The 72089-nt window shown below is 40.9% G+C and overlaps 1 long non-coding RNA gene across 1 annotated transcript; it reads right to left on the bottom strand.

The window, feature by feature from the left end:
• Nucleotides 1-32156: 32156 nt before the first annotated feature.
• On the bottom strand, nt 32157-44436 carry LOC141282905 (uncharacterized). Its single transcript, XR_012337776.1, has 3 exons — nt 44144-44436; nt 40708-40793; nt 32157-32267 (listed from the first exon to the last, which is right to left on the bottom strand). It is a non-coding gene; the product is annotated as an uncharacterized lncRNA (long non-coding RNA).
• Nucleotides 44437-72089: the final 27653 nt, after the last annotated feature.

Here is a 72089-nt window from a genome sequence, read left to right as displayed (position 1 = left end):
CGTGTGTGTTGTGAGAAGCACTTAGATCATACAGTAAAGTATACAGCCAATCAGACGTCAATCATTGTATTGTATTTTCTTCGATCTGTGCTACAGTATTTCTGAAGGTTGCGCGCGTTTGACTGTTCCTGACGACGAACAGGTTGCGCATATATAAATGGTAAAATGGTAAATGGACTGCATTTATATGGGGCTTTTAACAGACCTATGGCCATCCAAAGCGCTTTACAATTAGCCTCACATTCACCCATTCACTCACAAATTCATACACCGACGGCGGTGTCTATACAATAACTATAATATAATTGGGGGGTACATGTGTGAGGTTTTGCTTTTAGTTAAAAGATTGGTGTAAGGGTTTTGTCTTGTGTTTGGTTTTGTTTCGTGTTTAGGACTTTTATTTTGATATCCTTTTCTCTTCTGGCTTTTTTTAAATCTTGTCATGTCTCACTTCACTTTGTACTTCCTGTCTGTTCTCTATAAAACCGGTTTAATCTGTACATTCCCTGCGAAGTATTGTATGTGTAACAGCTGCAGTTCTGAACGTTCATAGTTGTGTATCTTGTCTCCTGTTTCATGGTTCTGTTTTCTTGTTCATGGTTTTGACCCTTGCCTGTTTTTTGGATTACGTCATTGGATTGCCCTTTGGATTTGTTTGCTTGCCCGTTTGGGATTTTACAATAAAACCTCTTTGCATTTGGATTCATTTCTCTCCCGCTTTATTTAAGCAGCCCATGTTACAATTTCATATTCACATCATCCACCAACTGTTTATATCCTGCGTGTTTCTACATAGGTTACAAGTTAAACCACATCAGACGATTCAGTTTTGCAGCGATCTGAACAATTCATTCAAATTGATTCGCGAACCAATTCAAAACGTTTGGCCCTTTTGCTTTGTAAAGAATTTGCTCAAAAGACTCATTTATTTGCAAATGCCACAGAAATTTGAGACGGCAATTTAATATTAAAATACACATTTTCTAATTAATTTAAATACAGTAACGCCAAAAAGTTTAACAAAGTAAAAGTATGATTTTTTTCCACCTCTGAAAGGAAACATGAGTCAAGAAGGGCATATGGGCAGTTGCCCGCCCAACCTGAGCAACCCCCCTGTGCACATCCCTGATGTGAACAATTACAAGCATTTTTATTAAAGAAAATGTGCAATATTAGCTAATGCCATTCGAGGTAAAGAATTTCACGGGCAAATAAGCATAAAGTTATTGTTCGGTGGTGTGGACGCTAATATAGTTATTGTTATAGTTAACATTTTAGTTATCGTTAGAATGTGAATGACCCTTAAAACATGAAGGCCATTTTGTCTTCAGTCATGGCTGTAAATGTAAGAGCATGTAGACTAGAGTAGCTTCTTGTTATAATTTGAGGTTATAATTTGAGGGTCCTGGTTAGTGCCCGAGCACTGAGGTAGGAGGACCCTATTGTTCTTCAATGAGTTATTATTATTATTATTATTATTCACCTTCAGTGGCTAAATTCAGAGGCGTCATGCCCATTCAAACTGAGGGGCACGTGCCCCCTTGGTTTTTTGAGCCAAATGGATTTTGCATGCAACCTGAAAATCAAACAAGCGTCCATCAATCGGTAACTTGTCTTTTAATCTGTTTAATATGCACAATATTATTAATTCTGTGCTGCATCCTTGTCACTTTTCAGAGATTTTTGCCATTATGATAATGTTTTGAACATGTTACATTACTTTCTGGTGGCAGGCAATGCAGTCAGAGCAGCCGCAGACGTCATCAGCGTGAGCGCGCTCACAAGCTTTCATGTTGCTGCTGCATTTGGCTATCAGTGGCGTGTTTACCCACCACGCAAACCACGCAATTGCATAGGGCCTCGCAGGCTTGGGGGCCCCCTACTGGCCACCAGTGTTGGGGCTAGTTACTCAAAAAAGTAATATATTACGTATTACATATTACTCTCAAAAATAGTAATGCCTTACTTTACTTTATTACTCCCTGGAGAAAGTAACTAGTTATATTACTAGTTATATTACTAGTTACATTTTTTTTCTGGACAAGAATGTTTATTTGGGCAAGCCACGGCCAAGAAAATGCTGGCTTCCTTACCCGCTACCGGACGCAGGGCACAGCGTTCGGAGAAACATTAAAGAGTGTGCACTTCACCGTCAAGTTATTTTCCTTCTGTTGAACATAATAAAATATGACTGAATCTCCACCCGTCGAAACTAGCTTTCTGTTGCTGGGAACCTTCCTCTGAAAAAGAGCTTGCCATTGTTGACGCTTCCATTTTCCCGATCTGTCTTTGAGTGTGCCGCTGCCGCTCTGTGCTGCTGGCTGCCGGGTGTCGACCAATCGGTGATGGTAAATGATACCTCGTGCCAAACTTAGACCAATCACTGTTCCATTCACGCCCTCCTCCCCTTCCCTTTTGTTCTCTGTGTTTTGTGCCTTGTGTGATGAAGGTGCTACTGGCGAATGTAACTCAAGTAACTAGCTCGGGAAAACTGTAATAATATTACAATTTTCAGACGGGTAATGCCTTACACTACTAGTTACTGAAAAAAGTAATATTATTACAGTAACTAGTTACTTTGTAACTAGTTACACCCAACACTGCTGGCCACAAGGTGTGCGAAAGTATGTTACGTTTATTCAGACCCAAATCTAAGGCACAGATAAAGCACGCGCGAGCGAGAGATGTGCAAGTATGCACGCAGAATATTATATGCGCGCATCCTTACGAGGGCACATATAATATGGGAAGCCAAACTCATCAAAAGAAGGACGAAACTGCGCCACTCGAGTGATCTGCACTGCGCGAACCAATTATATGCGCGGCTATGGCGTTTAGTCAGACCCTACGAGCGCGCAGAACACTACACTAGCAGATGAGCGAACTCTACGGGACAGCGCACCTCTGCACAGCGCACACAAAAAGCAGCCACACAAGTGCTGGAATGAGCGCTCGCGCGACTCTCTCTGTGCTCTCGTAACTGCACAACATTCACTCGATGGTCAAGTTTACTTTAAAGACTTTGGGCTTCACACTTGTGATTGGTGGTTTGGTTTGATCGGTGACACGCATGTTTTGTTCCACACTCATACAGGTATGAAAATGATAAAGACACCACGCAGGGGTATAAATAATGTCTAAAATACATAAATCATATTCTGTATCTCATCATTGTCATTAAAATCTCATCTTTAGTATATGTCTAGTCTATATGCTTGTTGTATCTCACAGTAAGTTTGTTTTTACAATATGAACATGAGAGTTATGTGATTCCCATCCATAAATTCAAGCAATAACCAACTTACAGTGTTCTTTGCTGGTGTTTGTTAGTTCAGTTTTTTAGATCAGTCTGAATCATAATCTAATGCTTCCTCTTTTTCCTCATTTAGTTTTTTTAGTAAGATGTCAGACACTGAAGTTGCAGTATTAATTACATTGTTTTAAATACATCCTATAATACATTTGCAAGCAAAAGAAATTTCTGAGAGGGTACATTTTTTTTAAACCAAGAATTTTTGTCATGCCAAACTGTAACAATTTAGTGTTATTTTAAGCAGTGTAAAACAAAATAAACCCGGTTTATATATATCTCACTTAATTCTATACTGAATATTATTGTTGTGCAATTCAATTGAAAAACCTTGGGCAATGCTGGGGCATGGGGGGCCTTGGTTCTTGGACTTTGCATAGGGCCCCCAAAATGGTAAACACGCCACTATTGGCTATCTGAGGAATTAAAACGAGCAAGAAACGCTCACAACATTTTCAAACTCCAGTACGGTAATGTGCAGTTAACCTCCTCTGTGTAGAAAATGTATAGTTTAAAATGTGACCGTCTCGACGTTATATTAGTAGAAATTTCTAGATTCATCTTCTTGGCACAACGCCAAAGTTCGCCAGAGTTCACGTGGGCGCAGGATCACACATGCTCACATATGAGGTAAAATTTAATGCAAAAATTTGTTCCTCCAATCATTTTATCTAAACATATTTTTTTAAATCATTATTGAACATCAATCACGTTGCTATAGCTTATGTCATTTTCGTTGTTTATATACTTTATGAATTTAAAATTACATTAATTTCATAATGCAGTTGTTGTGCATTAAAGTCATTAAACAAAACTTAAATAAATAAAACATGTCATTTCTGTTTTAAATATGATACCAATATCATGATTGAATAGTATTTGATATAAAAGTGAGTCAACACTTTTATTTAGGAGTTTTTTGCATGAAGGCAGGGGTGCTCATATTGTCAGAAATGTAAGTGCCATGGAAAAGACTGAAAGCAATAGAATTCATTTGATGTATGTGTATGCACAAATTTCTGTGAACTGTGCACACTCTGCCCCCTTAAAAAAAATTGGTGCATGACGCCCCTGGCTAAATTAATGATGATGGTAAGTGTTACAACCAACAAGGGGGCGAAACGACAGGTAACAGGAGGAAAGACAAAACAGAACAACACGTTTAAGACAATTAAGTCATTGGCAGGAATTTTGATGTGATTAAACTTTAAAATGTCAAATTACCTTTATTAAGTTTTAAATGTGTTACAAGGGTTAAAACGTTACACTTGTTGCCAAACAATTAATGATAATCTTTGTATTAATATTTGTAAAAGTTGATTTCTTAAACTAAATAGTTCATCTTAAAGTTACAGCTGTACATATTTCTACTAATAAACAATAAATTAAATTATTTTTATCTAAAATTCAAGGAATTCAAGTTAAAAAAGATTTTAGTTAAATGCAAAGCATTATTTTACAGACTTTACAGGCCTTGCTGCTACTACAAGCATCACACCTCAGCTAATACCTGCTTATATATATATATATTTAACGTGAACGCTCCTCATGTCTACAGAATTTAAATCTACACAACTCTGACATAGTTTACTGCAAAGTAGATTTCTGCAAAAAGCAGTTCAATGACAGACTTGAATGAAAACAGTAATAAAAAATGACTTCTAATGCTGTGTGCACATCGCCAGAGACTTTGCCGCTGTGTGTCACTCATCTCTTTTAATAAGGTCGTTAGAAGGCTTTCCTAATTCAGGTTGTCCTATAGAATAAACAAACGAGTAACCATCCTCTTAGTAAGTGATAAAAGATGGATGATGTGAACTCCACTGCTTCACTTTCATTGGAAAGTTGAACTGTTCTCAACTTTGCAGAGTAATTGGACACACACACTTCCTGTTGCCAATGTCTCTGTTGTTGCCAAAAGTCACCTAGGTTCAATTTAATGGAACGAGATCGTGTCACTCTGCCAGTGCAACCGGCTGTGTGTGCACAGCATCAGCCACATTATGTCCATTTAATTATTGAAATGCCTTAAATTAATTAATTAGTAATGAATAATAATATTAATTGAAATTATTTTACAAATTAAGTAAAACATGCATTTTGAATACATTTCTTTTAAATAAATAACAGTCCTAAATGTTGTCTCAGATGTGGTAACGTTTATATGTAAAAGAAAGTGTGTGGACAGTATTTCTGGTCCACTATACTTTCATGTTTTGATGAGAAAACATTTCCATCTGGCTGAACTCTCCATCTCAATGTTGTGTCCTTCTCTATCCCATGATCCTTCAGTTTGAGTACTGATCACACACAGAATGAGTTAATGAATGGTTGGCAACTTGTAAGGCGCTTTGAATGGCCATGGGTCAGTTGAAAGCGCTATATAAATGCAGTCCATTTACCATTTACCAAAGAAAAACTGAACTAGATAAGTTGAAAAACATTTATTTTTCAAAATAAAAAAGTGGGATATAATAGGAAACACTAAAGCACTAAATTAACAGTCAAGTATCTATCGATTTATTTAACTAGATTTGTTAATCATTTAAACCAGTAGTCGGTTGGAATATGGGACGGTATATTGTCCATTGTTGGGGAAAGTTACTTTTAAAAGTAATGCATTACAAAATTAAGTTACTTCTCAAAAAAAGTAACTAATTGCTTTACTTATTTACTTTTCATGAAAGTAATGCTTACTTTACTTTAAGTTACTTTTGCATAACTTTTTCTTACTTGGCTCGTTACTTGATTTCTTTCAGGCCTTGCAGGCGTTTTTATGATTGCAAAATAAAGTAACTTATAAAGTAATGCTTTACTTTACTCGTTACTTCAGAAAAGTAATATTATTGCGTAATGCGTGTTACTTGTAATGCATTAACCCCAACGCTGATATTGTCGCTGTTGGTATATGGGCCAATATTTGGGAGGGTTAGATTGTCAGCATGTGCCTATACAATTTTCATGTCAGTTTGTCTAGTCAGCCGCATTAGTTCTTTGTTCCTTAAGAAAATAAACTTACATTTTAAAAATCCAACCACACCTCTTTTTAACCCCTACAGTATAATCCCATGCAAACAAGAGTCGGTCCATTGCTGGATTTACTTAATAGTTCATACAAAAAAATCGGGCTAAGAAAGATGGGTCTACACAAACTAATCGTGATCCACTTTCTGTATTAATTAAAAACATCTGATGGGGGCGAGGCACAGTAAAGGGCTCGTTATAGTTGTGCATAGGTCCTATGGCGTAGCCCCAATGGGCGTAGGTTCCACTTTGGTTTTCATTTATACTTTTGCGTCGTCGTCCGCATCCATGTGCAAACACGCATGCAGACCACTGGTAGGCAGTATCCACATGTGTAACCACAGTAGCAGCTTGGCAAGGTTACCCACAAACGAAGAAGAAACAGCAACTTGTTGTGTATGATTTGAGAAGATCAGCAATGATGGAAGTAAATAAACAACGACTTTTGTTGTAGTTTGAGTAAAAATCACTCCTCAGCTTGGTCGATCTTGGTTTTCACCGTCGCAAACAAAAATACAGTTTTTTACCTGACGGGAGGGATTCTGTGGCCGGTTGCATAAACATAGCCGTGACATTAAGACTGCATCTTAAGAATGATTCTAACTAACTAGCAATTAGTTAGGGCTAATCAGTCTTATTATTTGGATTTAAATTAGACCAATCTACCTTTCTATGTAACATACTTAAAACGGTTATGATCAGTCTTGAAGAAAAAAATTCATTACTAACTTTTAAGACTAGTCTTAAAGCTTTATGCAACCGGCAGCTGGTTGGCCAATCACAGGCAATGTAGGCCAATTTACACGCTAGTAAACATTTTGTGAGGTGCACGTCAGGCTCCGGATAACCTACGGCGTAGAGCTTACTCACGACTATAAATTGGGCATAACTCCTTTGCATTTTAAGGTACACACACAAACATTTTTGACATGCAATAATAAATGATTTGTAGGATATTTCACAACTATAACTCTGCTTACACTCAAGACTTATATTACATCTTGTAAAAGTGGTATAATAGATCCTCTTACGAACTGTAAGATTCTCTCCATCACCGCAGGGTCATTTAGATTTTGACTCGATTTCAACTCCACTCTCATGATCTGATTCTTTGAATCTGTTAGAATATTACATGAAGAGAGCAACAAAAAACAACTTACATCTGTAAATAATTACATCTTTAAATAATTTCTGCCAGTTGTTATTTTCTTTTTCAAAAATAGTTTATACTTAGATGTGTTTCTACAGTTGTGACTTATTTAGGGGATATTCCAAAAAGTGTTGACCAGTTTTGATCATTTAACTCATGAAACTTACGACGTAAGCAGAAAAATGGAAGGGTCTCTGTGCAGAGTCGATCATCAAATCCATCACGAGCTACAGCGCCACAAAGCGGGTATAGGCCAGTAATGTTAGGTTGTCCAGCACTCCAGGTTATGGAGAACGTGTAGATACTTGTTCCATCTGACCACCACCACCAGGCCCTATAGAGGCCAACCCATGCTTTTTCATATCCTACCATCATATTCACCAGCAGATCATTTTCAGTTTGATTCCGAATGATGGCCAGGCTTGTGTGATACTGTTTGCAGTAGGCCAAAGCCCCAAACCATGGCTTAAAGTCAGGGATAAAAACAAACGGGTCTGCTGTGTTCACTGTAATAAGATGAGAATGAGGTCATTTGTTACATTTGTTTTTAACACGAGATGTCGTCTTGTTTAAATGTCACGGGGTGACGATCTTTCAGGGCGGAACCAAAAGTTGAGGAAGTTTTGGTTCCGCCCGGATGTTTCCGTCCAGACCGGAAAACGGAAACACCGGACATCCGGCAGATTCACGGAGGCTGTAATCAGCCGATTGGGCACAGCTGTGCCTAGTTGAAGAGATCGCCGGGTAATTGGATGATTATAGTACAGAGAGGAGTATATAAAGCACAGTTAGGACACAGTTAAGGAAGTTTAGTGTGTGCTGGGAAACGGAGCTGTGCTCATTTTTGGACGTGGTGGCTGTCTGTGTTTCTCTCTCTCTCTCTCGTTTCAGCCTTTGTTGTGGACCTGCTGGAGTAAACAGGAAAGTCCTGTGGGTAAGAAGGAACTTTGTTCTAACCAATACTGAAGGAGTAAAGCAGGAAGAGTTATTGACCGTTTGGTACAACGTAAATAAAGGCTATCCACCGTGAGTATGCCCTTTTTTTTGGGTGGAGGAACTGGCAAAAATTAACTTGTGTAGCCATTGGAAACCTCCAGGAGAAGGAGGGCGGCCCTACCCCTACAAGAGTGTGGTGGGCGAGCCGTTAGAAGTACACATTCAAACAGCCGCCGCAACGAGACTTATTGTGGTCGTATTTCCCATCGCCTTATCGTAGCCCAAGCGCAGTGGAGGACACCGGGCGCTTCCCTTGTTGTGGTGCACTTATAGTGTGGTGAGTGAGACTGTGTAATAAATCTTTTCACGTTGGAGTGGTGCTGTGTATTTGCTGTGGGTTGCTGTGTGTCTTGTAGACGAAGCCCCGCATCCTCCATTTTCTTCCACTGGGCAGAGGACGGAGAGGCCAACGACCTCAGAAACTACTGTTACTATTTGTAGTGTGCTGTTCGGAGTACGAAGGGACGCAGACTAAGAGCTGTCCGTGACCGTGAGTAAACCATTGGAAACATTCGTGGTGTGAACTTACCTGTGTCTGTTTTGTCGCAGAGTCAGAGGCGAAAGGGTCCGCCGCCCCGTGGTCTCTACGAAAAGGGCGCCCCCGTCTAGGAATCGATCGGCCTATGGGCATTGGAGATAGGGCAGCGCTCGACCCGGTGAGGTGGTGTGTGACCTTCGCCCCTCTGCTGACCTACGGAGGAGAACCATACCTACCCAGAAAGCTGTAAACAGCAGAGCCGCGGCCACCTGTGGAGAGAGAGCAGAACGAGAATGAATCATTGAAGAGCAAACTGTGAACGTGATACCTACCCAGAAAGCTGTAAACAGCAGAGCCGGTGAGAAATACCCGAAGTCTCAGTAACAGTGTCTTTGTGTTCTAGCGGCCACCTGTGGAGAGAGAGCAGAACGAGAATGAATCATTGAAGAGCAAACTGTGAACGTGATACCTACCCAGAAAGCTGTAAACAGCAGAGCCGGTGAGAAATACTCGAAGTCTCAGTAACGGTGTCTTTGTGTCCTAGCGGCCGCCTGTAGAGAGAGAGCAGAACGAGAGTGAATCATTGAAGAGCAAACTGTGAACGTGATACCTACCCAGAAAGCTGTAAACAGCAGAGCCGGTGAGAAATACCCGAAGTCTCAGTAACAGTGTCTTTGTGTTCTAGCGGCCACCTGTGGAGAGAGAGCAGAACGAGAATGAATCATTGAAGAGCAAACTGTGAACGTGATACCTACCCAGAAAGCTGTAAGCAGCAGAGCCGGTGAGAATTACTCGAAGTCTCAGCAACAGTGCCTTTGTGTTCTAGTGGCCACCTGTGGAGAGAGAACAGAACGAGAGTGAATCATTGAAGAGCAAACTGTGAACGTGATACCTACCCAGAAAGCTGTAAGCAGCAGAGCCGGTGAGAATTACTCGAAGTCTCAGCAACAGTGCCTTTGTGTTCTAGCGGCCACCTGTGGAGAGAGAACAGAACGAGAGTGAATCATTGAAGAGCAAACTGTGAACGTGATACCTACCCAGAAAGCTGTAAGCAGCAGAGCCGGTGAGAATTACTCGAAGTCTCAGCAACAGTGCCTTTGTGTTCTAGCGGCCACCTGTGGAGAGAGAACAGAACGAGAGTGAATCATTGAAGAGCAAACTGTGAACGTGATACCTACCCAGAGCGCTGTAAGCAGCAGAGTCGGTGAGCAATACCCGAAGCCCAAGTAACAGTGTCATTTGTGTCCTAGTGGCCGCCTGTGGAGAACAAGGAGAAACAATTGGAGAACAGACTGTGTAACGTGATACCTACCCAGAGAGCTGCAAGCAGCAGAGCCGGTGAGAAACACCCCAAGTGTAAGCTAACAGTGCTTTTGTGTCACAGCGACTATCTGTGGGGCACAAGGAGAACGTGGGCGGACGTACGACAAGGAACGTAAAGGCACGTGGGGCGAGGACCCCCTGCCGACCCGAGGAAAGGTACACCTACAGTGGAGATCCTCCTTACCGGTCACACCAAAATTATTCTGCCTCCAGGACGGAAGAAGGAGGGCGCCACGGTTAGCAGGGTCCAGGCCGGAGCCTGACGTTTCCCTTTCTCCCCCGGCTTGTGGTGGTTGGCACCCCTGTTGTCCTTGGCCTGTCTGCCCGTGGCTGCAGTCTCCCTGGAGGGAGAAGAAGAGACCTAGTAGTTTTAATTTCCCCCTTTCCCCAAATTCCCAGTTCTTTTAAATATTTAAACTAAATAAAGCTTGTTTTAAATTTTACTTATCTGTTCCCGTGTTTGTCTGGTCATTGGGTTGGCTTTGGGGACCTCCTCGAGGTGGGAGTTGAAAAAGGGGCGTGGCCTAGTACAAAATAGCCAGCCCCTGGTGGTGACAGATTTTGGCGTAGTCGGCAGGGCCCCACCTCGAGTTGAGTAACCAAGGTCACCCAATGACGGACAACGCGGGGCCTGCAGCCCCACCCCGTGCCACATCTATTATCATGGGAAGCCCATGGATCCAGAAATATGGAGGAGCAGAGTCGGAGGTACGACTGACCGAATGGAAGGCCCAATTAGAGTACTTGGCCGACTTACAGGGCCTTAGCGCCGCTCAGCGGCTCCAGTTTGTGTTGAACTCCCTAGAGGGAGAAGCACGGCGAGAGGTACAAGCCGCCCCCGAAGCAATCCGAGCCACCGCCCAGACTGTGTTCCAGTTCCTTACTGAGCAATATGGCGACCATACCCCCGTAGCTGTCCTCCGTTCACAATTTTTTAATTGTAAGCAAGGCCCCCGACAACCTATTAGAGCTTTTGCCCTCAGGCTGCGAGAGCAGTTCACTCGCCTGCAGGCCCGACGGGACCATGGGCTAGGAGACGGAGAGACATTGTTACGTGACCAGTTCCTCCTGGGGATGAAAGAGGGCCCCGTGAGACAAAGTCTGAGGGTCCAGTTTCGGAGGGACTCTGGGCTCACCTTTGAAGACCTAAAGAAGGAGGCGCTGGCCTTGGAGGGTGATGAGGTCGAAGTAAGTGAAACCCCTGTATGTGCAGCCGTAAGTGGGAACACCGCAGCACCACCTGAACACGCAGATTGGAAGCAAGCCCTGAGAGTAGAATTGTTGAAAGATGTCCGAGAGCAGATGTCGGAACTATCTAAGACTCTTCTGGGAGAACTTCGCCAAGGTAGGGCGCGAGAGGAACCGAGGCCGGCACCCCGAGAGCGAGTCTACTCTGAGAGGGGCCGAGAGCCACCGGGGCGCCCAAACCGTTTTAACCGGCCCCGCTTCGAGTGGGATGACCAAGGGCGACCAATCTGCAATCGTTGTGGAGAACCAGGGCATTATAGCCGTCAGTGTGGGCCTCGCAGGGCATCGGAAGGGGGTTTTTAGGACGACCGGCCACAGTGGGTCGTGTGGCCGGGACCCCTCGAGGAGACCCAGAAAGACGTGATAACTCAAGAGACCAGATGATTGGGCATAGCCCAATGGCGGAGGTGAAGGTATGTGGCAAGACAATACAGTGCCTGGTAGATACGGGCTCTCAAGTGACATTGTTTGCCGAAAGTCTCTCGCAGGAAGTATTCGGGAAGCAGAGAACCCAAGGAGGAGAGGCCCCCTGGCTGACGTTGCGGGGCGCCAACGGCTTAGAGATTCCTTACATTGGCTATCGGCTGACGGACTTAGAAGTTCACGGGGTGTTAGTTCCCCAAAAAGGGGTGATCATCGTGGAAGACAGGTGTTTGGGTGCCCATCGAGCCCTATTAGGGATGAACGTGCTCTCCGAATGTTGGGAGGAGTTATTTCGGGCTAAGCCCAGCCCTAGGATCTCCCCTGTTGAGAGGCCCTTATGGGAGCGAGTAGTCGCCGACTGTCGTCGGGTCCAGATGACCCAGGGCCGCAGAGGCCGAGAAGAGGTAGGGAGAGTGATGTGTCGCTATGCTTTATCTATCCCCCCTAGGAGTGAGGCCATGGTGTGGGTGAGAGTGGCCCCCCGAGGAGTTGGCCCCGAAGAGTGGGTATTGGTTGAACCCCACGCTGATTGCCCCCAAGTGGAAGTAGCACGAGGCCTAGCGGCGGTCCACCGGGGGAGGGTCCCTGTAAAGGTTCGAAATGACCACCCCTACCCAGTACATTTACACCGACACCAGCGGCTGGCCCGACTCACGGGGGTTGCACCCCATCAGGTGAGGGAAGAGAGAGATGTTAGTTTCCGTCAGGTGTGCCCCACTGTCATCGAGGTGGCCCTGACGCAGATGGAAGTCCCTTCGAACAACGGGGAGAGGGACGTGCCAAGACACCTGGCAGGTGAGTCCCTGCAAGGGGAAAAGCTGGAACAGGCGCAGACACAAAGACTCCAAGCCCTCCTTCAGAAATGGCAACATGTGTTTGCAAGACACGAGGAGGATTACGGATGCACTAAGGTGGTAGAACATCATATTCCGACTGGAGATGCAGGACCCAGTAGGGAGAGGTACCGGCCGATCCCACCCACTTTGTATACAGAGGTACGCTCACTATTGCAGGGCATGCTGGGGCGGGGCATCGTCCGGGAAAGCAGTAGCCCATGGGCAGCCCCCATCGTACTTGTGCAGAAGAAGTCGGGAGCTTGGAGGTTTTGTGTGGACTATCGTAAGCTCAACCTGGTGACTAAGAAAGACGCTTTTCCCCTACCCCGGATCGAAGACTCCCTTGCGGGTCTCACACGGTCTGCATGGTACTCCACTCTGGATCTGGCCAGTGGGTATTGGCAGGTGCCAGTGGCCGAGGCCGATAGGGAGAAGACCGCTTTCACGACCCCGTTTGGATTATTCGAGTGGGAACGGATGCCTTTCGGGCTCTGCAACGCCCCAGCCACGTTCCAACGCCTGATGCAGCGCTGTCTGGGAGGTCAGTTAATGGAGTCAGTCTTGGTATATCTGGATGATGTAATTGTGTACTCCCCAGATTTCGATTCCCACCTCCGGCACCTCGAAGAGGTTTTCCAGGCAATGGAGAAATATGGGCTGAAGTTGCAACCCGATAAATGCCATCTGTTGAGGCGAGAGGTCCAGTTCCTGGGCCACGTGGTCAGCGCTGCTGGGGTGGCTGTAGACCCTGGGAAAGTCTCTGCAGTAAGAGAATGGAGTGCGCCCAAGACTGTGAGGCAAGTACGTTCATTTCTAGGGTTTGTGGGATACTACAGACGGTTCATAAAAGATTTTTCCAAGATCGCTAAGCCACTTAACCAGCTGCTGGTCGGTACAGGGCGGAACCGGGGACGGGGATCACCCCCGATTGACTGGGATGAGTCCTGTGAGGGGGCATTTCAGAGGTTGAAACAGGAATTATTACAGGCTCCTATCTTAGCCTATGCAGACTTTACTCAACCATTTACCTTGTATACGGACGCTAGCAACCTGGGGTTGGGAGCGGTCTTGGCCCAACGACAAGCGGGAACAGAACGGGTGATTGCCTACGCAAGCCGAAGCCTCCACCCAGCTGAGAAGAACGACGCAAACTACAGCTCATTTAAACTGGAACTGCTGGCCCTGAAGTGGGCCCTGAGCGAGAAGTTTAAGGACTACCTCTGGGGTGCTAAGGTAACGGTGATTACGGACAATAATCCTTTGGTACATTTACAGACAGCGAAGTTGGGAGCTGTGGAGCAGCGCTGGGTGGCACAACTTGCCAATTTCGAGTATCAACTGCAGTATCGGCCTGGGCGAGAACACACGAACGCGGACGCCTTGTCCCGATTGCCAGAGGCGGACAACCCCGGTTGCCGGGGAGGCAAGGAAGAAGAAAGCCAGAGGGAGGGCTATCTGATAGGGGCCGTGGAGGCCCCAGGAGGCCAGCAGGAGGCGGTACCGGAGAATTGGGGCTGGGACCCCTGTCGGTGGAAAGCGAGGCAGGCCCAGGATCAGGATGTGTGTCAGGTAAAGATGTGGGTGGAGCAGGGCCGACGGCCAACATCGTCTGAGAGGCTGACCCAAACAGAGACGGGAAAAAGACTGCTGGGACAGTGGGACAAGCTGGAACTACAAGAAGGGGTGCTTTGCCGGAAGGTTAGTGACCCAAAGCTGGACGAAGAGGTGCGCCAGATCGTGGTGCCCGCCGATCAAGCAGCAGCCTTGGTGTCCGCCTACCATGATCAGCTGGGGCACCAGGGACAGGAACGGACAGTATCGCTGCTGCGCAGGTTTTTCTACTGGCCGGGGCTGGAAGCATCAGTACGCAGCTTGGTCCAAGCTTGCCCCAGGTGTATGTTGTTTAAATCTCGACGAGAGGCTCGAGCGCCGATGGTGCCCATACATGCCAAAGCCCCCCTCCACATCATGGCGATGGATTTCCTGACACTGGGCCGGCCACAGGACCGCTATCCGAACATCTTAGTAATCACCGACCTGTTTACAAAATACGCATGGGCAGTTCCCACCCTTGATCAGACGGCAAACACCACCGCAACGGCTCTATGGCGGCACGTCTTCCAAACGTTCGGATGTCCAGAGTTCCTGCACTCAGACCAAGGGGCAAATTTCGAATCAAAGGTGATCCGAGAATTATGCCAGCTGTATGGGTGCACGAAGACCCATACGACGTCGTACCACCCTCAAGGAAATGGCTGTTGTGAGAGGTTTAATCAGACCCTGTTGGGGCTCCTAGGGACCCTGGACCAACGGAAGCAGAGCGATTGGGTGAGTGCTCTACCGAACCTTTTGCAAGCTTATAATAACAGCGTTCATAGTACGACGGGGTATGCCCCCACTTATCTGATGTTCGGCAGACATGTGCGGATGCCCACGGACCTGGTCTTGGGAGTGGCCGCTGGCCAAGAGGAAGGGAGCGTGACGGAATGGGTGGGGCGCCACCACCAACGGCTGCACTTTGCTTACGAACAGGTATCCCAGAAGATACGGGCTACAGGGGAAAAGAACAAGCGGCTGTACGATCGGACGGCCCGGGACGCCCCCTTGTTACCAGGAGAGAGAGTCTTGGTACGAGACAATCGGCGGCAAGGCAAAGGAAAGCTGAGTGACCGTTGGGAGACCACCCCGTACGTAGTCTGCAGGCAACAGAGGCCGGGACAGCCGGTGTATACCATCCGGCCGGAAGGAAAGGCCGGCCCTGAACGTGTGGTGCACCGAAACATGATTCGCCCTTGCCCAAATTATCCCGAGGTCGCGAAGGAGGTAGTGGCGGAACCGGCACCGACGGCCCCCTGGATGGAAGGATGGGCTGTGGTGCCAGGCCTACCCGTGGTAGCACCACCCCCGGCCGCCCCAGGAGAGCCAGAGCTAGCACCTGAGCCAGTTGAACCCCCGGCCGCCCAGGGACAGCCAGAGCCAGTACCAGAGCCAGCCGAACCCCCGGCCGCCCAGAGACAACCTGAGGTTGTGCCCGGACCCGCCGAACCTGACTCCCCTGTGAGGCGCTCCCAACGGGAGAATCGAGGCCGACCCCCTTCCCGTTACGGTGAGTGGACTACTCAAAGGCATTCCAGGGACTGGAATGCATTGGCGGGGGAGGATGTCACGGGGTGACGATCTTTCAGGGCGGAACCAAAAGTTGAGGAAGTTTTGGTTCCGCCCGGATGTTTCCGTCCAGACCGGAAAACGGAAACACCGGACATCCGGCAGATTCACGGAGGTTGTAATCAGCCGATTGGGCACAGCTGTGCCTAGTTGAAGAGATCGCCGGGTAATTGGATGATTATAGTACAGAGAGGAGTATATAAAGCACAGTTAGGACACAGTTAAGGAAGTTTAGTGTGTGCTGGGAAACGGAGCTGTGCTCATTTTTGGACGTGGTGGCTGTCTGTGTTTCTCTCTCTCTCTCTCGTTTCAGCCTTTGTTGTGGACCTGCTGGAGTAAACAGGAAAGTCCTGTGGGTAAGAAGGAACTTTGTTCTAACCAATACTGAAGGAGTAAAGCAGGAAGAGTTATTGACCGTTTGGTACAACGTAAATAAAGGCTATCCACCGTGAGTATGCCCTTTTTTTTGGGTGGAGGAACTGGCAAAAATTAACTTGTGTAGCCATTGGAAACCTCCAGGAGAAGGAGGGCGGCCCTACCCCTACAAGAGTGTGGTGGGCGAGCCGTTAGAAGTACACATTCAAACAGCCGCCGCAACGAGACTTATTGTGGTCGTATTTCCCATCGCCTTATCGTAGCCCAAGCGCAGTGGAGGACACCGGGCGCTTCCCTTGTTGTGGTGCACTTATAGTGTGGTGAGTGAGACTGTGTAATAAATCTTTTCACGTTGGAGTGGTGCTGTGTATTTGCTGTGGGTTGCTGTGTGTCTTGTAGACGAAGCCCCGCATCCTCCATTTTCTTCCACTGGGCAGAGGACGGAGAGGCCAACGACCTCAGAAACTACTGTTACTATTTGTAGTGTGCTGTTCGGAGTACGAAGGGACGCAGACTAAGAGCTGTCCGTGACCGTGAGTAAACCACTGGAAACATTCGTGGTGTAAACTTACCTGTGTCTGTTTCGTCGCAGAGTCAGAGGCGAAAGGGTCCGCCGCCCCGTGGTCTCTACGAAAAGGGCGCCCCCGTCTAGGAATCGATCGGCCTATGGGCATTGGAGATAGGGCAGCGCTCGACCCGGTGAGGTGGTGTGTGACCTTCGCCCCTCTGCTGACCTACGGAGGAGAACCATACCTACCCAGAAAGCTGTAAACAGCAGAGCCGCGGCCACCTGTGGAGAGAGAGCAGAACGAGAATGAATCATTGAAGAGCAAACTGTGAACGTGATACCTACCCAGAAAGCTGTAAACAGCAGAGCCGGTGAGAAATACCCGAAGTCTCAGTAACAGTGTCTTTGTGTTCTAGCGGCCACCTGTGGAGAGAGAGCAGAACGAGAATGAATCATTGAAGAGCAAACTGTGAACGTGATACCTACCCAGAAAGCTGTAAACAGCAGAGCCGGTGAGAAATACTCGAAGTCTCAGTAACGGTGTCTTTGTGTCCTAGCGGCCGCCTGTAGAGAGAGAGCAGAACGAGAGTGAATCATTGAAGAGCAAACTGTGAACGTGATACCTACCCAGAAAGCTGTAAACAGCAGAGCCGGTGAGAAATACTCGAAGTCTCAGTAACGGTGTCTTTGTGTCCTAGCGGCCGCCTGTAGAGAGAGAGCAGAACGAGAGTGAATCATTGAAGAGCAAACTGTGAACGTGATACCTACCCAGAAAGCTGTAAACAGCAGAGCCGGTGAGAAATACCCGAAGTCTCAGTAACAGTGTCTTTGTGTTCTAGCGGCCACCTGTGGAGAGAGAGCAGAACGAGAATGAATCATTGAAGAGCAAACTGTGAACGTGATACCTACCCAGAAAGCTGTAAGCAGCAGAGCCGGTGAGAATTACTCGAAGTCTCAGCAACAGTGCCTTTGTGTTCTAGCGGCCACCTGTGGAGAGAGAACAGAACGAGAGTGAATCATTGAAGAGCAAACTGTGAACGTGATACCTACCCAGAAAGCTGTAAGCAGCAGAGCCGGTGAGAATTACTCGAAGTCTCAGCAACAGTGCCTTTGTGTTCTAGCGGCCACCTGTGGAGAGAGAACAGAACGAGAGTGAATCATTGAAGAGCAAACTGTGAACGTGATACCTACCCAGAAAGCTGTAAGCAGCAGAGCCGGTGAGAATTACTCGAAGTCTCAGCAACAGTGCCTTTGTGTTCTAGCGGCCACCTGTGGAGAGAGAACAGAACGAGAGTGAATCATTGAAGAGCAAACTGTGAACGTGATACCTACCCAGAGCGCTGTAAGCAGCAGAGTCGGTGAGCAATACCCGAAGCCCAAGTAACAGTGTCATTTGTGTCCTAGTGGCCGCCTGTGGAGAACAAGGAGAAACAATTGGAGAACAGACTGTGTAACGTGATACCTACCCAGAGAGCTGCAAGCAGCAGAGCCGGTGAGAAACACCCCAAGTGTAAGCTAACAGTGCTTTTGTGTCACAGCGACTATCTGTGGGGCACAAGGAGAACGTGGGCGGACGTACGACAAGGAACGTAAAGGCACGTGGGGCGAGGACCCCCTGCCGACCCGAGGAAAGGTACACCTACAGTGGAGATCCTCCTTACCGGTCACACCAAAATTATTCTGCCTCCAGGACGGAAGAAGGAGGGCGCCACGGTTAGCAGGGTCCAGGCCGGAGCCTGACGTTTCCCTTTCTCCCCCGGCTTGTGGTGGTTGGCACCCCTGTTGTCCTTGGCCTGTCTGCCCGTGGCTGCAGTCTCCCTGGAGGGAGAAGAAGAGACCTAGTAGTTTTAATTTCCCCCTTTCCCCAAATTCCCAGTTCTTTTAAATATTTAAACTAAATAAAGCTTGTTTTAAATTTTACTTATCTGTTCCCGTGTTTGTCTGGTCATTGGGTTGGCTTTGGGGACCTCCTCGAGGTGGGAGTTGAAAAAGGGGCGTGGCCTAGTACAAAATAGCCAGCCCCTGGTGGTGACATAAACACACCCGATTCAACTCATAAGCTTTTAATAAAATGCTCCTAAAGTAGTTTTAGTAAATAAATAGGATTCACCACTCAAAATAATATACATTATATAGACATGTTTCTTACCATTGTAGCAAAAAAATGGAAACATTTGACCGCATTCCATATCCTCCCATCCACTACTGCCATTGATGACACCACAATCCTCTCTTCCATCAGAATTGTCTGGCTCTCCAGACTTCCAGAACCTGAATGTCAATCCTGTTCCTTGATAAATCCACCACCAACTGTTATTTTTTCTTCCCAATCCAGTCCAAGCCAATGGAGGCAGCGCAGCACTAACTGCTTCTCGTAGACTTGTCTGGTCTTCATTGCTTGCAACCGTGGCCAAGTCGATGTGGTTCTTTCTGCAGTAAGCTTGTGCATCGGTCCAGGTCTTATTTTCCTGTATGAGAATATATTTATTTGAGTTGCTCTGTGTGAACGTCCAGAGTCCTGTTGAGAGGAGAGTAAGAAATAGTAAACAGAAACATTTGAAAATTAACTTTGTCAGACACTCGTTGTTAAATGAGCGCTGCTCTGTGTCTGTATGAGTGCACTGACCTGAGAAAAGCAGTAACTGAATCAGTTGTTCCATTGGTGATGGGTAAACAGTATGCAGCGATTCCTAAACAATAAATGAAAAGAGTTAATTAAATCAAACACATTTCAATAATCCGAATAAACTTCCATTGTGAATTCTAACAGCTGTTCTGACCTATACTCAGTCCTTCCAAAAAAAACTCTGCATTGATCTTGCGGCACGTTTTCTTAAAAACCGTGGTGGAATATGCAGGATATTTATGCAATTTTATGCAATGAAATCTTGCCAAAATTGAGAGAACTTGCAAAAACTGTTTGCAGCTTTTGCAGCTTTTCATTGATGTTCACGTCGCATAATTACAATCACTTCCTAACTTTTCCCCGCCAGCATTTTTCATGATTTTCACCAAAGTTTAATGCCTCCTACAAAATGCTCTTCTTAAAATGTATTAACATACAATATACTAAATGAAAGAACAGAGCCTCTTCTTTCAAAAAAAAAAAAATTTCATCCTACCTTCATCAGTTCTCTTTTTATCATCTCTCAAATATAACTTTAGTTAAGATTATATTAAAAATAAGTTTTGTCTGAAGTCAAAATTATGGTGATCAGTGTTTCCATTTATCAAAATTTCATTCATAAAAATACTTAACAGTTCAAACTCGAATCAGCGAATAATTTCTTACACAAACTGCTAAATCAAGGCTTTATCTAGTCGTACTCTCTCACCAGTTTTTTAGTTGCTTAAACTTTTATGCAAGTGTGCTACAATAAATAATCAGTGGTTTTTTAATCATATTCCTATTTCACTTTACAAAGTTTTTTAAAAGGCATTTGGTTTGTATGTTTATTTTTTAAGTAAGGTTAACTTATTGGACTTGTTCAAGTACTACAGATAAAAACAGTACACACAAAAACTATTTGATTTGTAATAAAAACCTCATTTTTTTACCTGCAGGAACAGTGAAGACTAAAGCTGAAGTGATCTGTCTCTACATTTCAGGTTTGATTTCCTTATTCCCACACAAATGCAATATATGTTATGTAAAACCTCTGTCTTACACTCATTTCCATTCAGATATTCAGATGTTTAGATTTTCCATTCAGATTTTTTTTCCCAAATGAACATGAGTCAAGAAAGCACCGTACATTTCCATGAAATCTGAGTTCATTTAAGTTCAGAAGGCCTGATGGCTCAGGGCCAGCATGAAAGATGCTCGGGCCCGTTGACAGAAGGGCCAGAGCCGTGCACAGACCTTTTAAATGGCATTCGTGAAACTAAAAAAGGCCATATAGGCAAAAGGACAATAACACATAATAATCGTTTCAAAAGCTTTATATTTATTTACTATTAATGACAGTTAAATATAGAATATATAGATATTATTTACAACCCCAAATCAGAAAAAGTTGGGACACTGTAGAAATTGTGAGTAAAAAAGGAAAGGAAAAATTTATAAATCTCATAAACTTGTATTTTATTCACAGTAGAATATAGATAACATATCAAATGTAGAAAGTGAGACATTTTGAAATGTCATGCCAAATATTGGCTCATTTTGGATTTCATGAGAGCTACACATTCCAAAAAAAGTTGGGACAGGTAGCAATAAGAGGCCAGAAAAGTTAAATGTACATATAACGAACAGCTGGAGGAGGACCAATGTTTAGGAATAGGAATGTTGTCCCATTCTTGTCTAAAACAGGCTTCTAGTTGCTCAACTGTCTTAGGTCTTCTTTGTCGCATCTTCCTCTTTATGATGCGCCAAATCTTTTCTTTGGGTGAAAGATCTGGACTGCAGGCTGGCCATTTCAGTACTCAGATCCTTCTTCTATGCAGTCTTGATGTTGTAATTGATGCACTATGTGGTCTGGCATTGTCATGTCGGAAAATGCAAGGTCTTCCCTGAAAGAGACGACGTCTGAATGGGATCATATGTATCTAGAACTTGGATAAACCTTTCAGCATTGATGGTGCCTTTCCAGATGTGTAAGCTGCCCATGCCACACCCACTCATGCAACCCCAAACCATCAGAGATGCAGGTTTCTGAAATGAGCGCTAATAACAACTTGGGTTGTCATTGTCCTCTTTAGTCCGGATGAAATGGCGTCCCAGTTTTCCAAAAAGAACTTCAAATTTTGATTCGTCTGACCACAGAACAGTTTTCCACTTTGCCAAAGTCCATTTTAAATGAGCTTTGGGCCCAGAGAAAACGCCTGCACTAGATGATGATAAGTTCAAACTCTTTGCAATTTTTTTCTGAGAAACTCCGAAAACTATTTTTCGCCCCAGCATTGGGGAATTGGTGATTCTCTGCCCATCTTGACTTCTGACTACACTGTCACTCCGACAGGCTTTTTTATACCCAATCATGTTGCCAAATGACCTAATAAGTTGCAAATTAGTCCTTAAGCTGTTCCTTATATCTACATTTTACTTTTCTGGCCTTTTTTTTGCTACCTGTCCCAACTTTTTTCGGAATGTGTAGCTGTCATGAAATCCAAAATGAGCCAATATTTGGCATGACATTTCAAAATATCTCACTTTCAACATTTGATATGTTATTTTTATTCTATTGTAAATAAAATAAAAGTTTATGAGATTTGTAAATTATTCCATTCCTTTTTTACTCACAATTTCTACAGTGGCCCAACTTTTTCTGATTTGGGGTTGTAATTATGTAATGTATTAATTTTCATTCCATACATAAAGTTAAATAGCAATATGTTTAAAGAAAACTATTTTTTAGTTATTCTGTTTGATTTTATAAGCTAATTTGTATTTGGTTAACATGTTTATGTATGTCATTGAGGGGAATTAGGAGATTAAAGATCGAAATAGATAGAGGTGATACTACACTATAGCCATACCATTAGCATATCTGACATTTATCTGCTTACCTGGCAAAAACTGTGCGGAGGATCAGGGACTTTGGTCTCTTGAAGGTGCACTAAGGTCGGTTGTGCTCTCTCATGCACTACACTTTCCTTAAAATAAGCCAGCAATAAAAACTTAATAAAACAGTGTCAAAAGTACAGTTGCAGTTTAATTGTTCCTGAGCTCATCCCTTCAATATATACATCTATTAATACACACATTACATTTAATTGCTTTTATTTGGATTTAAAAGACATTTCAAAGACTACAAGATCCAAATACTTTGGGAAGGGTCTTTAGCAAGATGACAGAGCTACATTACGTGGCTCAATACATTTGTACAAGTCCTTCTATTTATGATGCTCAGCCCTTTAATGATAAACAAAACATCTCTGTCTCCATATTTTCATGCTCCCTATGGTGCCAGAAACAGAACAAAATTTTGCAAGCCTTTTAGCCTCCTTTTTCCGTAGCCCTCCTAACTGCATCTCCCTGATCACATTCTTATGGACATGGCCTAAACTTCCAAATACCAAAATTATCAATGGTATCCAAGTTGTTGAATGAGATCAACCAAAAGTTGATCTCCTTGACACACTAAGACACACATTAATACACACATTACATTCTGCATGATACAATATAAGGACGCACAGTGACCTGATGATTCTGTATTGTTTTTATTGCGTTTTTGACCAGCGAATGGGTGCAAATGTGCACTTTGTCGGTCTCAGTAAAACGACAGCATCAAATTACATCACATCAGTTTTTCCTAAAATACGTTTCATTACACACACTTATAGGGGCCACGCATATGGCCCCTATAAACAAAAAGTGTCTTACAATTTCTAAATCAATATATTGGTTTATGTGAATGAGTAGGCAGGATGATTTTCACATCATTTTAAAGAAAAAAAACCTAGACTACTAGATTCTGTTTAGAAAAGTCTTGTTAAAACATGTTTAGTATGGGTTTTGTGGACTTATATCAGTGACTTAAAATGTTTGCTTTTTTAAAAACCACGCATAAACATTTTTCTCTCAAAAATACAAACATGTACATACATGTAGCTCATATAATATTTTAGCCCAGTTTGTGCTGAACACAGTGGTATGAGACACTTGTCATTATTATGTTTTAAAGCAACTGAAAAAAGACCAAATGTAAGAGCATGTCAGAACCTCTGACAGTGTCCCAAAATGGTCGGACCCCAGAGGGTTAATATTAGGCATATATATTTTCATAAATTTGATAATGTTAAAAAATGTAGGGCTACATAGCAACGTAACTTGCGCAATGTCCCCAAATCTGTTGCCTTACGTCATGAAAGTGCCAAGCAGCCACATCATTAAAACAAACTGAGAAATAAAAGTGAAGATGAAAGACGAGGTGCGGGAGAAATTAAGTTTGGGAATTTATGAATAGATAATACAAACACTGCTTTAATATTGAAAATGAGCATGCTGGTTTCTGTGGTTCATAAGCGTACGTTGTTGCCAGTTTACAGGCTGTTTTCAAGCACCTTTATGCTGAATAAACCCCGACCCGTGCATCACTACTTAGGGTGCGTTCAAAACAAGATATTTCCCCCTTTGAAGGGCACTTTATGAAGGGGATGCCCCAAACATTTACAAGTACATGTGTTTCAATGATTTAGGACTATCTGCAATATTTCTGGTAGTTTTTGTGTATGCATGGCTGTACTGTGGTACAGAAATCACTCTATACTTCTCTATACTTTGATTTCATTTAGCACTGTAGCGTGTGTATTTCTGGGTGTGTTATTATTTGGATATTAATGCGATGACTTGCCTGTTTACTTTATCTTACTGGTGTGGCTCAGTTGGATGAAAAGTGAGGATTACTGATCTAGGTGGTAATCCATGTTTGTTTAGAGAGCTTTACTGATGGATTGCTATGTTAGTATGAGTTGCTAAATATCAAGTAATACAAGTTACTGCATTTTATATCAGGTTTTGTACAGCAGTCACATCCAGCATCATCTGAGACTGACATCAAGAGACACAAACAGAAACTATCTGCGGTCTGCTCCCATGGGATGCAAAAGGGACAGACAACCACAGATCTGTGTCCACAATCAGAATAGGTGCATTAATTTTTGAAATAACATTTGTATTATTGATTTCACATTTTCTGAATTAAACTTTACTTTTCTTGCATTGCTTTACTGATGCTATTATGGGTGTTGAAAGAACATCAGTGTGTGGATGTCAAATGGACATCAAGTTTTTAACGTCAGTTTGATTTGTTATTTGAGCTGTTTGTTTTGTGTCAATGTTTGATGTCAATTTTCTGAATAGTTCAGAAATGAAAAACACACATGTAACCTTATGTTGATAATAACTAGTAACAAATAATAATTAGTAGCCTAATTAAATATATGTAAAATGTTATTTTATAATTATAATTTAAAAACAAATATGATCATATATTCATTATATATTTTACACTGTAAAAAGTGTAGATATGCAGCTGTTGCCAACAACTTCACTCTAAAAACAAGTGGTTCTAAATGGCACCAAAAGTGGTTATGTGCTCATTATCATAGAAGAACCGTTTTTAGTGCCATAAAGCACCAGTGAAGCACCTGTGTAGAACCACATAGTGCTATGTAGAACCATATGTGGTGCTATAGTGGTGCTAAATGGCCCCCTTATGGTTCTACACAGGTGCTTTACTGGTGCTATACGGCACTAAAACGGTTTCTCTTTTTTCTCTTTTTTTACAGTGTAATTGTAATGTGGCCAAAGGAGAAACAGGCGGATGATCCTTAGGCAGCTTCAACTTTATTCCCACATAAAAAATCAGGCATGGAAAAAAGAAAGCTAAACCAATAAAATAGCCTACAGAGCGAACGCAACAGTCATAAAGGACAACACCAGACAAAGAACCTAGGGCCTATACCATGAAGAGGGTTAAACTCAGGGTTACAGGTTTAATTTTGAGTTGACAAAAGTGTGATCAGGCTTAGTCGGTGAAGCTGATCATCAACCCTACCTGTCAACTTTCATCTTAAACTTATGATCATTACAGACCCGGCTATAAGGCCACAGAGGTCTGGACCTCCATATTTTTCATCTTCAAAAATAAATTATGAGGCACTGATGGAGACAGGGTTTGGGTTTTGCAAGTAAATATTTTATATATATAATATACACTGCATTACTGTGAATAACACTGCATTGTAACATTCATAAGAATTAAACATAATCCTAAATGGGCCACCACAATGTAAAACACACTAAAACAGTGGTGATTTAATCATTTTTGCATATAAACAAATAATTAAACAAACAGCTCCCTCTTTCCATACCAAGTGTACCTTGTCCACCCATAACCCACTCTGAATATACAAATATATACAAACAACTATGAAAGCAGTTCAATATATAATCGTGTTTACAAAGTTTGTGTCACAAGCACTGTTCACACAGGTGTAAACATTGACCTATACCCAGGCCTTAAATGTACTGTAAAGTAATCTATTAGAATTTCTGTGAGGTTTCTATTGTTTTAAGCAGGTCAGTTTTGGTTTTAATGTAATTACTTGAATACATGTATGCAGTATTCAGCCCTAAGACCACTGGATTGTAAAGAGACCAAAGCACAGCCCAACAATGACTTTGATTCCACACCTTTACTATGAGTTCCTCTTTTCTCAGATGAGAAAATGTGCAGTAAACTTGACTCACTGCATATCCAACATTTGAATCACTCATTACAGACTGTCTACAGACAGACAAAATAATTCTCTTTCATCTTCAAGAAGTTTAACTCGCGTTTGTTTGTTGAGGTCTTATTCCAGTATGTCTCTCTGTTCCAGGTGTGTCTGTAATTAACATTCCAGTTAAAACAACATTGAAGACCTTAAGAAGTTTTCAGTAAGTATTAAAAATAATTTATTACCAAATCAATTGATTTTTTACAGAAATACACAGCAAAGTGCATTTTGACTTTGTGGGGGTAAATATCAAGGATGGAACCGGGGTCATGTTAGCAAAAGGAAAACACTAATTACCTTAACAATGACTTGACAGAAAACTATTTTTAGGGGATTAAACCTCTATGAGCATTTATTGACAACTATTTAAAACTCCATTCAGGTCTTTGAGCAAGCATACACTCTTAAAAATAAAGGTGCTTAACTCAGATTCCCCGCCAGAGATTTTTTGAAAAGTTGCCCACCAACATTTTTGTGTGATTTTCAAAAAAGTTTCACAAAATGCATTCCAGGAAAATTTTCTTCTAAAAATATATAAACATACAAATATATCAAATGAAAGAACAGACCCTCTGCTTTCAAACAAACAATAAACAGACAAACAAACAAAATGGGGAAAAACATTTCATCCTATCTATGTTTTTTTCTCTGCTTATAAACTCTTAAATAATTTTTTTTAGCAAGAAGCTGAAATAATTGCATTTTTGTGAAGGTTTTTTACAAATTTTGTTTCTTAATTGACGAGATAACTTGTCAGTGGCAAAGAAAGAGTTAATTGGCAAGATAACTCATCAATGTCAGGGAAAAAGTGAAAAGGTTCTTTCACAGCAATGCCATACAAGAACCATTTTTGGTTACCACAAAGAACTTTTTGTGAAACAGAAAGGTTCTTTAGATGTTGAAGGTTCTTTATAGAACCATTTAGACAAAAAAGGTTCTTCTATAGCATTGTAACTATGGGTATTAGGACACTTTACTTTATTAGCGACCGCTTCCCTTTAAATTTACTTGTATTTCATATATTTTTTAAATGTTTAATTTCCATAAAATTGTATAATATAGTATCTAATATATAGTATTTTATTTTATTTTAATTATGACACACATTTTAATTATTAACATGGTTAGATATGAACTTTTATCTAAAACAGAAACATGCAAAATAGCTAAAACCATACAACAACTACTGTAATCATATAATATGTCAAATAAAAAAACTAAAAAGTGCACAAATTAAGCAGATTATCTTTGAAGTGCAAGTAGTAATTTTACAAATCTTCTTCCTGATTGTTCTGTTGATAGCCTTTCTGCTCCCCCTGCTGGTCGTTTTGTATTCTACAGCTTAAGTGTAAATGATAGTTGGGTTAGACTTTGCATTCTCTTTGCAAATTCGTTGTGTTTGACAGTTTTACACATTTTACTCTGTAAATCATCTGAACTATATCTTTGTGGTGTTAAGCCCTTGTAACAGAACCCAGGGGTGGAACCCTCACAACACCTCACCAAACACACAAGAAGCTAATCTCTGTCCAGGAAACCATCCGTAAAGTATAAATAAATGTTAAGCCAAGTGCATACATTTTCTTAAACTTCTTAAAATCATGGAGGTAAAAGAAAAAAACTTCAACAGTGCCATATCCCACAGAATACAGGGTTTTCTGGATTTAGTTATTTAATTGAATGTGATAAAGAATTGGTGTGTACTAAATCTCCCCATCTCTTACCATATACACAGGGCCGCATTAACACTGTAAGGGGCCCCTGGGCTTCACCCTTTTGTGGGGCCTACATTCAAACAATCTTTATAATCACTAAGTTCAAGTTGTCAGGCTTTTATTTTGCTGGAATAAATGCAATAACAAAATATTAAAACCATATCAGAATGCCCACAATATACACAAATATCACTGCATAACATATGCACATAGTCCTAGCTAGAGGTGACCCGAATAGTCTAAGATTCAATGCTTTAACAGGAGAAGCCTGATTCGACTACTGCACAGTCGAATAGTCGCAGATGTGTTATAAAATGAGGATCATTGAATTTTGGCTGTATAAGAGTGCACATTATCTGATTTCACATATAACAGCTTTCTCCCAATATAAAAAATATACAGCCTAGTATGATAATACTAAGTAAATAATATGTGAAAAAGTAGCTTTCAATAAATATTTTTAAAGTCTGTGAATAGCCTAAATCCCGTGACAGGGCTACACGCCCATATCCAGAAACCATTGCAAAGTCTCTTTGTTTCTGCAATTAAAAAGACCAAACTGGCAATTCTATACTTTCGTTATTTTAATAATTTCTTTGTTTTTATTTAATTTATAGATTATTTAGTGTTATCTGATTAAACTATTTGTGGCTTGCGTTTTATTCCCCTGCGTATTTAGGCATTTTGCACCCATGTTCTGCACCTTACTTGATTCTGACTTCATTTTTTTTATTATTAATTATAAAGGTAAATTCTGATCTTATTTAAGTTCTGTAAGTTTTGGATTGCTTTCCGTTGTGTCGATATTGCGCTGTTGCATGCTGTCACATTCAATTTATCCGAACGCGCTAGGTGCTCTGCGTGATCATATTTAGGCGTTCAGCAAAGTAAACATCCAAAAACAGATTTTTTCGACAAGTATAAGTTTTAGAATGTTTATAAAAAGGTTGATTAACTTGTCAAAAGTTGAGCTACAAAACAGGTAAGGCGTTTTTTTTTTTTCGGTGATGACACCAAAAATATCTTCACCGAATCTGACACAATTGTCTCTTTGTGATTTAATATTATGGTCGATGCTAACTTTAAAATGATAGAAAAGAGATGTGAAACAAATGTTATACTGTAAGAAACATCAGGTGTTTCAAGTGAATACAGAGATAATCAAAGTGAAAGTAAGCAATCAGATATTTCTGTGCAAAATAATAAAGCATATAAAGTGTCTATAAAATCATTAATTTCAGTGTTTTCTGGTTATAAATGAACGTTTAATGAATTGTATATAAAGCTTGTTTTTTCTAATTTACAGTAACAAATGATATGTAATTTCTTGTCTTTTATTTCCTTGCCACCTGAAAGAAAATGTGTATATAAACATTCATTAAATTATTCCTCGTAACATTTTAAAGCCAATATGTACAGAACAGCACACAAAGATATTACAAAAAACATTTTGATAACTAAATCTAATAAATAACAAATTAGATTCTGCCTTGGAAGCCACGGCTAAGTTCAGCGATCTTAAAAACGCGTCCTCAGTTTCGTCTTTGTTCATCACTTGAAAGGCACTTGTGGTCACTTTATCAGAAAGCTGTCTGTGTGTGTTGCCTTCAGAAATGCAATAATGGATATTTCAGACAGAAATTTTACAAAGCTCACTAATGATTGCAGGGTAGCCTATAGTAAGTGAGAGATTTTCTTGCGCAGGAACTGCATTTACACACGGACATTCAAAGCAAAGTGATTAAGCATAATTTTAAAGGGAGTATCAACTTTTTATAAAATGCGGTTGTTATTTTTGTCCGTCATCTCGGGGCCCCTCCCAGCCCGAGGCCCTGGGCTTAAGCCCAGGTAAGCCCATGCATTAATGCGGCCCTGCATATACACACTACACAAATTTATTAAACACATGAAGAAAATAACATAAACCTAATAGTACATAATAACTAATCAATTTTTAAAAACAGATAAACTTGAAATAAGGAGATAGATAAAACTCTGCTTAATGCAAAACCGCTCATGATTGAGCTTCATGTTTCTTAGAGATCATGCGCATTGGCTTGGCTTAAAATTATTGAGCTAAGGTCATTCCAGGGCTTTTGTTGGTAACTGTTAAGACTTTATAAGGTCATTCATAAATAGATTTGTAAAAGTTTTTAATTTGTATTTAAAAATATTGACAATTTATAATATTTTATTCATTTTGATCATGTAAATTTTATTTTATTTATTTTATTGAGCAATTTGAGTTTGAAATTTTTCAGTTAAATGCAAAGCATTCTTTTACAGACTTTACGGTCTGTAAACCCCAAAATTAGGCTATTAATTCTCAAAAACAGAGTAAAGATTAAAGATAAGTATTACATAATGCTATCACTTGCTCGGCCCAACTCATGGGCCCTCATTTATCAACAGTGCGTAGGAAATGTTGTAATTTTGACCTACGAATGAATTTAGTATGTGCGTAAGTACAAAAAAATCGGGATTTATCAAACGTGCGCACGGGGGTTCGTACGCACATTAGTAAGTAATCCTTGATGATAAATCTGTAAAGAGGAACTTTACAGACACAGAAATTTACTTACTAGTGTATGAGGTTAAATCCTAATAACAAAGGAATTTGGTTCACTTAGTGCAGGAGGAATGACTAACAAAAGAAAACAAATCTGCATGGGAACATGTTACCAGTGAGTTTAGTTCCGTTGGGTATGAGAACACTTCCAGAAATAAAAAAGTGGTTTGACATTAAATTATCAGCCAAAATAACGCGTCACAGCACACCGACGTGAAATCAGTGCAACTAGGAGGACAGACAACGACAGAACTTCACTGTAAAAAAATCCGTAGAAATTACAATGTTATTGCAGCTGGGTTGCCGGTAATTTACCGTAGATTTACATTTATGTTATTTACTGGCAAGAGTTTGTTCAAAGTTAAATAAATTTTAAATATTAACAAGTCTTTATCTTTCCAAAAAAAAACCTATACAATAACAGCCTCATGCAAAGCATTCTGGGAACCAGAAATCATCATCAACCTTTTTCTGTTTTTTGCTTCAGATTTTTTTGCTTGATGCTGTTTTTTTAGTTTTACTCTGTTAAGACAAAGACTTGTAAATGTTTAATGTTCATTTAACTTTGAACAAAATATTGCCAGTAAAAAACATAAATTTAAGTCTACGGTAAATTACCAGCAACCCAGCTGCAATTTCTAAGGAATTTTTTTACAGTGTTTCCTTGGACAGCCGCATATAACCATCATCATCGGCGCAATCTTTGAAAACGCGCTCCCGGCGGAATGGATGATTTGCCAAGTCTTCCAATAATGCAAGATAAGCCATTGCACTGTGTCCAGCATTTGACGGAGCTTTCTTACATAGGGTTAGAAACTAATTTCATTAATTAACTTCAACACTGATTTGCAGTTACTTTATTAACAGTAATTGTTTTTAACACCTGGGGGTGGATAATAAATAGGCAAAGTGTTCTTTTAACGCTGGGGATGGATGGTCCTGTGTAGTATCGCTATTCTACCACTAGATGCTCTGCGTACGCATACTCCGAGGAGTGCGTATATTTACTCACATTTCTACGTATATGTGAAATTTGAAAAATTCCACACTTTGCGTAAAACTGTTCCGCACACTTTACGCACACTTCTGTTTGTACGCACGCTTGATAAATGAGGCCCCTGGGGTTTCTGAGAAGGGGTGCAGCGAATAAGGGAGTACTATGAAGCCCAGACAGGCATCAGGGAGACGGCCGAGCAGTCTCGTCCACTAACTGGTTTTTGATGATGCTCTGTGGGTATCGATTTTTAGTGTTAAACACACTGGTTGGGGGCGGGACTCTGGTTCTTGTAAGGCAGTGGTCACCAATCCTGGTCCTGGAGGGCCGGTGTCTCTGCAGAGTTTGCTCCATCCCTAATCAAACACACCTGAAGCACCTTAATTAGCTACTTCAGGTGTGTTTGATTAGGATTAGAAGGCACACAGCATAAGACACATTTTGTCCAATTATTGAAATGTCTTAGATTAATTTGAGTACTTACAATTTATAATGATGCTTTTAAAAATAATTTCAATTAACAAGTAAAACATGCATTTCAAATAAAATGTATATAAATTAACAACAGTCCTCAAATGCATATTTCACCCAAAAAATAAATTTCTGTCGATGAACATATTTTTTTGGAGAAATGTTTGTAACCAAACCGTTCGTGGACCACATTTATTTCCGTCGTAGGATAAAAGAATACTATGGAAGTAAATGGGGTCCACGAACGGTTTGATAACAGAAGTTTCATTTTTGGGTGAACTATCCCTTTAATATTGTGATGTGGTAAATGTTATATTGAAAAGAAAGTGTTTGGACAGGGTTTCTTGTTCACTTCACTTTCATGTTTTGATGAGAAAACATTTCCATCAGGCTGAACTCTCCATGTCAATGTTGTGTCATTCCCTATCCCACGATCCTTCAGTTTCTGCTTCATCTGAAGAACAGAATCAATCTTGAGTACTGATCAAAAACACACACACACACACACACACACACACACACACACACACACACACACACACACACACACACACACACACACACACACACACACATTCTGGTTTCCATGTTTTGTGGGGACATTCCATAGACGTAATGCATTTTATACCATACAAACTGTATATTATATTCCCCTTACCTGCCCCATTCCCTAACCCCAACCATCACAAAAACCTTTCTTGTACCTTAGATTTTCAATACACATCATCTTGTTTGATTTATAAGCTTGTTTCCTCATGGGAGCATCAAAATGTCCCCACAAGGTCACAAAAACACTGGTATTCCTATCTTTGTGGGGACAATTGGTCCCCACAACGTGATAATTACCAGGTACACACGCACACACACACACACACACACACACACACACACACACACACACACACACACACACACACACACACACACACACACAGGGCCGCATTAACACTGTAAGGGGCCCCTGGGCTTTACCCTTTTGTGGGGCCCTTCATCCACCAGAATTACAGCCTACATTCACACAATCTTTATAGTAACCCTGCTGAAAAAAACAGCATCAAACCAGCATGAACCAGCATGGGAATTATGCTGGTCTATGCTGGTTTAGCTGGTGGTCACCAGCATACCAGCACCAAAACACAACATATGCCGGTCTTGCTGGTATGACCAGCATGGGATGCTGGTGCTAATGCTGGTTTGGTGCTGGTTTAGCTGGTGTTCACTAGCAAACCAGCACCAAAACACAACATATGCTGGTCTTCCTGGTATGCTGTTTTTTTTAGCAGGGCACTAAGTGCAAGTTGTCAGGCTTTTATTTTGCTGGAATAAATGCAATAAAAAAATATTAAAACCATATCAGAATGCCCACAATATACACATATATCACTGCATAACATGTAGTCCTAACTAGGGGTGACCCGAATAGTCTAAGATTCGATGCTTTGACAGGAGAAGCCTGATTCGACTACTGCACACTCAATCGTCACAGATATGTTATAAAATGAGGATCATTTAATTTTGGCTGTATAAGAGTGCACATTATCTGATTTCACATATAACAGCTTTCTCCCAATATAAAAAATATACAGCCTATTATGATAATACGAAGTACATAATATGTGAAAAAGTAGCTTTTAATAAATATTTTTAAAGTCTGTTAATAGCCTAAATCCCGTGACAGGGCTACACGTCCATATCCAGAAACCATTGCAAAGTCTCTTTGTTTCTGCAATTGAAAAGACAAAACAGGCAATTCTATACTTTAGTTATTTTAAAATTTATTTTAATATTTAATTTATAGATTATTTAGTGTTATCTGATTAAACTATTTGTGGCTTGTGTTTTATTCCCCTGCGCATTTAGGCATTTTGCACCCATGTTCTGCACCTTATTGATTGTGACTTCATTTTGTTTTTATTTTTTATTAATTATAAAGGTAAATTCTGATCTAATTTAAGTTCTGTAAGTTTTGGATTGCTTTCCGTTGTGTCGATGTTACACTGCTGCATGCTGTCACATTAAATTAAGCCGAACGCGCTAGGTGTTCTGCGTGATCATATTTAGGCGTTCATCACACTAAACATCACAAAACAGATTTTTTCGACAAGTATAAGTTTTAAAATGTATTTAAAAAGGTTGCTTAACTTGTCAGAAGTTGAGCTACAAAACAAGTAAGCCGTTTTTTTTTCCGGTGATGACACCGAATATAAATATCTCTACCGAATCTGACACAATTGTCTCTCTTGTGATTTAATAATATGGTCGGTGTTAACTTTCAAATGATAGAAAAGAGATTCCTGAAACAAATGTTATAAGAAACATCAGATGTTTCAAGTGAATACAGAGATGATCAAAGTGAAAGTAAGCAATCAGATATTTCTGTGCAAAATAATAAAGCATATATAGTGTCTATGAAATGATTAATTTCAGTGTTTTCTTGTTATAAATGAACCGTTTAAGGAATTGTATATAAAGCTTGTTTTTTATAATTTACAGTAACAAATTATATGTTATTTCTCGTCTTTTATTTCCTTGCCACGCTAAATCTCAAAATTAAATAAGATCGCTGAACTTAGCCGTGGCTTCCGAGGCAGAATCTAATTTGTTATTTATTAGATTTAGTTATCAAAAATGTTTTGTGTAATATATTTGTGTGCTGTTCTGTACATCTTGGCTTTAAAATGTTACGAGGAATCATTTAAGTAATGTTTACACGTTGTCTTTCATATTAAGATAAAAACGCGTCCTCAGTTTCGTCTTTGTTCATCAGAAATGCAATAATGGATATTTCAGACAGAAATTTTTAAAAGCTCACTAATGATTGCAGGGTAGCATACAGTAAGTGAGAGATTTTCTTGCGCAGGAACTGCATTCACGCACGGACATTCAAAGCAAAGCGATTAAGCATCATTTTAAAGGGAGTATCATCTTTTTATAAAATGCGGTTATTTTTTTCCGGCATCTCGGGGCCCTTTCCAGCCCGAGGCCCTGGGCTTAAGCCCAGGTAAGCCCATGCATTAATGCGGCCCTGACACACACACACACACACACACACACACACACACACACACACACACACACACACACACACACACACACACACACACACACACACATATTTGCCTAAACTAACCTAACTGACACTTGTCTTTGTGAGTTAATAAGATAAAACATACGACATACAAATATTGAAAATAACTGAACTAGATATGTTAAAAAACTTATTTAAAAAAAAACAAAAACAATAGAATAGAATGGGAAACACGCACACAAAAAATCACCAGTCAAGTATCTATTGATTTATATAACTAGATTTGTTAATAATTTAAACTAGAAGTCGCCTGGTATGGGGGCAGAGCCGGCGCCAGACCATAACTAACAGGGGGGCATTTGGCTTCCAACGGGGGGGCACGCAATAGCAACAATAACTTGCAAAAACAAGACATTAAACAACAAATACAGTGCAAGCACACACTCATACAACTGGTACAGACTGTCAGCTCATTTCCTGTATAAAGTGCAAAGACCACAAACTATGCGCAAAACTATTGAACTTCGACCGCGACGTGAGCGCAAGCTGAGCTCTGCTGCGCTCGCGCTTTGCTCTACGCAACAAAAAACCGCCCTCGCGCGGCGCAAGCCATTGAAATTAATGGGTTTCATAGCGCAGCCCACACCGCGTCCTGGTTTGAAAAAAGCCGCTTTACCATAATCACATCGTAATGCTGTTAACGGTCTATAGCCACACTTCACATTTAAGCTTACGTAATTTAAAACAACGCTAACTTACCTTTAAAATAGCTGAAGACGGCGTGTACGAACATTAAACTTCCTTAAAACAGTGTCCTGTAGATTTGTAAATTCCACCTCGACCTCTAATCTCTGAGTTTGAGCCAGTCTGTGTTTGCATGAAGTCAGATGAAGCAGGCGTTGCTGCTGGTTTGTTCTAAATGTTCTAATATCCATATTTTACATGATCCATAAAATGCCGCGAAAAAACACGTTGCTAGTATCAAGTCACAAATATGCTAAAGACGTAAGACGCGTGAGACGCGGCAATACATCCAATCAGAGAAACTGGTCTATTTTAATTAAAGAAAACATATATCAACTATTTTTTCCTCATTTGATTACATTACAAGTCATGAAACATTCAATGTTTAATTTATTTTAATTATTCTTGATATATATTAAATTAATAAAAAACTTTGTAGGGGGGGCACAACAACCTGTTTGGGGGGGGCACTGCCCGCGAATGCCCCCCCATGACGCCGGCCCTGTATGTGGGGTCAATGTATTGTCACAGTTAATATAAGCCTATGGGTTGATATTTGGGGGGTTTAGATTGTCAGCATGTGCCTATAAAATATTTCATGTCATTATTTCTAATCAACCGCAGCCGTGTTTTGTTCCTTAAGAAAATAAACTTAAGACGTAAAAATCTAACCACTCCTCTTTTTAATCCCCATAATCCCCTGCAAACAAGAGTCGGTCCATTGCTGGATGCACATAATAGTTCATACAGAGAGATGGGTCTAAGACAGATGGGTCTACACCAACTGTTCATAATCCAACTGTACTTTCTCTTATGTGAATGTCTGTTAGCTCATGTGCATTTAAAAATACACACACAAAAACTGTGTGGTTTTAATTTAATTCAAAAACACATTTTTGTGCATTTTTGACATGCTAAAATAAATGATCTGTGGGATTTTTCACAACTTCACAAACACTTTTTGGGTTCACCAGAGATGTATAATACTTCTTGTAAAAGGGGTATAATAGGGTCAGGGTATTTTCTGGCAAACGGTTTCCCTATCGCGTTTCGCAATCTGGAAAGCAAACTGTAGCCACGCCGTTTACAAACACTTGATGGGTAACTCGCAAAGCAGATTGTTCATTCTTGTTTCCCAGCGCGATATATCATTAAAAAAAAATTTTAAAGTACAATGCTTCAGAAGTAAGAGGCAGGGCAACTGTTAAATGTTTCAAAGTTAAAGTTCATGCAAGCATATATGAATAAACAAGTAAGAAGAACTATCTTGAGGCTCCCGATAAAAAACATCAGCTTGGGTTATAAGCTGAAAAAGGTGCGGTTGAATTTGAGCTGAAAGACACTCCCAACCCAGTAGTACAAAATGCTAATGCTAGGGCTGCACGATTAATCGTTTTAAAACCGAAATCCGATTTGGATGGGTGCGATTTTCGAATTGCAAAAGCTGCGATTATTTCGATTCAGAACTATCTCAGGGCATTAACACTGAGGTGCTGACTGAACGTCAGATAACGCCATTGCGCGAGCAGCAGTTCAACTCCCCAACAAAGTGTACGGCCATATGATTTCCGCGATGCGGAAAACACGGACAGAATCGCGAAATCCAAGCATAGAAATGGAATTAACTGCACAACGAGGAATGTCATGGAAGTTGGCAGATTTTGGATTCAGACATTTTTAAAACCCATTATAACTCATTAACCGGCAAAGGAAAGGACAGAAATGCGCGAACACATTTACCTTTTGTGTAATGTTGGACTTAAAGAAAGGTGTATATACTAGGGCTGTGAATCTTTGGGTAGACAGCGAATCGATTCGATTCACGATTCAAAGGTTTCCGATTCGATTCAAAAAACGATTTTTGCTAACCAGAAAGATTCAATTCGATTCGATTAACAATAAATTTTGATTTGATTCGAATATTAACGATTCTGTTCTATACATTTTAGTATACATCTGCATCTGAGCAAATAAAAGAAATATTTGGGAAATTCATGACCATTTAATAGATTTTCAATAACTAGATTCAGGACTTTAGTTTAATAGCTTTACTTCTTAGGACTCAAAATACATTAAAGCAAGTAAACCAAGAAAAATAATAATATTCTACATATTCAATGCACCATAAGCTTTTATTGTAAACATTGCATACATTTCCTGAACATTTAGGAAATACAGCAAAGTGTGTAAATACAGCAAAGTGTGTAAAGGAGTAGCACTTCTCACCTCTGACCCTAAAATACTAGCTGCTTTAAGTACAGGTATGTCTATCTTAATGGCATGGCATCTGCGGATATGGTTGCTAAGGTTCGTTGTATTTCCAATGTATTTTAACTCAGCTATTTCTACAATGTCTGCAAACTGCAATGGACTTCGGACAATCTTTCAATTTACTTCGTGAAAACTGAAGTAATCTCAAACCTTTGATCGCATGTTGGCTGGTGCGTAGTTCTCCTTCGTGTCCCTCCATTTGTACACTGTCTTCTGCGTTTATTCAAATGATAGCAAACAGGCGCGCCGCAAATTGAAGAGTAGTGACGTAATCCACTGCTCATTTTACGTCGCAGATGTAACTAATTTAAAATTTATTTATATATTTTTTATTATCCATCGTATTCGTTATATAATCACGATTCATTCGATTTTTAAATATAAAATCGAAACAAACGATTCACGATTCAAAAATCCAGGTTTCAAGATCGATGCATATGCATTGGCAGGATTTGTAATCGATGCATCGAGAAAACGAATGAATCGTTACACCCCTAGTATATACGTCTGTTTCTCATCATGCATCGCAAGCAATGACAAGCACCTCATCAGACTATAAGCAAGTTTCATTAAAGCCCGGAACACAGCAGACGAAAGAGGTACAGTATAGTTTCTTGCACGCGCACATCTGCACCGCTTTGAAAGTATATTTACAGGCACGAGGGTTCATGAAGCGCGCACACAGAGAGCAGTCAGCACACGCGTGATCACTAAACTTAAATTTTCTTTCTTGTCTAATTGAACATAAACAGCTGGATGTTTATCAGTACATCAAAGCAGAGCATTTTTAAAGCTGTCTTGTGTCTTAAAGTGACAGACAGTAACCTGGTGCTTTCTGTGTCAGAAATGTTTATTAAACACCAAAAATTAAAATCACTCCTTACTCTTAACTGAACAAGCTTCTGCAGCTCCACATTTAAAATCCTACAGTGAGGACTGTGCAGTGTTTTATTTGTATTTTTTGCTTATGTTAAATCATAGATTCTAATAACTAATATAATTTACATTTATTACAGATTCCTGAAAAGTAAAACAAGATGAGTATAGTCTTATGATTAAAAGAAAAAACTAAACATTTGCTTGTCAGAAGCATTGTTGTAGTGACAGCCAAAATACATTGGCCTATATGTTATTTTAAATAAAACTTTCAATAAATTTTTGTTAAACTGTATTTTCTTAATGTTCTTAGATTTAAAAAAGTGTGTCTGCAGAAGAGCAAAGTCCTGCAGACACCTTGGTACAATGTTTAAGAGGTCTTAAATAAACAGTAGCACAGCATCTTTCTTTGGTGCTATTAAAACCACCACAACAAACCTGGATGTAGCTTTTTTATTATATACTAATGAATCGCACTTTAAATCGCGAATTGCAATTTTGATCAGAAAAATTGCAATTAGATTTTTTCTCCAAATCGTGCAGCCCTAGCTAATGCCCAAGTTCATACAGGAAGAAAATGGGATGCCCAGCAGGCAGTGAATCAGGCTATAACTCATCTGAAACACCAAGAAGTAGTTGGATTGACACAGCATGGCAGAGCAGGCTTCGGATGGACAACATCAACCAGTATGTGGTCCAAAGCCACAAAGATAGAGAGGTAAAGTCTGATTGTTCAGGAGATCATGGAGAAGGAAGGGGAAAGCTATAGGGTCAAAGCGGTGAGCCACCTATGATACCCTCCCAAGCCCCCAGAACCTGCACTGTTGGTATGGCACAGAAGAGTCTTTGCAGCTCTGTGGCCACCAGAGTCCCAGCCTTCAACACATCCTCTCTGGCTTTAAGACGACTCAGAGCCGGCATGGGTGTCATTGAAGCACGCATACTCGAAGTGTACAAAGCCAGCATGTCAACATCATACCAGTCTATTAAATTTGTCAGGCAAGGGGGAGAGGCACTAAGCAGCTCGTACGGGAGAGGTCCATTTTGTCACCAGGAGGTGAGTGGGACCTAAGAGCTGATCTTGGTCGCCAACTGAAGTTCCTACAGCAGATTGTCATAACATTTCTTCGACCCGACACTGTAATCTGGTCCACCTTACGAAGACTGTCATCATGGCCAAGCTAACTGTTCCATGGGAAGATGGGATAGAAACTTTGAGAGGAAAAGGGAGAAGTATACAGAGCTTGCATCCGCATGCACACAAGCTGGGTGGAGAGCATATACCTTTCCATTGGAGGTTGGTAGGAGGGGCTTCAGTGGAACTTCCACGCAGCATTTCCTTAAGACTCTCTGTGTCAGAGGCACAAAGCTGCAGAAGGCCTTGAAAGACCTGGCAGAGGAGGCAGGGCAGGGGAGCTTTTGGCTGAGGTTACGCAGAAAAGACAAGGCGTGGGGGAGAGACGGATCCTAAGGCAGCATGTCACCACCTAGACATGTTCCGGGATTAAATAAGCAAAACATCAAGGACGGGTGGCTCCCGGCTGAGGACCCTGCAGCCGCCCAACCGGCACTGGCAGAAGTGCATCTGGCAGAAATGCCTTGCAGGTGGCTTTACCTGTGCGTGCATCTAATATTAGGTTAAGCAAAAGACCAGATTCATTAGAAAAAAATAAAGATGTTAAAGCATTTGGGATCAGAGAGGCAAACAAGACTTAACCTATAAATATTTGACAAACTTGTATATTAATATCTGTTTGCATGAACATTAACTTTGAAATGTTTAACTGTTGCTCTTACTTCTGGAGCATTGTACTTTAAATTCCTTTCTGTGGTATTGCGCTGGGAAACAGGAACATTGTGCTTTGTGAGTTTTCCATTGTGTTTTGGTAAACAGCGTGTGTTTGCTTTGTCGATTGCAAAACGCGATATGGAAACAGTTTGCCAGAATATACCCTGACCTAATAGGTCCTCTTACCAACTGTAAGATGTTCTCCATCACTGCAGGGTCATTTAGATTCTGACTCGATTTCAACTCCACTCTCATGATCTGCTGCTTTGTATCTGTTAGAATATTACATCAATCAGTTGTATTTATAACTAATGAACAGTGAAAGAGAGCAACAAAAAACAACTTACATCTGTAAATAATTACATTTTAATGTTTAGTGGAGAACCGGGCAAAAGTAGCCTGGTAATACAATCCTCTGCTAATTTGCAACGCTTCATAGACAAAGTCTGGCTAGAAATAATTGATAGCGTTTACCTTCTCGTGGGGGGGCTTGTCTGAAGTTTAAAATCATTGGTGTAATCGTAAGCCAATGTGCCGGCTCAGCCACATTGAACTTTCGCTGTAAACACACGTATGATGTGAAAACAAATTCGGCGAGCGAGTATCGGAGTGAACATGGATGTGAACGACTTTTGCAGATTATCTGAAGTAAATCGAGCCAGAGCTAGTTGAACACTAACCTTACGGTGACGTTCCACTCATGTCTAAGTGGAGGAACCACTCACTCCTCCCAAACTCAAAAACTCTTCCAGCAGACAGCCCTAACCATAATGTAAATTAAATCTTCGTACCCTCTTTTCTGGTTAATCAGGAATGTCACCAATGAATTATTGCCCACGTGTCCTCCACTATTAACTGTGAACAATGAAATTCCCCTCCATGATTTCTAGATCATTGTGCATGCCAAGCTGTGCAGCGCACAGACATAATTTTGCTGCCTCCTTTACCTGATCCTCCATCAGAGCAACCAAGGGGGACAAACAACTATCGGCCTTTGGCCTCCCCAGTTTATCGCTGACGATCGGTAATATTTGATCAATTAATCTTTTCGTAGGGCAACAACATCATCTCCATTCAAAATGTTTAACAAACACTCTTCTGGTTCGGGCTTCAGTTGGCAAATGCTGGGAATATTCTCCACAACAGAGCGAATAGCATTCTGTGCCTCCATGTCTGCTGTAAACTACAATCTTACATTCGGCGCTTAGCGTCTATGTGACGGTTCTCAGCCAGCCCTCTGTTCGTTGTTTGGGCCGGCCGCTTTGAGTCCGGAGGAAGACGGTTATAATTAGAGATATATCAGACTTAGTACAGAAGCAGATTGAAATTTAGCGGAATTAAAGTCTGATGTAGTCAAACTATGACTGCATCTTTAGCAAGCAACCCTTGACAGACCTGACAAATATCGCGTTTTTTGCGCGTCTAGGTCCGGAAAGCTGTTTTCAACCATGATAAGTAAATTCCTAAAGGGATATTTTTTTCTAATAACACATTGTGCTTCTGGTTTCATGTGTTACAGTACTGATCAATCTACAGGTTATTTACTGCTCTAACACATCCTGAAGTTTGACTTCAAAGAGTTTTTCAAAATAAAAGTAAATCAGGTTTAAAAGTCAGGAGTTCTTGTCGGCTAACACTTATTACTTTTGTCCCGCTGCTAATACTGTTTCATTACTGTATTTTGAAAATGTATATTATTCAAATTTTATTTAATTTATTTTATAGTGTTCAAACTGTTATTTTTTTACTGAAGTCGTTTTACATTTGTTTAAAATTCCACCTGGTATTGATAGACAACACTTGTGAGTTACTGACCACAGCAAATAAATATATACAGTCTTGTTCAAAATAATAGCAGTACAATGTGACTAACCAGAATAATCAAGGTTTTTAGTATATTTTTTTATTGCTACGTGGCAAACAAGTTACCAGTAGGTTCAGTAGATTCTCAGAAAACAAATGAGACCCAGCATTCATGATATGCACGCTCTTAAGGCTGTGCAATTGGGCAATTAGTTGAAAGGGGTGTGTTCAAAAAAATAGCAGTGTGGCATTCAATCACTGAGAAATCAATTTTGTGAAGAAACAGGTGTGAATCAGGTGGCCCCTATTTAAGGATGAAGCCAACACTTGTTGAACATGCATTTGAAAGCTGAGGAAAATGGGTCGTTCAAGACATTGTTCAGAAGAACAGCGTACTTTGATTAAAAAGTTGATTGGAGAGGGGAAAACCTATAAAGGGGTGCAAAAAATGATAGGCTGTTCAGGTAAAATGATCTCCAATGCCTTAAAATGGAGAGCAAAACCAGAGAGACGTGGAAGAAAACGGAAGACAACCATCAAAATGGATAGAAGAATAACCAGAATGGCAAAGGCTCAGCCAATGATCACCTCCAGGATGATCAAAGACAGTCTGGAGTTACCTGTAAGTACTGTGACAGTTAGAAGACGTCTGTGTGAAGCTAATCTATTTTCAGGAATCCCCGCAAAGTCCCTCTGTTAAAAAAAAGGCATGTGCAGAAGAGGTTACAATTTGCCAAAGAACACATCAACTGGCCTAAAGAGAAATGGAGGAACATTTTGTGGACTGATGAGAGTAAAATTGTTCTTTTTGGGTCCAAGGACCACAGGCAGTTTGTGAGACGACCCCCAAACTCTGAATTCAAGCCACAGTACACAGTGAAGACAGTGAAGCATGGAGCATGATATGGGCATGTTTCTCCTACTATGGTGTTGGGCCTATTTATCGCATACCAGGGATCATGGATCAGTTTGCATATGTTAAAATACTTGAAGAGGTCATGTTGCCCTATGCTGAAGAGGACATGCTCTTGAAATGGTTGTTTCAACAAGACAATGACCCAAAACACACTAGTAAACGGGCAAAGTCTTGGTTCCAAACCAACAAAATTAATGTTATGGAGTGGCCAGCCCAATCTCCAGACCTTAATCCAATTGAGAACTTGTGGGGTGATATCAAAAATGCTGTTTCTGAAGCAAAACCAAGAAATGTGAATGAATTGTTAAAGAATCATGGAGTGGAATAACAGCTGAGAGGTGCCACAAGTTGGTTGACTCCATGCCACACAGATGTCAAGCAGTTTTAAAAAACTGTGGTCATACAACTAAATATTAGTTTAGTGATTCACAGGATTGCTAAATCCCAGAAGAAAAAAAATGTTTGTACAAAATAGTTTTGAGTTTGTACAGTCAAAGGTAGACACTGCTACTTTTTTTTGAACACACCCCTTTCAACTAATTGCCCAATTGCACAGCCTTAAGAGCGTGCATATCATGAATGCTGGGTCTTGTTTGTTTTCTGAGAATCTACTGAACCTACTGGTAACTTGTTTGCCACGTAGCAATAAAAAATATACTAAAAACCTTGATTATTCTGGTTAGTCACATTGTACTGCTATTATTTTGAACAAGACTGTATCTGTCTCAAACATAATGTTTTAATTTTTTTCTGAAAAATGGTACTTTCGCCCTGCTCTCTAATGTCAGTTGATATTTTCTATTTAAAATTAAGGTTGTTTATACTCAGATGTTTTCTACAGTTGTGACTTATTTAGGTGAAATTCCAAAAAGTTTTGATCAATTTATTACTCATTAAACTTACGACGTAAGCAGATAAATGGAAGGGTCTCTGGGCAGAGTCGATCATCAAATCCATCAAGAGCTGCAGCGCCACAAAGTGGGTTCGGGCCAGTCACGTTAGGTTGTCCAGTGCTCCAGGTTATGGGGAACGTGTTCATACTTGTTCCATCTGACCACTTCCAATTAGCCTTATTGAGACTAACCCATGCGTTTTCATATCCTACCATCATATTCACCAGCAGGTCATTTTCAGTTTGATTCCAAATGGTGGCCAGGGTTGTGTGAAACTGTGCGCAGTAATCCCAAGCATCAGCCTGTGACTTGTTTTGAGGGATAAAAACAAACTTGTCTGCTATGCTCTCTGTAATAAGATGATAATGAGGTCATTTGTTATATTCCTTTTTTACAGTAGATGTCGTCTTGTTTAAACACACCTGATTTAACTCATCAGCTGTTAATAAAATGCTCTTGAAGACCTGAAGTCTGTGTGTCAAATAATGGAAACCTTTTCCATGTTTACGTTTAAGGAGGCCTCCAAACAGCAATATTAACATTAAAACATTTATTCAACATTAACTGGGGGTACAAATAAGATTTGTTTCACCACTCGCAATATATACATTATAAAGACATGTTTCTTACCATTGATGCAAAAAAATGGAAACATTTGATCGCATGCTGTATCGTCCCATCCACTGGCGCTGATGACACCACAATCCGATTTTGCATCTGAGTTGTCTGGCTGTCCAGGCTTCCAGAATGAGAAAATCACTTTCCATGAGTATGTCACTTTCTTACCATGATAATTCAACCACCAAGTGTTATTGGTTCTGTACACTCCAGTCCAGGCCAATGGAGGCAGCACAGTGCTAACCGCTTCTCGTACACTTGTCTGGTCTTCAGTGCTTGCAACCGTGGCCAAGTCAATGTGATACTTTTTGCAGTAAGCTTGTGCATCAGCCCAGGTCTTATTCTCCTGGATGAGGAGAAATTTATCTGAGTTGCTCTGTATGAACATCCAGAATCCTGTTGAAAGGAGAATAACAAAATAGATAGACAGAAACATTTGAAAACTAACTTTGTCAGACCTCCTCGATAATGTGCAACTTAAATTAATCTTTCTGCACCACAAAATGAGTGTTAAATGAGCACTGGCCCGTGTTTGTATGAGTCCACCATACAGAATATTTAAAGTGACAGTGCACTGACCTGAGAAAAGTAGAAAATGAATCAACTTCTCCATTGGTGATGGGTTAACAGAATGCAGCGAATCCTAAACAATGAATGAAAAGAGTTTATTAAATCAAACACATTTTAATAATCTGAATAATTGTTCATTGTGAATTCTAACAGCTGCTCTGACCTATACTGTATATAATAAGTCAACTTTACTTAATAAAAACAAGTAAGAAGTGATACTAAGTTACAGTTAGTCGTACAATCCATAAAACTTTATTAAATCAGTAACGTTAACCTAAAATAATCAAGCACAATGTTAAAAAAGGATTTGTTGACTTAGTCCTTAAACTCTTGACTTTATTTCATACATGCACAAACGTCCTTAATGAGAATTAACAGAGGTTTAACTTTAGTTCAGATTATATTAAAAATAAGTTTTGTTTGAAGTCAATATTATGGTGATCAGTGTTTCCATTTATCAAAATTTTATTCATAAAAATACTTAACAGTTCAAACTCGAATCAGCGAATAATTTCTTACACAAACTGCTAAATCAAGGCTTTATGTAGTCGTACTCTCTACAGTTTATTTAGTTGCTTAAACTTTTATGTAAGTGTGCTACAATAAATAATGGTGGTTAGCAAGGCAAATATTCCTATTTCACTTTACAAAGTTTTTTAAAAGGCATTTGGTTTGTATGTTTATTTTTTAAGTAAGGTTAACTTATTGGACTTGTTCAAGTACTACAGATAAAAACAGTACACACAAAAACTATTTGATTTGTAATAAAAACCTCATTTTCTTACCTGCAGGAACAGTGAAGACTGAAGCTGAAGTGATATGTCTCTACATTTCATGTTTGATTTCCTTATTCCCACACAAATGCAATGTATGTTCATGTTATGTAAAACATCTGTCTTACACTCATTTCCATTCAGATATTCAGATTTTTAGATTTTCCATTCAGATTTTTTTTTTTTCAAAAGAACACGAGGCAAGAAAGCACCGCACATTTTCATGAAATCTGAGTTCATTTAAGTTCAGAAGGCCTGATGGCTCGGGGCCAGCATGAAGGATGCTCGGGCCCGTTGACAGAAGGACCAGAGCCGTGCACAGACCTTTTAATGGGCATGTGCTGAAACTGAGAAAGGCCATATAAGGCAAAAGGGCAAGAACACTAAATATAAAGCTTTTGAGACAATTATTATTTTAATATTAATGACAGTTAAATAGAGAATATATATATATATATATATATATATATATATATATATATATATATATATATATATATATATATATATATATATATATATATATATATATATATATATATATATATATATATATATATATATATGCAGCAGCTTTCTGGACGCACATGCGGTTAAATGTGTCCGGTCCAGCTCCAGAGTCGCACGTGATCCTCACTATGTGCCATTCAGAGATCAGAACACTTGATGTTTAAACTTTAGAGAGAGTTACGCTACTGTGTGTCATACTGTAGTCCATTAACATACATTTGAGGACTGAAAAACAACTTAACATTTTTATGCTGTGCTGTTTGTAATTCATCCTCCATCTGTGTGTGTGTGTTTAAGTGCACTCAGAAGTGCACACATGAAGAGACGCTTTTGAGAAAGCAAGAGAACATAAATCTTTCTGTTCTTGACGGGGCACATACAAACAAAATGATCTTCACAGTATTTTTTTTTCAATAAAACATTTGTTTATCTCTTCGGTTTATGTACAGATTAGGCAGAAACCAGGTCCGTGCTTCTCTTAAAGAGACGGTAACCTTAATTAACCTACTTAAGTCTGTGTCATTAATGTTAATCAAACAATCCAAGACAAAGAGAAAATCACTTCTGTAGCTCCAAAAAAAATTATAATTATATTTAATTCATACAATAAAGACAGTGTTATCATTCATTTTATTTGATTTATGTTCCTGGCAGGGGCGTTGCTAGACATAAAGCTCTACTGGGGCACAGGCCCCCAATGTTTTGCTGACTTTTTTTTGAAAGCCTGCTGTGTGCAAGAGGTGTGCAACACTTCTATACAATGTAATTTGCTTAACCCACTATTCTAGTGCAACAGTTACTGCGAAAGATACATATATACAAGTGTAATCTTCATCATACCTAACATTATTAACATGTTTGGAGGCATAAATGGCATAACATGTTTGGAAATAATGACAGCAGAGAAATCTTTTCTACATTATACAATGATAGCAATGATTATTAACTTATTTTTACAAGAATATTTTAAGAAACCAGTCATTTTATGACGGCTATACTAAATAATCTCAGTCATAGTTACTGCTAACTGTTATGTAAGAGTTAAATATTAGTAAACTAAATATTAATTTCATATCTCAAAATACAGAACAGTATATTACATACATCTGTTGATTTTCTCAGCAACGATGCAATTCTATAGACTTGACAGAGGTTTTCCTGAGATTTTTCCTCTGTTTGAGACCTGACAGGGTGAGGATGTACTGTAGTTTGTCTTACCTCCTAAACTCATCATCTCTCCTTTCTTCTTCCCTTTCCCTGCTTTGCACAAAACATTTCTGATGTCCATCTACATAAGCCAGTAATGATCGAGTCAAAATAAGATTAGCATTATTATTTAGAAACTTACTTTAGTTTCGTTATGCTTTCATAAGCACTCGCGTGGCGTCACCTTTTGAATGCGGTTGTGTATGAGGTGTGAGTTGTGCGCGGTGAACGCAAACGCGCGCGGCCATGGATACGTGCGTGCACGCGTCAATGCGACTACTTCGTCGCTTTTAGAAGCCTAAATTGGGTAACTACTTTGCATAAAGATCCGTTATTGCCGCGATTGTCTTTTTAAAGGAATACACTAGTTAACTGCTAAAATTTTAACTTGAGATTTACACCGGGGCACAAAAGATTTACACTGGGGCACGTGCCCCAGTAAAAGGGGTCTAGCGACGCCCCTGGTTCCTGGTGCTAATTTTGGCCCTTACTTAATGTGCAACTTTGTTCTTTTTATAAATGTTTTAAAAAAATGGTGGGAGGGGGGCCCCTGACAAATTCTGCTTAGGGCCCCCAAGAGGCTCAGGCCGGCATTGAGTTTTTGTGTTTGCACGGCTGTACTGTGGTACAGAAAATCACTTTGTACTTTGATTTCATTTAGCACTGTAGTGTGTGTATTTCTGGGTGTGTTTTATTTGGTTATTAATGCGATGACTTGCCTGTTTACTTTATCTTACTGGTGTGGCTCAGTTGGATGAAAAGTGAGGATTACTGATCTAGGTGGTAATCCATGTTTTTTTAGAGAGCTTTACTGATTTTGTGGGTTTCTATGTTAGTATGAGTTGCTGAAAATCTTGTCATTGATGCTGTAGTTTATAACAAGTAATAAAAGTTACTGCATTTTATATCAGGTGTTGTACAGCAGTCAGATCCAGCATCATCTGAGACTGACATCAAGAGACACAAACAAAAACTATCTGCGGTCTGCTTCCAACAAATTTGGGATGCAAAATGGCCAGACAGCTACAGATCTGTGTTTACAATCAGAATAGGTGCATTACTTTTTGAAAGAATATCTGCATTATTGGTTTAAAAAAAAACTTTACTTTCATTTCATTGCTATTGTGTTGTTATTTTGGAGGTTGAAACAACATTGGTGTGTGGATGTCAAATGGAAATCAAGTTTTTGATGTCAGTTTGATTTGTTATTTTGACCTGTTTGTTTTATGTAAATGTTTGATGTCAATTTTCAGAATAGTTCAGAAATGAAACACATGTTTAACCTTATATTGTTAACTAATCAATAATAATAATTAGTAATGAAATATATGTAACATGTTATTTTATAATATCTAAAATCAAATATGATCATATATTCTTTTGTATATTTTACAAAAGTTGCTGTTATGCAGCTGTTGCCAATAACTTACTGTGGAGTTAAATGCATGTTATTTACTGGCAACAGTTTGTTTAAAGTTAAATGGACATTAAACATTAACAAGTCTTTATCTTTACAGAATAAAACTAAAATACCAGCCTTATGCAAAGCATTCTGGGAATCCTCATCAACCCTTTTCTGTTTTTATTTCTGATTTTGGTTCCCAGAATGATTTGCATGACGTTGTTATTTTTGTTTTATTCTGAGAAATAAAAAGATGATACTAATCTGGCGGATGATACTAATGCAGCTTCAACGTTATTCACACACACAAAAAAAAACGAAGTCAAGGCATTGAAAAACAAAGCTAAACCAAAAACAATATGGGGTGAACGCAACAACCATAACACCAGACAAAGACCCAGGGCCTATACCATGAAGAGGGTTAAACTCAGGGTTACAGGTTTAATTTTGAGTTGACAAAACCAGACCAGTGTGATCAGGCTTAGTCGGTACTACGAAGCTGATCATCAACCCTACCTTTCAACTTTCATCATAAACTTATGATCATGACAGAAGCCAGCTATAAGGCCACAGAGGTCTGGACCTCCGTATGTTTTATATTCAAAAATAATTCACTGCATTGTAACATTCATAAGAATTAAACATAATCCTAAATGGGCCACCACAATGTAAAACACACTAAAACAGTGGTGATTTAATCATTTTTGCATATAAACAAATAATAAAAAATAGCTCCCTCTTTCCATACCAAGTGTACCTTGTCCACCCACAACCCACTCTGAATATACAAATATATACAAACAACTATGAAAGCAGTTCAATATATAATTGTGTTTACAAAGTTTGTGTCACAAGCACTGATCACGCAGGTGTAAAAATTGACCTATCCCAGGCCTTAAATGTACTGTAAAGTAATCTATTAGAATTTCTGTGAGGTTTCTATTGTTTTAAGCAGGTCAGTTTTGGTTTTAATGTAATTACTTGAATACATGTATGCAGTATTCAGCCCTAAGACCACTGGATTGTAAAGAGACCAAAGCACAGCCCAACAATGACTTTGATTCCACATCTTTACTATGAGTTCCTCTTTTCTCAGATGAGAAAATGTGCAGTAAACTTGACTCACTGCATATCCAACATTTGAATCACTCATTACAGACTGTCTACAGACAGACAAAATAATTCTCTTTCATCTTCAAGAAGTTTAACTCGCGTTTGTTTGTTGAGGTCTTATTCCAGTATGTCTCTCTGTTTCAGGTGTGTCAGTAATTAACATTCCAGTTAAAACAACATTAAAGACCTTAAGAAGTTTCAGTAAGTATTAAAAATAATTTATTACCAAATCAATTGATTTTTTCACAGAAATACACAGCAAAGTGCATTTTGACTTTGTGGGGGAAAATATCATCGATGGAACCGGGGCCATGTTAGCAAAAGGAAAACACTAATGACCTGAACAGAGACTTGACAGAAAACTATTTTTAGGGGATTAAACCTCTATGAGCATTTATTGACAACTATTTAAAACTTTATTCAGTTCTTTGAGCAAGCATACACTCTTAAAAATAAAGGTGCTTAACTCAAATTCCCTGCCAGAGATTTTTTGAAAAGTTGCCCACCAACATTTTTTTGTGATTTTCACAAAAGTTTCACAAAATGCATTCCAGGAAAAATTTCTTCTAAAAATATATAAACATACAAATATATCAAATGAAAGAACAGACCCTCTGCTTTCAAGCAAACAATAAACAGACAAACAAACAAAATGGGGAAAAACATTTCATCCTATCTATGTTTTTTTCTCTGCTTATAAACTCTTAAATAATTTTTTTTAGCAAGAAGCTGAAATAATTGCATTTTTGTGAAGGTTTTTTAAAAATGTTGTTTCTTAATTGACGAGATAACTTGTCAGTGGCAAAGAAAGAGTTAATTGGCAAGATAACTCATCAATGTGAGGGAAAAAGTGAAAAGGTTCTTTCACAGCAATGCCATACAAGAACCATTTTTGGTTACCACAAATAACTTTTTGTGAAACAGAAAGGTTCTTTAGATGTTGAAGGTTCTTTATAGAAACATTTAGACAAAAAAAGGTTCTTCTATAGCATTGTAACTATGGGTATTAGGACACTTTACTTTATTAGCGACCACTTCCCTTTAAATTTACTTGTATTTCATATATTTTTTAAATGTTAAATTTCCGTAAAATTTTATAATATAGTATCTAATATATAGTAGAATCAGCTATGTCTGGCTTTCTCTAAAGGGTTTTTTCTTCATAGGACTTTTTCCTCCTGATTAAATTAGGGTTTTTATCCCCAGTTTTTTAACCCCCAGGGAGTCAGAAGACATTGGCTTAACTTTGAGCTCTCTTCTATGCATTACATTATTACTATGCTCGCTAGTATTGTTTAATCCTAGGTTTAATCTGTTTTCCCTTGATTTTTCTGTGTTTTCTCAACACAGTCTCACACCCATGGCGTCAATATTTGACGACACTTGACCATGCGTCAATATGTTGACGCGGAGGGTATACCTTTCGCGTCACTTTTTGACGAACTGGGGACTTCAATACTATTAGGTACGCGAAATTAAACAGTTGTCAACTGACATTGGGGTTAGGGATAGGTTTGGGTAGGGATGTCATTATGTAAATCTAACCCTAAACCGACGCGAAAATGGTAGAAAATGGTAAGAAAATAGGAAAGAGAATTTCGCGTACCTGATAGTATTGAAGTCCCCAGTTCGTCAAAAAGTGACGCGAAAGGTATACCCTCCGCGTCAACATATTGACGCATGGTCAAGTGTCGTCAAATATTGACGCCATGGGGTGAGACTTTATTAACATAAAGCTGCTTTGAAAAAAATAAACAATAGTGAAAAGCGCTATATACATTTTTTTATTATGACACACATTTTAATTATTAACATGGTTAGATATGAACTTTTATCTAAAACAGACACATGCAAAATAGCTAAAACCATACAACAAATACTGTAATCATATAATATGTCAAATATAAAAGCTAAAAAGTGCACAAATTAAGCAGATTATCTTTTAAGTGCAAGTAGTAATTTTACAAATCTTCTTCCTGATTGTTCTGTTGATAGCCTTTCTGCTCCACCTGCTGGTCATTTTGTTTTCTACAGCTTAAGTGTAAATGATAGTTGGGTTAGACTTTGCATTTCTCTTTGCATATTCGTTGTGTTTTACAGTTTTAAACATTTTACTCTGTAAATCATCTGAATTATATCTTTGTGGTGTTAAGCCCTTGTAACAGAACCCAGGGGTGGAACCCTCACAACACCTCACCAAACACACAAGAAGAAAGATTAAATAAACATAATCTGATGCTTTATTTAAATTTCACCAAAAATGCATACAGTATGCATAACTGAGCTTAATTTGAGAATTAAGATATCCTCACAAAACTACAAATGTAAACTACAAAAATAATACACTGAAGTCAATGGTCACTATCTGCTGTGTGTTTACCATCATTTCTCAAAATATCTTCTTTTGTGTTCATTTGAAAAAAAGAAATTCATACAGGTTTAAAACAAAATGAGGATGAGTAAATGATGACAGAATTTTCATTTTAAGGTGAACTATCCCATTAAAAACAAAAATGAAAAAAGAATAACGACTTCAGATTAAAAATAGAAAAAAAAGAATAACAGGATTAGACTAATTTAAGTTTTGATTTTTAATTTAACACCTTAGCAGACATATTGAAAAATTTTAAACAGATCAAGTACTGTGATAATAACTAGTCCTGGTTTAAGCTAATCTCTGTCCAGGAAACCATCCGTAAAGTATAAATAAATGTTAAGCCAAGTGCATACATTTTCTTAAACTTCTTAAAATCATGGAGGTAAAAGAAAAAAACTTCAACAGTGCCATATCCCACAGAATACAGGGTTTTCTGGATTTAGTTATTTAATTGAATGTTATAAAGAATTGGTGTGTACTAAATCTCCCCATCTCTTACCATATACACACTACACAAATTTATTAAACACATGAAGAAAATAACATAAACCTAATAGTGCATAATAACTAATCAATTTCTAAAAGCAGATAAACTGGAAATAAGGAGATAGATAAAACTCTGCTTAATGCAAAACCGCTCATGATTGAGCTTCATGTTTCTTAGAGATCATACGCATTGGCTTGGCTTAAAATTATTGAGCTAAGGTCATTGCAGGGCTTTTGTTGGTAACTGTTAAGACTTTATAAGGTCATTCATAAATAGATTTGTAAAAGTTTTTAATTTGTATTTAAAAATATTGACAATTTATAATATTTTATTCATTTTGATCATAGAAATTTTATTTTATTTATTTTATTGAGCAATTCGAGTTTGAAATTTTTCCGTTAAATGCAAAGCATTCTTTTACAGACTTTACGGGCTGTAAACCCCAAAATTAGGCTATTAATTCTCAAACACAGAGTAAAGATTAAAGCCAAGTATTTCATAATGCTATCACTTGCTCGGCCCAACTCCTGGGCCCTCATTTATCAACAGTGCGTAGAAAATGTTCTATATTTTGACCTACGAATAAAATTTAGTATGTGCGTAAGTACAAAAAAATCGGGATTTATCAAACGTGCGCACGGGGGTTCGTACGCACATTAGTAAGTAATCCTTGATGATAAATCCCATGTGTTCTTAAGTAACATGCTCGTGCACGTTCATGGTCATTAATGAACCATATATGGTGACACTGCACCATGGCACTGCAATAAGGGCAAAGAGAGCGAAAAAGAGTAACTTTACCGACACAGAAATTGAGTAGCTGGTGGATGAAGTTAAATCCTAATAACACATACTTTTTGGTTCACTTAGTGCGGGAGGAATGACTAACAAAAGAAAACAAATCTGCATTGGAACATGTTACCAGTGAGTTTAGTTCCGTTGGGTATGAGAACACTTCTAGAAATAAACAAGTGGTTTGACAATACATTTTCAACCAAAAACGCGTCACAGCACACCGACGTGAAATCAGTGCAACTAGGAGGACAGACAACGACAGAACTTTGCTCGGACAGTCGCATAACCAGCATCACCCCGGTTCCCTTTCAATACGGTTCACTTCGCATTGCGTCAGTTTGCTGACGCTATGGGGGGAAACTCCTGTTTACTCCGTGATTGAAGCCTATTGGTTAACGTCTGTAGAAAATACAGACCAATGACGTTTGAGCCCGCGCGGGGGCGTGGCACACGTCCCTATATAAGCCGGTGAAATACGTCAAGAGCTCATTACTTTTCTCCTTCAGCGCGAACCTTCTCGCTGCTCCGAAGAAGAAGCCCTTACTCGCCGTCGATCCAAGCACTGCAGCGGACTACAACACACCAGCGTGTTCCCCTGCCGCTTTCCGGTGAGCCTACAAAGAGTATCTAAAAGAGCAGAAGCGCGTTGAGATAATGTCGCTTCGGCATTGCGGCTCCTGCCGAGCCCCTTTGCCCGTGGAGGATTTCCACAAAGAGTGCGTCATCTGTCTGGGTCCTGCCCACGCCGAGGCCGTACTCACCGAGGCGGGCTGCGCCCACTGCGAGCTCCTTCCTATCGCGGTGCTGCGCTCCCGCCTCGAGATCTTTAAACGGAAGGCTTCCCGTGCTCTCCCGCCTAAACAGCAGCGGAGCCGTGAAGCTGGAAGACGCCCTGAGACCGAGTCCACGCCGGCTCATCCCCCGCGTGCTCTGTCTCCCCGCCGTCATCCTGTCACCTTCGCCCGTGAGGACTTACGCCCCCTGCCGAGTGCTAGCGGCATGGTTTCCTTTGGGTCCGATGACAACTTGGAGATGATGTCATCCTCTGAGGAGTTGGAGGATTGGGCGGCTTCGGATGACGACGCCCACGCAGCCGCCGCTGATGAACCTACCGAGTCGCGTCCTCACGACTCTGAGCTCATCCGCATCTTGACGCAAGCTACGGCGGAGCTCAATATCAAGTGGTCGCCGCCGTCAGAGCCTCAACTCAGCCGGTTGGACGAGTGGTTTCTGCAGCCCGGGCGCCGTCAATCATCCCGCCAACGGCAGGCGCCGTTTTTCCCTGAGGTTCACCAGGAGCTCACCAAATCCTGGCGTGCTCCCCACTCCACCCGAGCTCAGAGCGCCGTCTCCCACGTCCTCTCCGTAGTGGACGGCGCCGACGAACACGGCTACTCTAAGATGCCGCCGCTCGAGGAAACTGTCGCCGCCCATCTCTGCCCGTCTTCAGCCGGCGGATGGAGGGCTAAGTTGAACCATCCGTCGAAGCCCTGTCGCCTGACATCGACCCTGGCGTCGAAATCCTACGCCGCCGACGGACACGCTGCATCCGCTCTCCATACGATGGCGGTACTGCAGGTATACCAGGCAAAACTCCTCCGTGACATGGACGAGACAGGTCCGGACCCGTCGACCTTTCAAAACCTGCGCAGCGCGACTGATCTGGCCCTTCGCGCCACTAAAGTCGCCACTCAGGCTGTAGGAAGAGCCATGGCCAGCCTGGTTGTTCTGGAGAGACATCTGTGGCTGAACTTGACGGAAATCAAGGACACGGACCGGGTTGCCCTTCTTGACTCGCCCGTGTCACCGTCGGGGCTCTTCGGCTCCGCTGTGGAGGGGTTCACCCAGCGCTTCACTGAGGCACAGAAATCGTCGCAGGCTATGCGGCATTTTCTACCGAAACGATCTGCCTCAGCGTCTGAGACCGGCCGCCCAAAACCGCCGCCAGCTCAACGCCCTAAGCCAACACCAGCTCAGCCCCAGCCGAGAGCTGAACCGGAGGTCAAGCGCCAGCGTCCTGCACGACCGGCTGGCCCGCCTCGACGCCGCGGTCCCCGTCCTAGGATTACGCTGGACCCGACGCCGGCACCGCCTCCCTGAAGAGAGTCTGAGGAGGAAAAGAGGCTCTGGTCCCGCTTCGGCCGGCCCGCCCTCGAAAGTTCTGCGTGTTTCAGTCCCCTCGGGCGCTGGACACACCCTCGCTGTAACAGCGAAACACAAATTTTTACCTTTTCACAAAAAGAGCAAATTTCCTCCTCTGTACACACAAACACACACACACGGCTTAACGTCCATAAGCATATCGACGCTCGCCGTCAAATTTCACGTTTGGCAATCCACCCCCGGTATGCCGGGCTGGATTCTAAACGTAATCCAACACGGTTATTCACTTCAATTCGCCCGGAGACCACCCCGGTTTCGCGGCGTTCTCTACACCACTGTCCCAGACGATCGTATACAGATCCTCAGGGAAGAGGTGCGTTCTTTATTACTAAAAGACGCGATAGAGACGGTCCCGGCGGATCAAAGCGAATCAGGCTTTTACAGTCGTTATTTTCTCGTTCCAAAGAAAGACGGCGGCCTCAGACCGATATTGGATCTACGCGTTTTGAATCGCGCTCTTGCCAAACGGCCGTTCAAAATGCTTACAGCCAGACGAATCATGGCGTTAATTCGACCGGGCGATTGGTTCATATCAGTGGATCTGAAAGACGCTTACTTTCACATTCCGATAGCGCCACGTCACAGGCCGTTCCTAAGATTCGCGCTCGACGGGACAGCATACCAGTACAAAGTTCTGCCCTTCGGATTATCTCTGGCACCACGCACATTTACCAAATGTGCGGATGCGGCTCTCGCCCCTCTCAGACAGAGCGGCATCCGCATATTGAATTACCTCGACGATTGGCTTATTCTGGCACAGTCAGAGAGGGAAATTACTGCGCACAAGACCGTTGTACTCCAGCATTTGGAGAATTTGGGGTTCAAAATCAACCTCCAGAAGAGTTTGCTCACCCCCACGCAGCGAATCACGTTCTTAGGCACGACGCTCGACTCATTAAAGATGCGGGCATGGCTTACACAGGAACGCGCGCTCACGGTCAGACGCGAGGCGGCATCGTTCAAAGCGGGTTCACATCTCCCTCTCACACGATTCCAGAAAATGCTGGGTCTGATGGCAGCAGCATCCCCACTAATACCGTTGGGAATGCTGTTCATGAGGCCGCTTCAGTTTTGGTTGAAAGCGAAAGTTCCGCCCCGTGCTTGGTTGTCGGGCCGCTTATTAATCAAAATCACGTACAGCTGCGTGAAAGCGCTTTCGATATGGACATCCCCTCACCTTTTCCTCTCGGGCACGGAGCTCGGCTCCGTGAGCAGGAGGAAAGTGGTGACTACGGATGCGTCTGCGACGGGTTGGGGCGCTCACTGCGACGGCGAGCTCGCCTTCGGTGCGTGGAACAACCAGTTGTCTCAGCTACATATCAACCACCTCGAGATGTGGGCGGTTATCTTAGCGCTACGACACTTTCGACCGAAACTCCAACATCAACACGTTCTAGTGCGGTCGGACAGTATGACGGTGGTTTCGTTCATAAACCACCAAGGAGGGCTGAGATCTCGCTCCCTATCCAGGCTGGCGAAACGGCTTTTATTATGGGCTCACGCGAACGTACGTTCGTTAAAAGCGACTCACGTACCGGGTGTAGCCAATACGGGTGCAGACATTCTCTCGCGCAATGGTCCGCCGCCGGGAGAATGGAGACTGCATCCTCAGACGGTCGAGAGAATATGGACCGTCTTCGGCCGGGCGGAGATCGATCTGTTTGCATCAGACGAGAACGCGCATTGCCCGATCTTCTTCTCGAGACATCACGATGCCCTGTCGCAAGCATGGCCGGCGTGTCTTCTGTATGCTTTTCCTCCGGTGGCTCTGTTACCACAGGTCCTTCAGAGGATAAGAGAGACGAAATGCGCGATAATTCTGGTCGCTCCGTTTTGGCACAATCAACCGTGGCTCCCCGACCTATGGCAGCTGAAAACATCAGCACCATGGCCAGTACCGCTGAGGAAAGACCTCCTATCTCAGGCGAAAGGGACGATATGGCATCCACAGCCGGAGCTATGGAATCTACACGTTTGGTCTCTGAACGGCAACCATCACGCCTTTCAGGACGAGTGTTAAATACTCTAACTGAAGCTAGGGCCCCATCTACCAGGCGCCTTTACGCTCAAAAGTGGTCTATTTTTTCTGATTGGTGCACGACGAAAGACTTAAACCCTAACACCTGTGAAGTGGAGCATATTCTCTCCTTTCTGCAGGAAATGCTGGACAGCGGTCGCGCGCCCTCGACGCTTAAAGTGTATGTGGCGGCGATAACGGCGAATCACGCCCTTATCGCCGGTCGCACCGTGGGAAAACATGATCTAATCATTAAATTCCTCAGAGGCGCTCGCAGACTACACCCACCGCGACCTAACACGGTCCCGTCTTGGGATCTGTCCACGGTCCTGAAAGCGCTGCGCGGTCCCCCTTTCGAGCCCCTCGAGCAGGCTGACCTGCGCGCTCTCTCGTTTAAAACCGCTCTCCTCCTGGCGTTGGCATCGGTTAAACGAGTAGGCGATTTACACGCGTTTTCAATTGAGCCGTCGTGTCTGGAATTCGGTCCTAACGATAGCAAAGTGATCCTTAGACCGAGAGCGGGATACATTCCTAAAGTTTTGACCACGCCATTTAGAGTTCAGGTGGTTTCACTTCTCGCCCTTCCGACGGCGGACGGCGAACAAACCCCGAACACGCTCTGCCCCGTCAGAGCGTTAAGAATATACACGGACCGTTCTGCCTCATACCGCAAGTCAGATCAGCTGTTCGTAAGCTTCGCACAACATTCCTTAGGTATGCCGCTCACTAAACAGAGGCTATCTAAATGGATCGTCGAAGCCATTGCTTTGGCTTACGCCTCCCTGAATGAACATTGTCCAGTTGGTTTAAAAGCTCACTCCACGAGGGGTATGGCTTCATCTTGGGCTTGGTCTACGGGGATTTCTATCGTTGACATTTGTAACGCGGCCGGCTGGTCCTCGCCGTCTACGTTTGTCAGATTTTATAGCCTGGATGTCCCTGCCTTACAAGCACAGGTCTTATCGGCTTAATGATTCACGCGATTGCGTTTCTGTATGCCTTCACGGTGCGTTGCTAGCTCACCGTCATGGCTACCTATTAATAAATCATGCACAGCTCGCGGCGCGCTCAGGGAACTCGCCGTCTCGTGCTCTATTGTTTATGCATCATGGTGCGTTTAGAAACTTCACTGTATGCGTATTACTGTCTCATATATGGTGCTTACACTTGCGCTCGCTAGAGCTATGTATATGCTGGGTTAGGGCCACATGCAGTGTCTCTCCGGTAAGGGCACCTCAGTCCGTTGTGTATGCACGGCGTGATGGGATTACGTTCCCCCATAGCGTCAGCAAACTGACGCAATGCGAAGTGAACCGTATTGAAAGGGAACGCTTAGGTTACTCACGTAACCCCGGTTCCCTGAAATAACGGGAACGAAGCATTGCGTCGCTGGCCGTGCTACAAACGTCTACGCAGCGAGTGTTATTCGGCTGCGCGCTTCAGTCGAATAATAATGAGCTCTTGACGTATTTCACCGGCTTATATAGGGACGTGTGCCACGCCCCCGCGCGGGCTCAAACGTCATTGGTCTGTATTTTCTACAGACGTTAACCAATAGGCTTCAATCACGGAGTAAACAGGAGTTTCCCCCCATAGCGTCAGCAAACTGACGCAATGCTTCGTTCCCGTTATTTCAGGGAACCGGGGTTACGTGAGTAACCTAAGCGATTTCCACCGACTGCGGAGCGGCTGAAGATCAGCTCCGCTGCGTTACGGGTCCGCACTCCGCCGTCCGCGGACGGGCCCGGTTCCCCAAAACGTTCTTATCGCTAAGTAGTTCTTAACCTATTCCTTAACCTCTCTTAACTCTATGGCACGATTCCCAAAACGTTCGTACGCTAAGTATATCTTCTGTAAGTCACACTTTCGTAAGGTTGGTCTGGACCATTCGTAAGCTCTCTCTTAGCGTTGTTTGAGCGCAAAACGCTATCGCTTTAGAAATCAGCGCAGCACAGTACAAGTCAAACTATGGTATGCTGACAATGATTTTATGTTATGGACATTTTTAAGACTTATAATAAAATATGTTTGCAATGGATACAGGACTATTTATGCAGTTGACTTTATTTGGTATCAGAACTAATGAATCAAAGACGGCGCCGGTGTTTCTTCCTCACTGAAGTCTGTTCCCTCTATGTTTATAGCGTTTTCATCACGTTACATTAATAATATATTTAGAAAGATTTCAATTGGTAATACTAAAAAGCAATAATATCATGTATTCTATTATACAATTAATTAAATATTTCATATTTGACAGTTTTATGTCTTTTAACATATAGCCTGTCTTTTTCTTTTCTTTTTTTCTCTACTGTTTGTTTTAAAATTGTTTCCAAATGTTTCCAAACATAATAAATATATATTATACATATAATATGATTCATACTGTAAAAATAATTGACTTACAATCAAGAACAGTCAAGATACATTACATAAATGCACACAGATACAGTCTTGTTCAAAATAATAGCAGTACAATGTGACTAACCAGAATAATCAAGGTTTTTAGTATATTTTTTATTGCTACGTGGCAAACAAGTTACCAGTAGGTTCAGTAGATTCTCAGAAAACAAACAAGACCCAGCATTCATGATATGCACGCTCTTAAGGCTGTGCAATTGGGCAATTAGTTGAAAGGGGTGTGTTCAAAAAAATAGCAGTGTCTACCTTTGACTGTACAAACTCAAAACTATTTTGTACAAACATTTTTTTTTTCTGGGATTTAGCAATCCTGTGAATCACTAAACTAATATTTAGTTGTATGACCACAGTTTTTTTAAACTGCTTGACATCTGTGTGGCATGGAGTCAACCAACTTGTGGCACCTCTCAGCTGTTATTCCACTCCATGATTCTTTAACAATTCATTCACATTTCTTGGTTTTGCTTCAGAAACAGCATTTTTGATATCACCCCACAAGTTCTCAATTGGATTAAGGTCTGGAGATTGGGCTGGCCACTCCATAACATTAATTTTGTTGGTTTGGAACCAAGACTTTGCCCGTTTACTAGTGTGTTTTGGGTCATTGTCTTGTTGAAACAACCATTTCAAGAGCATGTCCTCTTCAGCATAGGGCAACATGACCTCTTCAAGTATTTTAACATATGCAAACTGATCCATGATCCCTGGTATGCGATAAATAGGCCCAACACCATAGTAGGAGAAACATGCCCATATCATGCTCCATGCTTCACTGTCTTCACTGTGTACTGTGGCTTGAATTCAGAGTTTGGGGGTCGTCTCACAAACTGCCTGTGGCCCTTGGACCCAAAAAGAACAATTTTACTCTCATCAGTCCACAAAATGTTCCTCCATTTCTCTTTAGGCCAGTTTATGTGTTCTTTGGCAAATTGTAACCTCTTCTGCACATGCCTTTTTTTAACAGAGGGACTTTGCGGGGGATTCTTGAAAATGGATTAGCTTCACACAGACGTCTTCTAACTGTCACAGTACTTACAGGTAACTCCAGACTGTCTTTGATCATCCTGGAGGTGATCATTGGCTGAGCCTTTGCCATTCTGGTTATTCTTCTATCCATTTTGATGGTTGTCTTCCGTTTTCTTCCACGTCTCTCTGGTTTTGCTCTCCATTTTAAGGCATTGGAGATCATTTTAGCTGAACAGCCTATCATTTTTTGCACCTCTTTATAGGTTTCCCCCTCTCCAATCAACTTTTTAATCAAAGTACGCTGTTCTTTTGAACAATGTCTTGAACGACCCATTTTCCTCAGCTTTCAAATGCATGTTCAACAAGTGTTGGCTTCATCCTTAAATAGGGGCCACCTGATTCACACCTGTTTCTTCACAAAATTGATGACCTCAGTGATTGAATGCCACACTGCTATTTTTTTGAACACACCCCTTTCAACTAATTCAACTACTTGCCCAATTGCACAGCCTTAAGAGCGTGCATATCATGAATGCTGGGTCTCATTTGTTTTCTGAGAATCTACTGAACCTACTGGTAACTTGTTTGCCACGTAGCAATAAAAAAATATACTTTAAACCTTGATTATTCTGGTTAGTCACATTGTACTGCTATTATTTTGAACAAGACTGTACATCTCAGTAGCCATTAAAACTTTCAATGTATAAAGAATAAACGTATAATGTGATAAAAATGCTATAAAAACACTAAAGGGAAACATAGTGGGAAGAGACTTCCACACAACACCGGCCGCGTAACTGTTTAGTCCATGCCAATTTTTTTATTTTATTCCTCAACCCTTAAACCTTTTGACATTTTGCCTGAAGTGGCTAAATAAAAAAATCGCCTTCCAAGACAACTCATTATGGAGCTGCTAGATCTTCTCAGACCATATTCTCTATCTAACTAGGTTGCTTTGGAAAACATTAATGGTAAGCAATACCTCATTAAACAGAAATACTGCAATCAATTCAGATTGTTAAGTACCTTAACATTCGTTTAAATGTGTATTACATATTTTTTTTAAAGTCAAAACCCATGTCAAGAAGCCGCACAAGTGGCACAACGGGATAAGGAGGGTGGATAAATAGCGAGGGATACTCGGTTCGTCTACCGGCCCGTATTACTGACAATTTGATAATTTAATTAATAGTCTATATTTTACGGATAACTTAAACTATGTTAAAATAAATGTGACTGGAATAATTTGAGTAATGTTCTATTTGTATATAACGTGTTGTCTTTCTTAACGTCGTAATGAACCTTCGCGTGAAGTGGAAAATCAATCCCTGAGTGATCGATCGCAAATAATTCAGCACCTTCACTTGGGACAGCGCCATTGTACGTCGAACTTAGAGGCAGCGTGTTAAGAAGCTTCCTAAGAGACACTTCGGGGAACACACTTAGGAACATCAACAACTTTGGTAAGATATATCTTTTTGAGTCTTCTTAGCACGCTAAGAGTGAACGTTATCGGGGAACCGGGCCCAGATCCGTATTTGTTGCAGAGCGGCTGCGTGCTGAAGTGACGAGGACCCATGAGGTCTCGCAAATTTACGTGATGATCGCGCAATACCTAGTTCTGTCTCTGCCCATTATTCCATTGAATTATGACGTTTTTACAAACCAGCCCAGATCACAACACGAGATCTCGCGTAGACAGAGCAGTACATCATATCCATCCAAATTTCAAAAAATAAGAAGGCTGCTAAAACATTTATTTATGCTCTATCTTTAACGTATTTATTTTAAACTCCCCCTGGCTCTGTTCATGTCTATTATTTGTTGTTTCTGTATTAATGACTTTATTTGTGTGTGTTTGTAATGTTTGTATTGCAAATATTTAATTAAAAAAACCACGAGTTCTCGCGTATTCAGGTATGATCACGCGATAAAGTCATGGCTCCACCCTGCGGAGCTGTCCGGCATCCGTCAAAAATAGAAGCTCTGCGTATTTGTGCCGGAGGGCTGCGGATGGCCGGAGCTGTGACGGATTCGGAGCGCAGTCAGTGGAAATACACACATTGACTTGAATGGAAACCGATTGACTCCGCCGCCGTTCCGCAGCGGATCCGCAGCCGTTCCGCAGTCGGTGGAAATCCGGGGTCATCGGCACGATCTCTGAAAACGCGCTCCCGGCGGAATGGATGATTTGCCAAGTCTTCCAATAATGCAAGATAAGCCATTGCACTGTGTCAAGCATTTGACGGAGCTTTCTTACATAGGGTTTGACACTAATTTCATTAATTAACTTCAACACTGATTTCCAGTTACTTTATTAACAGTAATTATTTTTAACACCTGGGGGTGGATAATAAATAGACAAAGTGTTCTTTTAACACTGGGGATGGATGGTCCTGTGTAGTATCGCTATTCTAAAACTAGATGCTCTGCGTACGCATACTCCGAGGAGTGCGTATATTTACTCACATTTCTACGTATAAGTGCAATTTGATAAATTCCACACTTTGCGTAAAACTGTTCCGCACACTTTACGCACACTTCTGTTTGTACGCACACTTGATAAATGAGGCCCCTGGGGTTTCTGAGAAGGGGTGCAGCGAATAAGGGAGTACTATGAAGCCCAGACAGGCATCAGGGAGACGGCCGAGCAGTCTCGTCCACTAACTGGTTTTTGATGATGCTCTGTGGGTATCGATTTGTAGTGTTAAACCCACTAGTTGGGGGCGGGACTCTGGTTCTTGTAAGGCAGTGGTCACCAATCCTGGTCCTGGAGGGCCGGTGTCTCTGCAGAGTTTGCTCCATCCCTAATCAAACACACCTGAAGCACCTTAATTAGCTACTTCAGGTGTGTTTGATTAGGATTAGAAGGCACACAGCATAAGACACATTTTGTCCAATTATTGAAATGTCTTAGATTAATTTGAGTACTTGAATTGATGATTTTAAAAATAATTTCAATTAACAAGTAAAACATCCATTTCAAATAAAATGTATATAAATTAACAACAGTCCTCAAATGCATATTTCACCCAAAAAAGAAATTTCTGTCGATGAACACAAAGGAAGATATTTTTTTGGAGAAATGTTTGTAACCAAACCGTTCGTGGACCCCATTTACTTCCATAGTATTCTTTTATCCTACGATGGAAGTAAATGGGGTCCACGAATGGTTTGATAACAGAAGTTTCATTTTTGGGTGAACTATCCCTTTAATATTGTGATGTAGTACCTGTTATATTGAAAAGAAAGTGTTTGGACAGGGTTTCTTGTTCACTTCACTTTCATGTTTTGATGAGAAAACATTTCCATCAGGCTGAACTCTCCATGTCAATGTTGTGTCATTTCCTATCCCACGATCCTTCAGTTTCTGCTTCATCTGAAGAACAGGATCAATCATGAGTACTGGTCACACAACACACACACACACACACACACACACACACACACACACACACACACACACACACACACACACACACACACACACACACACACACACACACACACACACACACATATTTTGCCTAAACTAAACTAACTGACACTTGTCTTTGTGAGTTAATAAGATAAAACATACCACATACAAATATTGAAAATAACTGAACTAGATATGTTGAAAAACTTATTTTCAAAAAAAAAAAAAAAAAAAATAGAATAGAATGGGAAACACGTATGGGTATGGGGGGGTCAATGGGGGGTCAATGTATTGTCACAGTTAATATAAGCCTATGGGTTGATATTTGGGGGGTTTAGATTGTCAGCATGTGCCTATAAAATATTTCATGTCATTATTTCTAGTCAGCCGCAGCCGTGTTTTGTTCCTTAAGAAAATAAACTTAAGACGTAAAAATCTAACCACTCCTCTTTTTAATCCCCATAATCCCCTACTTCTTGTAAAAGGGGTATAATAGGGTCAGGGTAAATTCTGGCAAAAATTTTCCCTATCGCGTTTCGCAATCTGGAAAGCAAACTGTAGCCACGCCGTTTACAAACACTTGATGGGTAACTCGCAAAGCAGATTGTTCATTCTTGTTTCCCAGCGCGATATATCATAAAAAAAAAATTAAAGTACAATGCTTCAGAAGTAAGAGGCAGGGCAAAAGTTAAATGTTTCAAAGTTAAAGTTCATGCAAGCATATATGAATAAACAAGTAAGAAGAACTATGTTGAGGCTCCCAATAAAAAACATCAGCTTGGGTTATAAGCTGAAAAAGGTGTGGCTGAATTTGAGCTGGAAGACTCCCCCAACCCAGTAGTACAAAATGCTAATGCCCAAGTTCATACAGGAAGAAAATGGGATGCACAGCAAGCAGTGAATCAGGCTATAACTCATCTGAAACACCAAGAAGTAGTTGGATTGACACAGCATGGCAGAGCAGGCTTCGAATGGACAACATCAACCAGTATGTGGTCCATAGCCACATAGATAGAGAGGAAAAGTCTAGGAGGCCGTAATTGACAGCACCATCACCTGGGCCGACCTGTGGAAGCTGCCCCAAGCAAGGTTAAGTTTCTTGGTCAGGGCCACCTATGATACCCTCCCAAGCCCCCAGAACCTGCATCGTTGGTATGGCACAGAAGAGTCTTGGCAGCTCTGTGGCCACCAGAGTCCCAGCCTTCAACACATCCTCTCTGGCTTTAAGACGACTCAGAGCCGGCATGGGTGGTGCCATGACCACGTCCTGCGGAAGCTAGCAGAGGTCATTGAAGCACGCATACTTGAAGTGAACTAAGCCAGCATGTCAACATCATACCAGTCTATTAAATTTGTCAGGCAAGGGAGAGAGGCACTAAGCAGCTCGTATGGGAGAGGTCCCTTTTTTTACCAGAAGGTAAGTGGGACCTGAGAGCTGATCTTGGTCGCCAACTGAAGTTCCCACAGCAGATTGTCATAACATTTCTTCGACCCGACACTGTAATCTGGTCCACCTTACGAAAACTGTCATCATGGCCAAGCTAACTGTTCCATGGGAAGATGGGATAGAAACTTTGAGAGGAAAAGGGGGAAGTATGCAGAGCTTGCATCCGCATGCACAGAAGCTAGGTGGAGAGCATATACCTTTCCATTGGTGGTTGGTAGGAGGGGCCCACCGGAACTTCCATGCAGCATTTCCTTAAGACTCTGTGTCAGAGGCACAAAGCTGCAGAAGGCCTTGAAAGACCTGGCAGAGGAGGCAGGGCAGGGGAGCTTTTGGCTGAGGTTACATAGAAAAGACAAGGCCTGGGGGAGAGACGGATCCTAGGGCAGCATGTCACCACCTAGACATGTTCTGGGATTAAATAAGCAAAACATCAAATACGGGTGGCTCCCGGCTGATGACCCTGCAGCCGCCCAACCGGCACTGGCAGAAGTGCATCTGGCAGAAATGCCTTGCAGGTGGCTTTACCTGTGCGTGCATCTAATATTAGGTTAAGCAAAAGACCAGATTCATTAGAAAAAAAAAAAAGATGTTAAAGCATTTGGGATCAGAGAGGCAAACAAGACTTAACCTATAAATATTTGACAAACTTGTATATTAATATCTGTTTGCATGAACTTTAACTTTGAAATGTTTAACTGTTGCTCTTACTTCTGGAGCATCGTACTTTAAATTCCTTTCTGTGGTATTGCGCTGGGAAACAGGAATGAACATTGTGCTTTGTGAGTTTTTCATCGTGTTTTGGTAAACGATGTGTGTTTGCTTTGTCGATTGCGAAACGCGATATGGAAACAGTTTGCCAGAATATACCCTGACCTAATAGGTCCTCTTACCAACTGTAAGATGTTCTCCATCACTGCAGGGTCATTTAGATTCTGACTCGATTTCAACTCCACTCTCATGATCTGCTGCTTTGTATCTGTTAGAATATTACATCAATCAGTTGTATTTATAACTAATGAACAGTGAAAGAGAGCAACAAAAAACAACTTACATCTGTAAATAATTACATTTTAATGTTTAGGGGAGAACCGGGCGAAAGTAGTCTGGTAATAAAATCCTCTGCTAATTTGCAACGCTTCATAGACAAAGTCTGGCTAGACATAATTGATAGCGTTTACCTTCTCGTGGGGGGGGCTTTAAAATCATTGGTGTAATCGTAAGCCAATGTGCCGGCTCAGCCACATCGAACTTTCGCTGTAAACACATATGATGCGAAAACAAATCCATCGAGCAAAATATCGGAGTGAACATGGATGTGAACGACTTTTGCAGATTATCTGAGTAAATCGGGCCAGAGCTAGTTGAACACTAACCTTACGGTGACTTTCCACTTATGTGAGGAACCACTCACTCCTCCCAAACTCAAAAACTTTTCCAGCAGACAGCCCTAACCTAACCTTTTCTGGTTAATCAGGAATGTCACCAAAGAATTATTGCCCACGTGTCCTCCACCATTAACTGTGAACAATGAAATTCCCCTCCATGATTTCTCGATCATTGTGCATGCCAAGCTGTGCAGCGCACAGACATAATTTTGCTGCCTCCTTTGCCTGATCCTCCATCAGAGCAACCAATGGGGACAAACAACTATCGGCCTTTGGCCTCCCAGGTTTATCGCTGACGATCGGTAATATTTGATCAATAAATCTTTTCCCAAAACCCGTCAGGAGTAGGGCAACAACATCATCTCCATTCAAAATGTTTAACAAACACTCTTCTGGTTCGGGCTTCAGTTGGCAAATGCTGGGAATATTCTCCACAACAGAGCATTCTGCATTCTGCATTCTGTGCCTCCATGTCTGCTGTAAACTACAATCTTACATTCAGTGCTTAGCGTCTATGTGACGGTTCTCAGCCAGCCCTCTGTTCGTTGATTGGGCCGGCCGTTTTGAGGCAATAAACAGGAAAACGGTTATAATTAGAGATTTATCAGACTTAGTACAAAAGCGAAATGAAATTCAGCGGAATTACAAAGTCTGATGTAGTCAAACTATGACAGCATATTTAGCACGCAACCCTTGACAGACCTGACAAATATCGCGTTATTTCCTTACAGTTTTTGCGCGTCTAGGTCCGGAAAGCTGTTTTCAACCATGATAAGTAAATTTCTAAAGGGATAATTTTTTCTAATAACACATTGTGCTTCTGGTTTCATGTGTTACAGTACTGATCAATCTACAGGTTATTTACTGCTCTAACACATCCTGAAGTTTGACTTCTAAGAGTTTTTCAAAATAAAAGTAAATCAGGTTTAAAAGTCAGGAGTTTCATTACTGTATTTTAAAAATGTATATTATTCAAATTTTATTTAATTTATTTTATAGTGTTCAAACTGTTATTTTTTTTTACATTTGTTTAAAATTCCACCTGGTATTGAGAGACAACACTTGTTAGGTACTGACCACAGCAAATATATATATATATATATATATATATATATATATATATATATATATATATATATATATATATATATATATATATATATATATATATATATATATATATATTTATTTTTCTTCTGAAAAATTTTACTTTCGCCCTGCTCTCTAATGTCAGTTGTTATTTTCTATTTTTAAAATAAAGTCTTTTATACTCAGAAGTTTTTCTACAGTTGCAACTTATTTAGGTGAAATTCCAAAAAGTGTTGATCAATTTATTACTCATTAAACTTACGACGTAAGCAGATAAACGGAAGGGTCTCTGGGCAGAGTCGATCATCAAATCCATCAACAGCTGCAGCGCCACAAAGTGGGTTCGGGCCAGTCACGTTAGGTTGTCCAGCGCTCCAGGTTAGGGGGAATGTGTTAATATCTGTTCCATCTGACCACCTCCACCAGCTCTTATAGAGACCAATCCATGCTTTTTCATATCCTACCATCATATTCACCAGCAGATCATTTTCAGTTTGATTCCAAATGGTGGCCATGGTTGTGTGATACTGTGCGCAGTAATCCAAAGCACCATCCTGTGACTTGTTTTGAGGGATAAAAACAAACTTGTCTGCTATGCTCACTGTAATAAGATGAGAATGAGGTCATTTGTTACAGTACATTACTTTTTACTAGGGCTGTCAAAAGATTAATCGCGATTAATCGCATCCAAAATAAAAGTTTGTGTTTACATAACATATGTGTGTGTACTGTGTATAATTATTATTTATATATAAAAACACACCCAATCATGTATATATTTAAGAAAAAATTGTTATATTTATATATAAAATATTTATATTTATATATAATATAAATTATAGAAATGTATATACAGTATTTAAATGCAAATATTTCTTAAATATATACATGAATGTGTGTGTATTTATATATACATAATATTTATACACAGTACACACACATATGCTATGTAAACACAAACTTTTATGTTGGATGCGATTAATCGCGATTAATCTTTTGACAGCCCTACTTTTTACACTAAATGTTGTTTAAACACACCTGATTCAACTCTTCAGCTTTTAATAAAATGCTCCTGAAGACCTGAAGTCTGTGTGTCAAATAATGGAAACCTTTCCCATGTATACGTTTATGGAGGCCTCCAAACAGCAATATTAACATTAAAACATTTATTCAACATAAACTGGGGGTGGAAATATGATGTTGATTCGATGCAATTAATGTTGACGTCAATGGTTGCTTGCTATATGTGCATGAACTCTGACCGGTGGGTTAATTTGACCAAACACTGCTAAGAGCCTTTAGTTCTAGAAAAGTGCTTCAAATGTCCTTAGTATACAAATGTTATGAACACCTGGCTAATATACTGTTGTCGTTGGTGTGCTGCCAAAACAGCACTGAATTAATGAGGCATGGACTCTAAAAGACCACTGAAGGTGTCCTGTGGTGTCTGGCAACCAGCATGTTAAAAGCCCATACTTCAAGTCATGTAGGTTGCAAAGGGATCACCACTGTAAAATAAACTTCTTAGTTAATGCTAATTCCATAGATGCTCAATTGTATCAGATATGGGAATTTGGAGGCCAGGAAAACACCTCTTTTTAGGTATAACACACTTTTTAAGTTTAATAATGAAAGAAACAGTCGGTGCACAGAGAGTCTCATCTCCCCTTCCCTTTTAAAGTCAGTTGCGTTTGCACTATGGCTGATTCGCTATTTACACTGCAGCATTTGCAAGAAGAAGACTGATCACTTCTCCAGAAATGAAACGGATATGCATTTATCATTACTGTAAATAGGTAATTCTGATACATGCAATGACAATCCCTTAGGACATGTAGGCATTTTATCTTTATGTACACAATAATTATCTTTTACATTGTAATCCTTTCATTTAAAATATTTGTCATGTCTGTGTGCTGCTGCGCAGGGCCAACAGATGGGTGTAAGTACATTTGCTATTTGAACAGCATGGGGCTGGACGTCAAACTGATAACAGTGTCAGGCTGAAACTCGCGAATGAAAACATTGCACCGGGGGTAAGACTAGGCTCATTATTTCTACCTTGGAACACCAATGTCATGAAGATTCAACATGATCTCACAAAGTTCCGTGGGATAGTCACGGAATTTTGTGCTCATTTTTCCGTGGCATTCTCACGGATTGGTTACTCAACTGCTTTTTCCTATTTTCAAACCATTTTCGCTTCGATTTAGGGTTAGATTTGGTGTTTGCGTTAGTATGTCACTTTAAAGGCGCAAAAGAGGATGTTTCCGCTAGGGATGGGAATCGCTTGGACCCTCATGAATCGATTCAGAATCGATTCTTAGGGTCCCGATTCGATTCAGAATCGATTATTGACGTACTAATTTGCATATCTGTGACGTCATTACGTCACATTTGCTCTCAAAGCCAGGTTAATGTTTGCGCTTTTGCTAGTAGTCTCTGAACTGTCATATACTGTACTTTAATGCAACTAAGGGATAAATAATGTCATTCTTATATACATATATGTCCTGTTTCTGTAAGACATTAAAACCAGTAAAAATAGGAATTAAACGTGACATATTAATTCTATATGTTAACCGGCATTAACTTCCACGAACTGACTAACATTAAGCGTCTAGTCATCATCATTATACACAGTGATTGGCAGTATAACTGTATTTATATAATGCAGCGCAACCAGCGACTGAATAACAAACTATGTGCATATTTTAAAGAAGTATTCATGTTATATCTAAACAGTCAGCGGATGGTTTTGGGCAAGGGTGTCCAATACGTAGATCGCAAAGGCAATCCCGGTAGATCACACATAAGTTAACTGCTGCTTCACGAGCGAAATTGTCATTATGGTCTTTTAGAGTAATTGTGAAACACGCAGGTCTTTTTTAAATGCTTGCGCCTTCCTTCTCAACTGTGTTTTGCCAGGCCACTGCAGCTCAGTCGTCTTTAACTTCCAAAATTCACAAGGATGCGCATTCTTGCCTCACGCAGGAGCAGATGCACGCGCACTGTGTGTGTGAGCGAGCAAACGAGAGAGAGAGAGGCAGCGTAGCGCTGATTTGTATGCTTCTGATACAGTTGTAATTTTCTAGTTTGTTTCACTAAACCGCATCTCCCCTATTTTAAGGAGTACTCGACATGTACTCAAAAAGAATAAAGTAATGGTGACAGCCCTAAATTCAGTGTAGAGATATAT

The sequence above is a fragment of the Paramisgurnus dabryanus genome, chromosome 1 (assembly GCF_030506205.2).
Source record: "Paramisgurnus dabryanus chromosome 1, PD_genome_1.1, whole genome shotgun sequence".
NCBI classification, from domain to species: Eukaryota; Metazoa; Chordata; class Actinopteri; order Cypriniformes; family Cobitidae; genus Paramisgurnus; species Paramisgurnus dabryanus.
The sequence above is the reverse complement of the archived record's forward strand: the minus strand, read 5'-3'. Positions and strand labels throughout refer to the sequence as shown.